The sequence below is a fragment of the Chelonoidis abingdonii genome, chromosome 2 (genome assembly GCF_003597395.2).
Source record: "Chelonoidis abingdonii isolate Lonesome George chromosome 2, CheloAbing_2.0, whole genome shotgun sequence".
NCBI lineage: Eukaryota > Metazoa > Chordata > Testudines > Testudinidae > Chelonoidis > Chelonoidis abingdonii.
Genome location: NC_133770.1, coordinates 45927316 through 45999404, shown reverse-complemented (window position 1 = coordinate 45999404; position 72089 = coordinate 45927316). Strand labels below are relative to the sequence as shown.

The 72089-nt window shown below is 43.1% G+C and overlaps 1 protein-coding gene across 2 annotated transcripts; it reads left to right on the top strand.

Annotated features, from left to right (window-relative positions):
• Positions 1-23985: 23985 nt before the first annotated feature.
• On the top strand, positions 23986-56480 carry STEAP4 (STEAP4 metalloreductase). Of its 2 annotated transcripts, none has more exons than XM_032793380.2 (5): positions 23986-24123; positions 48635-49092; positions 51240-51767; positions 52736-52900; positions 55300-56480. In XM_032793380.2, the coding sequence occupies exons 2-5, from the start codon at positions 48637-48639 to the stop codon at positions 55567-55569; spliced, it is 1419 nt and encodes a 472-aa protein (XP_032649271.1). In that variant the 5' UTR covers positions 23986-24123; positions 48635-48636; the 3' UTR covers positions 55570-56480. The 2 variants fall into 2 exon arrangements, with proteins under 2 accessions (XP_032649271.1, XP_032649273.1); XM_032793382.2 differs by lacking the exon at positions 23986-24123 and adding an exon at positions 24317-24465.
• The last annotated feature ends 15609 nt before the right edge of the window (positions 56481-72089 follow it).

The window sequence follows — 72089 nt, the reverse complement described above, 5'->3', positions numbered from 1 at the left end:
TATTATACAATAGATGAGAAATGTGGTTTCATCCCTAGATAGTAGAATTAGAACATCAGCATAATCCTTCTCTAATGTTTTCTTTGCTAGTTTATCTGAACATTTCTAAATATATCTGTGTGACTAGGGGCCCAACCAAGATCAACAGCAGCTCCAGGCAATTTAAACTATTCACTGTAATGTATGATTTTAGGGCATCTCTCGTCTATTTATTTGGATTGCTAGCAGAGACGTGATAATAGTCTATAGGATTTTATCTGCTTGTGTAACTGCATCATGGGTAAATATTTACTAGCCATTTGAGGCTAGTATAATGACAAACAGTTCAGCTATACACACACGTGATCACCTAGATCATGCAATGTTCACAGTGGTGAACACTTATGTAAGTAATTCCATTGATTTCAGTGGGACCACTTGCATGAGTAAGTGCTCAAGCATGAGCAGAGGATGTACAATTTGACCTTTCTGAACCTGCACAATTCAACTCAATGGGAGTTTTGCCATTGACTTCCTGGTAACAAAAATGGACCGGTACGGGCTGGTACTGAGTACCGGTAAGAACCCACACTGGCCCATACCCAGTAAGTCCCTCAGCACGTGCCGCTTCCAGCAGCTCCTATTGGCCCAGAGCAGCAATCCACGGCCAGTGGGAGCCGCAATCGGCCATACCTGCAGCTGGGGCAGGTAAACACACCGGCCCGGCCTGCCAGGGGCTTTCCCTACACAAGCAGCCACCCCTGTTTGAGAAACCCTGCTTTAAATCAACACAGGAGCCCCAGGCAATGCGGGCCAGGTGGCCTGAAAGGGCTGGCTGGGGGATGCTGACCCCCAGCCGCATCCCTTCCACCAGGCCCTGCCCCTTCTGGGGGCCAGAGTTACACCCCACCCCGTACCGGTGTGTGTCCTCAGTTCTATATATAGTATATAAAAGTCATATTTCCAAAAGTCTGGCCCCATTCACTTTAAACAAACAACTATTTTGTTACATATATTAATGTGTATATCACACACACACCAGCTATAATCTAAACACACAATAGACTACCACTACAACTGTGACATTGCACTCACCTTTTGTGACTAAGTGCCTCCTATTGGCTGGTGTGGTACTGTAATTTTCTTTTTCTCCTAGAATCCTCTGTAGGTTGTTGACTTCATCAGGTAGGTCTTCTTTGGCTCAGCCCTCCAGCTAAGTCATGCAGTCAACAATGGCTGAATGAACCCTTCCAGGATAATAAAGATCCAACATGGCCTATCACTATACCCTGTTAGTGTCTTTAGCCCATCTCTGGGCTCAGGTCTCAGACCCTTCTGGGCTAACTTTAAGTCCATCCCTGCTCTGTTACAGAGCTCTGCCCCCAGGGCTTTCTTACGGAAGACAAAGAGTCCTGACCTGTTGGTGCCTCAGCTCTCCAGCCCAGTCCCCTCTTAAATTCAGTCCCCTTTCAGGGTAACAAAATTCAACAAAAGGTTGGCCTCTTCGGGGTCTTCAGCCCCATGGCCTGTTTAAACTCCATTTTCTTGGGCTTTCAGTAAAGAGTCTTATCCCCTTCTCAGGGCTTAGGCCACTTCCCCTGTGGCCAGTTAGGGGATCCAGGCCCACCCACTACTCCAGGTAACAACCCAGGAACCCTACAAATAGCAACCATGTGCTGCTTCCTTTAACTCCTTCAATTTGCTGTTACTGTTTTCCCTGGGCTTCTTCCTTTTCACCCAGTCCCTGAGGGTTACAATTTCCAGGTCTGCTCTCTCCTCACAGAAAGCAAAATGCAGCCAGAACTCAATTTCTGGTTATCTCTTAGGGCCAAGAGCAAAGCACTCTTCCTTGTCACTCAAATTCCACTCAGGAACTGCCCTGTTAAGCCCCTACAGCTCCTTTTAACTGAGTCTGCAGGACTCTGATTGGCTGTTTCTTATGAGGTCCCTCTAGGAAGGTCTGGAGGACCCACCTTTGCTGCTGTTCTCCTGGGGTGGAGTGTAATAGGGCCACAGGGCCTCCAGCAAGGGGCCTCAAAGGGACAGATACACCCCGTTACAACAATAAGCAAAATTCTAACAGAATCTACTGTTTTTCCTCCCTTCACTCAAGAATTTAAAATTGTCACATGCTTTTTGGAGTTTGTTCTATGTGGACATTGCTACATCAGCGACTCAATAGTATACAATAAAATTATACTTATTTATATCCAACTATTAGGTAACTTTTCATTACTTTAAAGAAAGTGATGCTAAGGGGATGGGTATCTTATCAGTGTCCCATTTCTGAGTACAATTTGAGAATGGGCTCTAGACACTGTAATATTTTTAGTGAAGATTTCTATAGGATTAACAATTAGCTCCATGCTGATGGAACTTTTACAATCATATTTGAATAACTCCCACCTCAGTTACTTAAAATTTCACCTTTACTTTTTTATCAATTACTTCTAATGTATGCAGAAAAAATCCTTTAGGGAAATGATCAATTGCTAATGGATCTTTTGATAAGACTCTCCAGTGTCACTTGTGAGCTAGGTCTGCTTAATACAATTCTACATCAATAAGATATAAATGGACATTAATTAAATTCATTCCTGATACCTGAGCTGAGCATATCACTAAATTGAAGTAATTAATCAGATCCTCCAAACATTTACTATTAAGGTCTAATTTTCAGCGATCATAGATTGGACTAAAACCATTAAACTCTGCACATATGACAAAATAGCTGTGAAATCATTTATGACTTCCCACAGTTTTTCTGACTGTAAGCACAGAGAAAGATAATACTGCACTGCATTCAGATTTACCAGTTATAGTTTAATTTCAAAATCAGTTGCACCAGGCTGTATTCACCTGCAAGTTGGAGCTCCTTATCACACATTTTGGCCTGATTGACTATTGCCCTGCACCTTATGCAGTCAATTACAACAATGCCAAGTAGGTATAAAATGCTATCAGAGCAGAAAGGTAGCATTTTATATACACTTTGTATTGGTGTACATGAAATGGAGAATCAAGCCCCCTGTCTCTAATAAAGAAGCATGCATGGTGTCTTAATCATATCATTTCATTTTCCCTGATAACTTTAGAGCCTGGAATTTTATAATCTAAGCTTGGTTTTAACTATGTTTCTTGAACACTAATTACTTTAGGGTTTCATATTCTCATATACAGTGTATGAAAATGTGTGTGTGTGTTTATTTACCATTTGAGATTAAATTAAGAGCACTGATTAAATACAACCATTCTAAAGTGTACTTGATGTAAGAAGCTTGTGTTAATTGTCACTAGAGAAGCAATTTAACACTAAATGCATAGATGGCAAGTGATATGGGTCTGTGGTGCTCATGCTCCACCAATATTCAGGAAAGTGGGCCCGGCTCTACCGATGTTTGGGCTTATATTTTCAGAGCTGTTCTGTCCATAGGATGAACCGGGGCAACTGCCCTGGGACCCATGCTTTGGGAGGCCCTGTGCGTCAGGGGAACGTGAGATCCAGGATGGCCTGGGGAGTTAGCAGGGGCCCTGGCACCACCAGCAGCAAGCGACCTGGCCCCAGCCTGCCCGCCTCACTCTGTTCCCCCCCTTTCTACCCGTTCACCCCACTTCTTCCTGCCTCTGCTCCGTCCCCACCCTGATTCTTCTCACCCCTGCTCTGCCCCCACCTTGCCCCCATTCCACCCCTTCCTGCAAGCCTCCGCTCCCATCTCACCTCTTTCAGGCTTCTGCCACCTCCCCTAAGTGATGTCGGGAGCTGATGGGGTGAAGCAGAGAGGGTCGGGCTGGGGCCAGGTCACTCGCTGCTGCTGGTACCAAGCCCCCCACTAGCCTCCCAGGCCACCCTGGACCCCGCATCCCCTGAAGCACAGGGCCTCCCAAAGCATGGGGACCGGGGTGGTTGCCCTAATCCATCCTATGGACGGGACAGCTCTGCTTGGACCCATTCTGGGCATCACCAAAAATTATACAAACTTCGCACCCATAACTAAATGGTTTTCTGCAGCTTTAGAGATAATTTTTAAGACTTTCATTTTTTCGAGTGTCAGAGAGAACAGCAATAAACTGGCTACTAGAAACCAGCATGAGTTTCCACTGTTTGCAATATTTATCAGGATACTTCTCCATGACAGCTGCTTCTCTTATGGGCCCATGTTTTATGGTTCATGTCACTCACTGTGCCAGAATTTTATTACACCATCCTACTGTTACTGGTCCAGACCGTCCTTTCCTGCAGCAAATCCTATGGGATGAATCTGAGAGGGAGGCAATCTGCATAAGGATACCCACTACATGATCACAACAGGGAGCAGAATTTGCTCTAGCATGAAGTCAAGCTTCCCCCCTAAACCTGGCTGCTGCCCAGATAATCGCAGGCGGCCAGGAGACAGTACACACAAGCACAGTGCCTCTGCAATACCTCTGGCCCTTTGCCATCCTCTCCCACACACACCCATCCTTATAGCAGTGCATCTGCATTTAAGCCACACTATTCAGGACTACCTCCCAGAAGTCCTGGGAGGAGACATGGGCAGCTACTGGAAAAATGATACAAACCCAGGCTATATTTATCCTCTTCTTTTTTTTTTTGTTGGTTTAAATAACAGTCCCAGAAAATACTCAGATAAAATCTTGACGGTGCCAAAAGGGGAGATGTTTTACATCCCACCAATCCAGTGGCTACTGACATCTCCCTGTGACCAGACAACTCTCCACCCCCGTCTCCCGCCGACCCAGTGCAGACTCAGGCTAGCATTCCAAGTACATACACGGGGGTCCAGGCAGGTACTTGCATAGAGTGAATAGCCTTAGCCACCACCCATGCTACCCCAGCTACATGCTACTGTTAGTGCGCTAGTTTGAGCAGAGTGAGTCTGGGTATATCCATACGAGCTGGGATTTGCATCCCCAGCTCCAGTCTAGACATAGCCATACAGTCACGTCTGTTTCAGTGGAAGGTCTCCACATACATTGTTAATCCATTGTCAAGGTGCCAACATCTATTGAAAAAGGGCTAATGCAATTTAACCCAGTTGCTAAATATGTTCCTGGGGAAAAAATGGTAGTAACAGACACTCTGTCATGGAGCCCAGTATCACACTCAACTACCCATGAACTCAAACGTAATGTAAAAGCATATGTGAATGGATGTGGATGCATGCAGACCACCACTAAAAAGGGGACTACTCCAGCTACGAAAAGCAACTTCCAGGAGACACATCATTTCAAGAAGTTCTAAGTAACATTAGGGCCATAGTTATCTAAAGGACACTAAGAAAGTGACAAGAGACTACTTTGCGGTACATGGAAAATTAAGCAAGTCAAATGGATTTAAGATTAAAGATGATTGCATTGTAATTCCAATGAAATACGAGAAATACTAAGGATTAACTAAATGCCATGACCAGGCCAGACGCAAAGCTAGCCTCTTCCTAGTGTGTGTGTTTTTGGGGGTTGAGGTGGACCAGACAGAAAATTAGGTTGGATGCGCCCTCCCCCACTTACCATGACACTGCACCACATGGCCAGGTTGGAAGCCAGAGCCAGGCAGTGGGGGGTGCTGCCCACTCGCAGACCATAAGAGCTGTCCTGGCAAGGAACCTGGCTCCAGGGCCGGCAGACCCTTTGGGAGCAGCTACTGTAGGGCGCAGGGCCCAGGAGCCCGAGCTGGAGTGGGTCAGTCAGGGCCACTGTGTGGAGCCACAGACTCTCCATCTGCCCTGAGTAGTGCGCCCCGGTGGACGGGACCATGGGCCACAGGCTGCTCTCAGGCACCCCGACCTCCTGCCCAGATTTAATTCTCTACTGCTGCCAGCAGTTACCCAGCCAGCAACTGCCACTCTCTCTACTCTGCCTTCGGAGCTGGGTGGCTAGAGTGTGGCAGCTGCTATAGTGGGGCCAAAGCAAATTTTGGGATGGCTACAGCCCCTGCAAGTCCTCTTCCCCTCCCCCCCCCACCTCCCAGGCCACTTCTGGTGGGGGCTGAGCATCAGCAAGGACATAAAGTATGTCCATCTGAACATTGCAGAACTAACAGACCAACATAACACAAAGAACTTTTAACAACAGCACCTCTACCACACAGAACTTGGACAAGACTAGCTTTATGTGAATTCAGAGGACATCATTGCCTGGTTGTAATGGACTATTTTTCCAAGTATATAGAAATAATATATTTAAAAGACATATTATGTTGCAGTGTTATCGAGGAACAGAAGTGCATTTTTGTTCACTTTGGTATTTCAGAACAACTAGTGATGGACAACAGACCACAACCCACTGTAGCAGAATTCAAGTCATTCCAATGAAATATGATTTTGATCATATTGCTGGCAGCCCACAATACCCGCAAATGAATAGAGAGGCTGAAAGAGCTGCACAGAGGGTCAAGAAAATCCTACAGCAAGCAGATCCATTCCTTGCTCTTCTGAGCTACAGCTCAACACCACCAGCAGCTATTGGATAGAGTCAAGCACCAACTCCTGATGGGAAGACAACTCAGGTTCTTTTCCAAAGTTGCACTGTAGTTCTGTCTCCAAAGTCGTCAGACATGAAGAGAATGGCCAAATTGGATAAAAGTGGGAAAAGAGCTTACAAATATTTTTATAACAGATGTCATTCAGAGAATTGCCAGTCTAGAACCTGGTGGCTGTGTTCACCTCAAACTGGATGGAGAAAAAGGAGACCTCCAGCTGTCATAAAGAAAAAGAATTAATTGCCTAGATCATGTGTGACCACGACTAACAGTGGAGTGTTCAACATCTACCGTTTGTTCCTCAGAAAGAACAGCCGAGAGAGAAAATCCCACAGGAGGCAAATACGAAACAAGAAGAAGATTCAAGGGACTCCAAACTGACCACAGCCAGGCATCGCCACTAACGGATAGCCAGATCACGGAGTTGGTACACATTCAGGAGGTGTAATTAGAAAACCAGTACAATTCAGAGAAGTTTAACAGACTGATACATTCCAAATTTCAAAGATAATGTACATTTTGTACATATTAGGAATATAGAATTTAAAGGAGATGTAATGGAAAGTGAAACTATATTATGAAGTTCAGCCAATAGGTGGTGCTGTGTGCAACATACATTATTTCAGCTAACCCCAGTCATACCAGGCCGAACATTAAAGGTCTTTAGTGAACACATCTGGTGTGGATCACTCTAAGAAGAAAGCTCTGTGTCCAGTCCATATCCAGTACAGAAGCTTGACCTGCTAGTAGCAGCCTTGCAACCCACCACGTACAAGAAATGAATCACACCCACCATCCCGGTAAATTATGGCTGGACAACTACAATGCAGCATGAAGGCGTCTGCCCTTAAGATACTCCAGCTAACTCAGAACAATAATGGATCTCCTCAGCAACATGGGCTACCACAAGCACATCAAACCTGTCCTCCATTCTCTGCACTGATTTCCCAAAGAATAGTTAAGTTCAGTCTCAGGCCTTAATTTGAAAGTTCTCAATGACGTTCGGCCCAGCATATCTAACAGCTGCAGGACGAAGTCTCTGGTCAGCAATTCTGCTTCTCTGGCACAACGGAACTTTCCGCCACAAGAATAAAGCTGGTCTGTCCAGGAGACAGCTTTCTCAGGGGCTGCTTCTAGACTGTGGTACTAACTCCCATAGAAACTAAAATTACCATGATAATCACCATCTTCGGCTCTAAGCACAAGGCACACATCTTTGACACTGCCTTCTACAGTATAGACACATAGCAATGTGTACATTTTTTTTAATCCTATCAAAACATTACACTGTACGGCTCTAAGCACAAGGCACACATCTTTGACACTGCCTTCTACAGTATAGACACATAGCAATGTGTACATTTTTTTTAATCCTATCAAAACATTACACTGTACGGCTCTAAGCACAAGGCACACATCTTTGACACTGCCTTCTACAGTATAGACACATAGCAATGTGTACATTTTTTTTAATCCTATCAAAACATTACACTGTACACAGTACTGTTCTGAATTTGTTTTTCTTTTTGTGGTTTTGAACTCGATCTTTATGATAACTGATGAGAGTATAGTTGGTTTCAATACTCTCCATCACTCAGCGGTAGAATTGCTGGAAGAAGATAATTGATGGATTATTGGACATGTTACCAGAAGGTTTGCAATGCTCCTTCTCGCAGAGACCTGAATTATTTGCTTGCCCTTTCCCTTATTGTATTGTTTATGGTTTTCTTTGGAAGGTGAGCAGGCTGGAAAGAGGGTACCCACACTATCCTGGCTTTTGTTTTCTGCATTGCCCTGTTCTCTTACAATTTGCCTGCTCTGAGTTGCTCATGGTGGCCTTGATCATCCTCTTCCACCACTTCCTGAGTCTGGGTTAACACTGGAGGAGGAAATGAAGTTGAGGCAGGCTAGGAGGAGGCACGGGCGGGAGGAGGCATAGAGGTATGCACATGGTGTTCCCTCCTGTTGCTTTAATCAGAAAAGCTAAACCAATCTATGGCTGTATGTTTTTCCTCACAGAACTCCCTTTGGTTCCACAGGGGCAGCCACAGGCAGGGAAAGTCCCTGGTTGAACAGCTCCAATTGAATCACATTGTCCAAGAGCTAGTGGGGACATAGAAGGCTACTGCTGGTGCAGAGGTCCAGGACTAGTGTGTGGATAGCCCTGTCCTCATGCAGGTAACACAGAATCTGTGGGAGTCCTAGGGTTCCCCATGATGAAGGGGATGGCCCTGGAGCTTTTTCTGCAAGGTAGGGAAGCAGGACGATGAGTGGGCAGTCTCAGTGGGAGTATTATTGTAGAAATGTTCTCCAAAGAAGCCTCCCTTTTGGGTTTCACAATGAGCACGGATGATCTGGATCTCTCCGAAGACTGTTTGGGTCTGCCTGTATTCATGCTATTTATCGTTATGTATTTGTATTGCAGTTGCACCTAAAGGAGCCAGTCGAGGATCATTACTTCAGACAGATCTGTTTTTCCCCAAGTAACTTCCTATGCTGTTAGCAGCAGATTGTTGACATAAGTGTGGCTTTGCTGGCATTCATTTCCACGTGGGATGGTTCTGTTCCCTAGGCCATAATTTTGGTAACCACAAAAAAAAAGAAAAGGTCTCACAGTACTAAAATTAGTCCAGTGGGTAACTGCTTTTTCCTGGATCTAGTCATTCTGGTGCAGATGCCTCACAAATCCTTATGAGGCCAATTTCATTTCGAACCTTGTGACTTACTACCATGCTAAAAAAGAAAAGGGGGGGGCGGGGTCAAATTGATGTAATAAAGGAGACTGCATTACAGGGATGCACATGCTGAAGAATATGTAACCACTCAGGGTTTAACCTTAAGCATTAACAGGAAGTGTTACTGGGACATGATTATGAAATTAAATGCCTGACTGTAACAGAGACACCAGTCAGTAAACAGGACTGCTGAGACTTTACCGTAATGTGGCTCAATGTTTGTTCTTCTGATACGGTCATCTCCACCCATCCACCTCTAGGATCCTCTGTTTGAATTTTCTGGGTTGTTTACCTTTTAACAAGTCCAAACACCATAGGCATTGATTCCATTAGGTAGGGGATAGCGGGTTCAAGAATCTCCTAACAGAACTGGGCACAAGCTACCCTCTTCTCATCATAAGAATAAGGATATATCTAGACTGCTTTCAGCACATTCCCAGGATATGGTGACAAGTCAAATATTGATTTTGCTATCTTAAATTTTGCATTCTTGGCTATTCTTCAAGGGCCTCTAATTCCTGTCACATTGCAGTAGCTGTAAATCCTGCCTCCAGAAAAAGAATTTAATGTGAGTGGAATGTCATCTCAGAGCAAGAAGCAGGAAAGGCTGCACTTAAGATAATGGGGCCAAACAGAGAACTTGGAAAGAATGAAATAAATCAAATAAAACAACAGTGAAAAGAAACAGGGAAGAGAAAGGAAGAGCAGAGCCGAAGGTCGTGGATACTGTGAGGACAGCAAGATAGAGGGAAGAGGAAAAGGTGGGGAGAAGAGTTGTCAAGGAGAGAATGTGCATTACAATGTTAAGGTCAGACACAGGAGCTTCTGGGGAAAGTATGGAGGGCACAACACATCTCCTAGGAGTATACAGCAGAATGTTTGTACAAATGTACAACACTTCAATCCACATTGAATGTGTGTCTGTCCACTGATGATCTTGGAAAACTCTGCAAGTAACTTAGCAAGTGTGGGCTTTTGGAGCTACTGCACAGCAACAGTTGCAAGAAAATTTATTTCAAAATACTAGCTTCAAGAAGACAAGCCTTGCAACACTCCGACTATGTAGTCTCTATAGAGTTAACACAGGCAATAAGCACCTGGATCTAAGTATCCGAATTAGCTTAGTTCAGGTGTGAGCAGCCACAGTGAAGAGCTAGATTCAACTTACGGCATCCTCACTGGTTCTGCACTCCCCGTATGTATTGCTAGGACCTGGGGACAAATGCCATGATTCTTTCCCAGTGAATTGTGGGTGAACGTGTTTGTCTTTATGGACACATGAGGGAAATCCCGGGAAGCCACTGGAAGACAATCTGCATTTGAATGATTTAGCCTGGGTCCTCACTGCAAAACGGGTGGGTCACCAGCCTAAGGTGAAAGCAGAACCCAGGCTGTAGCCTACACCCTAGCAATGCCTGCTGGTCTGGGTTGAACAATGTCTGCCTGTGGAATAAAAATGAAGGTTCCCCTGCCAGTTCAAGGTGGTTCTTTATACCTCCAGCTCTTCTCCCAGCCTCATGAAAACAGATGAAGCTAGTTGTTGCCCCTTTGCCCAGGAGCTCAAGCCTCAAAGGCTGGGAATCTGCATCAGCTTTGGGATTTTGCCTCAATCACTCCCTTGTGATTTTAGATTCTACAAGGAAATCCCTCAGCAAGGAAGGATCACACAAATACATATAACGCCTATTACAGGTCTCTGAATATTCTATGGATATTATCTGGTCCATCTCGATATAACAGTCTTTGAAATTGTTACACTTTCAAGGGCTGGCTCATGCATACAGATACGATTCATAACATCAAATGCAGTAGACTCAAGACAGGCCTGTGATAGCTGTCACAAGAGGATTTTGTGTGTCCATTGTGGGGAGGGGAGTTAGGGGCAACACTTGAGTAAGAGCCTTAGCTAGTTTTGCAGTGAAGACATACCCTCAGAGTGGTGTGAAGTTTCACTATCATCAGTTTAAAGTTTTTCTTTGAGGGAGTAAGGATCCATTGACAATTCAGGACATTAGTGCTACCGCGGTAAAAAAGGAGTTTCATTATAACTGTTCTACAGTGTGCATGAGGATGTGGCTGAACACATGCATGTGTGTGAACAATACAAATACTGACTGGTTAAAAGGGCAAGAACAAGAATATATCGCTTCAATGGGAAACAAAATGTTTATAGGCACCTTTAACTAAATCTTGCTGTCAGTTTCATGTGGAAACCTTCAGTGCTCTTCAGGAAAGGATACAGGTCACGGCAGGAGCAATGTTGTGGGAAAGATGTTCTAATGATGGCCCTGGGTGGTACTATAGAATCACAGAAATGTAGGGCTGGAAGGGGATCTTGAGAGGTCATCTAGTCTAGCCCCCTGCACATAGGCAGGACCAAGTATACCTAGACCATGCCTGGCAGGTGTTTGTCTAACCTGTTCTTAAAATACTCCAATAATGGGGATTTCATAACCCTCCTTGAAAGCCTATTCCAGTGCTTACCTATCCTTACAGTTCGAAAGTTTTTTTCCTAATATCTAACCTAAATCTCCATTGCTGTAGATTAAGTCAATTACTTCTTGTCCTATCTTCAAATGCATATGGAGAACAATTGATCACCGTCATCTTTATAACAACCCTTAATATAGTGGAAAATTGTTACCAGGTCCCCCCTTAGTCTTTTCTCAAAGCTAAACATGGCCAATTATTTTAACCTTTGCTTATACATTAAGTTTTCTAAACCTTGTCTCCTTCTTGTTGCTCTCCTCTGGAATCTTTCCAATTTGTCCACATTTTTTTAAAGTATGGCACCCAGAACTGGATACATTACTACCTCTGAGGCCTCACCAGTGCCAAATACAGTGAGACAGTTACCGCCCATGTCTTATATACAACACAACCCAGAATATTAGCCTTTTTTGCAGTTGTATCACATTGTTGTCTCATATACAATTTGACATCTGCTATAACCCCCAGATCCTTTTCAGCTGTACCACCACCTACCCAGTTATTCCCCATTTGGTAGTTGTGCATTTGATTTTTCATAACTAAATGTAGTACTTTGCACTTATCTTAATTGAATTTAAGCTTATTGATTTCAGACCAGTTCTAAAATGTCGCAGGGTCATTTTGAATTCTAATCTTGTCCCCCAAAGTGCTTGTGACCTCCACCTACTCCCAGTTTGGTGTCATCTGCAAATTTTACGAGCATACTCTACACTCCATTATACAAGTCATTGAGGAAAATATTGAATACCATCAGACCTAGGACTGACTCCTGTGGGACCCCTCCAGATATGTTCTCCCAGTTTGACGGCAAACCATTGATAATTACATTCTGAGTACAGTCTTTTAACCAGTTGTGCAACTACCTTATAATAGTTTCATGCAGACAACATTTCCCTCATTTGCTGATGGGACTGTCATGTGGGACTGTGTCAAAAAGCTTTCTAAAATCAAGATATATCACATCTACTGCTTCCCCATATCCACCAAGCTAGTAACCCCATCAAAGAAGGAAATTAAGTTTATCTGGCATAATTTCTTCTTGACAAGTCCATGTAAGTTATTCCTTAAAACCTCATTATCCAGTAGGTGCTTACAAATTGATTTTTTACTAATTTGTTCATCTCTTTCAAATAGCAAAGTTGGGCTGACTGGTCTACAATTTCCCCAGTCCTCTTTGTTCCCCTTTTTAAAGATAGGTACTGGGTTTGCACTTCTCCCGCCTTCTGGGACCTGACCTGATTCCATGAGCTCCCGAAGATCATCACTAATGGTTCCAAGGTTGCTTCAGCTAGTTCCTTAAGTATTCTAGGAGGAATTTCATCAGGTCCTGCCATCTTAAATACAGCTAATTTAATTAAATATTCTTTAATTTAGTTCTTTCCCTATTCTGGCTTGTGTTCCTTCCCCCCTTAATGGTAATATTAATTGTGTTAAGTACCTGTGCACAATTAAATTTTTAGTGAAGACTGTAGCATATAGGCATTAAACACCCCAGTCCTCAGTTATCCATTACTAGCTCTCCTTCCCCACTAATTATTTCTTCCATTTTCTTTGTCTTTCTCTTGCCCGTAATGTATTTAAAGAACCTATTCTTATTGCCTTCTATGTCCCTTGCTCCGTGTAACTCATGATGTGCCTTAGTCTTTCTGGCTTTGCCCCTACATGCTTGTGCTATTCTTTTGTGCTCACCTTTAGCAATTTGTCCATGTTTCCTCTTTTTGAAGGATTCCTTTTTGATTTTCAGTCATGAAAGAGCTCCTGATGCAGCCATATTGGCCTTTTACCATTCTTCCCATCTTCCCTTCGCATTGGGATAGTTTGCTGTTGTGTTTTTAACATTGTCTCTCTGAGAAACTGCCAGCTCTCCTGAACTCTGTTTTCCTTAGATATTCTTCCCATGGGATCTTGCCTATCAGTTCTGGGTTTGTTGAAGTCTGCTTTTTTCACATCTATTGTCCTTATTTTGCTGCTGTCACTCATCTCTTTCTTTAGAATCATGAAGTCTATCAGTTCTTGATCACTTTCACCCAAGTTGCCTTCCACCTGCAGATTCACAACCAATTCATCCCTGTCAGGCAGAATCAAGTCTAAAATGGCTTCCCCTCCTCTTCCTGGTTACTTACTGCACCTTTTGAAACAAAAAATTGTCCCCAGTACATGCCAAGAACTTACTGGACATTTAATGTTTCAACAGATGTCTGGGTAGTTAAAATCCCTCATTACTACCATGTCTTGTGTTACTGATATTTCTGTCATTTGTTCTAGAAATGCCTCACTGGCCTCCTCTCCCTAATTTGGTAGTGTGTAATAGACCTCTACCATGATGTCACCCCCTGGTTTTTTATTCTCCTTTTATCTTTACACAGAGACTTTCAGCTCATCTGCCACTCACTTCCTTCTGGACCTCAGAACAGGTTAATATATTCTTGATGGATAACACAATACCTCTTCTCTTTTTTACCTGCGTGTCTTTCCTGAGCAAGCTATCCCCCTCTTTACCAGTATTCCAGTCATGAGATTATCCCACCAAGGCTCTGTGATGCCAATTAAGTAATAATTTATCTTATGTACTAGCACTTCCATTTCTTCTTGTTTATTCTCCATACTCCTTTTATTTGTGTATATACATATAAGATGCTGAGCAGATTCCTCCAACATCTAGCTCTCTGTTATGATCACCATCACCCCCAATGCCTTCTTTCTCCCCACCTCCACCCCCAGGTACAATGATGCCAGTTCTGGCTGCTTTCAGGTGCCAGCTCTCTCCTTCCTCTGTTGATGACAGTGATTTTGCTTAAGTAAACAGATTTTCATTAACCAGCCTCAAGCTAACACAGTAAAAATAGCAGTGTGGATGTTGCAGCTGTGGCAGAGACACTGGCTAGCCACCTGAGCTCAAACCCAGGATATCGGGTGCTGTTGAGAGCCCAAGTTGCTGCTGCTACAGCCACAACATCTACACTGTTATTTTGAGCATACTAGCTTGAACCCTCTGCCCCCACCCAGGGCAAGTCTGTCTACCCAGGCAGGGAAGCTCACTCTCAGATGCAGTGTAGACACACCCTATGTTGGTGGGTTTGTAGGGAGTTGAGTACTTTGCGTGTCAGTGATGATGCCATCAAATATGCCTTATTTCTTACTGTGTGGTGTCCTTCCTTATGGCTGAGGGACCTAACAGGTGAGATGAGATTTCTAATTTCCTCATGGATAAGATCACTCAGATCCAGATTAGCCTGAATGTATTTATGGTATCAGGTCAGTGTCTACAGGTGACTGTAAGCTGATGAGCTATTGCATTAGCTGGGGAAGGTGAAATCATGCTCCAAATGACTGCTTCATTCCAGTTCCTTTCTTTATTAATGTAGAAACACAGATTCAAAGCAACTCAAAGCTGTCTTACTGCCCTTAATGACTTGTCTTAGCCCTTATCTCCAAGGTTCCACAGCCCTCCTGAGTTAAGGCTTCTCCACAGCTCGCTCCTGCTCCATGCAGGTGTCCCCTTCTCAAGACGTATGCTGACAGGTGCAGAGTGCCCATCCCAGGTCCTTCCTTCATCCTGGGCCTCTCCTGTCTGCTCCTCTTCTTAACAGAAGGAAATCCTATACAGGAACTCCTCACATAACATTGTAGTTATGTTCCTGAAAAATGCGACTTTAAGCGAAACGATGTTAAGCGAATCCAATTTCCCCATAAGAATTAATATAAATGAGGGGGTTAGGTTCCAGGGAAATTTTTTTCACTAGACAAAAGACTATATAATATATATATATATACACACACACACGCAGTATATGTTTTAAACAAACAATTTAATACTGGTACACAGTGATGATGATTGTGAAGTTTGGTTGAGATGGAGGAGTCAGAGGGTGGGATAGTTCCTAGGGAATGCCTTACTGCTAAATGAACTAGCAATTCACTGAGCCCTGAAGGATTAACTCTTACAACACCCTACAAGGCAGCAGGAAAGGAGAGAGGGCAGACATATACACATACCCTGTGTGTGAGAGAAAAAAGTGCATTTCCTCTTTAAGTAGCTGACCCCAGGCTTAAGTAAACTGCCTTGTTAATTAAATCAGCTTGCTGAGACCTGAGACGACACCTACTGTCTAGAAGCTCCCTCCCTACCATCGTGTGTCCCCTCTGCTCTATGGATATTTAGGCATTTGTCTTGCATCCCGACAGATCTTTTTTGTGCTGCACTCACCCAGGTGTGTTGCTGTGATGTCTGGGAACACATTCAATGGTTCTTTGTGCTGTTCAGTTCAGAGAAGAACCACAAGAATAATTAAAGGATTAGAAATTATTGTACTAATCCCTTTGGAATGCAGCAGCTGTGGTCTACTAGACAGGGGACAATTCATGCATTTCACTGGAATTATCACCTTCATCTTCTTCCTTTCAGCCACAGCAGAGAAGTTGTCACTTCCCCCACTGGAGGAGTGGGCAAGGAGGGATCCCTAGTTTCTGCTTTGCTAAAGCTGTGAGAAAAAATGTGCCCTTCCAAAGAATGTGTTTATAACCCTACTTGCCAATGTCCTGAAACTGCAGGTCCTGGAGAGAGGCCTTGACACCACACTTGGGGTGTAGTAGAGAAGTGGATCTTTTGTCAGACAGGTCCTTTCCTATCATAGAGAAACTCAGCTTATAGCAAGTCATTTTGTGACAAAAACCATATCACTAAAGGAGGGTTCCACTGTATATATTTTGCAAGAGAAATCTGTAATCCCTAAATCAACTAGGAGATAAAAATTTTGAGATTTACTAATGAAAAGCACTGAATAAGAGTTAGATATTTATTTCACTGCTCTGGTAACTTGATCACTATATTTCATGTCTGAAAGGTTCTAAACATTATTTTTAAGAGAAAATCCAGAACAACTTTACAGTACTTAACAAGGGTTGCAGTATTCCAATGAACTTGCCATTTGTATGATAATTAGCTGAATCACCTCCAATAGCACAAGCATAATAGTGAGTGCTGGTCTTGAAATTGAACTGTATAAAAGAGAATAGGTAATATTCCTCTAACATCCTGAATGTAATTTAAAAAAGCAAGTCCAAGGACAGTTTTGCATAACTATTTTAATAAACATGTATCTGTGACATAATTCAACTACACTGCACACTAAACACATAAAGACCTTGAAAAAGGCTTGGCACATCTCAATGGCCTGATGACATTAGAAACCACTCAACCAATCTATCCTGGAGCTTATCATGCTGTCATCAGAAGTTATTTACTCATCTAAGTATAGTTAATTATGGCATGGTCTTAATATGCATTACAATCTGTCTCTGCAATTAATTGTACTATCACAAACATAACATCATATACCAGTCCTACTAAAATTGACACAACTCTAATTACATCAAAGGAATTACACTAGCATTGAATTTGACCTTATATCTTCATCTGTTCCTACTGCTTGTTCCTCAGCTGAAAATAATGATCATGTTTAGAACAATAAACAAAAGAAAGGGAAATGTAAAACATATGTGGTCCTGAAGAACTGGCTTCTCAATAGGATGTTTTTCAACGTACTCCATGAAATTTCAGCCTTTAACTCCTTAGTTTCAGAAGTTCCCAGCAAGAAGGCTAGTACTGAAAATGAATTTTCCAGGAGTCGATAGCACGGTGGATTACAAACAGTGAGCTAAATACTGTCCTGTACATAATCAGTAGGTCTCTAGTTTGATTGCTTGATCTGATTTTCATTATATATCTTGATCAATGTCATTAATATTTTTTTTACTATAGCTTCAGTTCATTCATTACATTTTAGTTTCAAAGCTGCTAAACATACAGCATAAAATACCAACTATGGTTACAGCAGCAGAAATACACATCTGTGAGAACTTATAAAGCACAGATATCGAGGGGGGGAAAGCTGCCAAGTGGCCTCCTGCTCGAATATAATTAAGTCACAATACATTAAAAAATTCTCTCCAATATCTGAGTCCTACCAAGTGAGCTGGTTTCAGAAAATTATTATGAAGGAAACTACAGGACAGGCATCAAATCCAGGGTGAGAGGTTGGCTTTCCACAAGATGTCCCATGGTAACCCCATCCAAACACAACAGTATTGCCTTGTGGAATTGACATAAATCCAAATAAAGGTATAAAGAGGAGGAGAAAACACCAGCCCAGGCTCATGGACATTGCTGAATAAATTTTAGGAAAAGACCTGACTGACAGATGTGTTAGGACAGTTTATGGCAGCGGTTCACAACAGAGGGTCCACAGACCTCTGGACATCCATGAACCCTTTCAGGTGGGCCACGAGGCTTCGCGGCTAAATCTCAGAGACTGAGCCCCAGAACCTCCCATGGGGCTGAAGCCAGGAACTGTGGGATTCAAGCCCTGGTCCCTGGTGCCCCCTGCAGGGCAGAAGCCCTGAGCCCATGGGCAGAGTTGGGGGGACATAGGGGTGTTGCCCTTCTCTGAAACTACAGTGCAAGAGCTGAGGTGAGTCGGAGATGGAGGTGATCCTCCCTTCCTGGCCCCCACCGTGCAGAGCTGACTCAACCCACACAGACTCCTGCCCACCCAGAATAGAAGTCAAACTACACCTATGCCTGAGTGCCGCCCCTTCCGACGCCCCCACCGCCCGGCCCAGATCCTCAAGTTTACCCCCTTCGCGGCTGGGCCCTAGAGTTTTTGTAGCACATTGTGGGGGGCCTCAGAAAGAAAAAGGTTGAGAACCCCTGGTTTTGGGGACACCTCTAAGCAACTATTCAAGTCTGGCCTAGGCTGACAGGAGCTGACAGACTTTATTATCTGTTCAGAGGTCTTTATGAAATAAGTCAGCCAAGCAGCCATTCTCATTTCAGTCTCTCTATTCTGTTGGACATGCAGTCACAAAACAAAAATAATTTGTCCTGTCCTGTGAGGTGCTCTGCACCCATTGGTTGATGATGATGCTCAGCAATTTCCAGAACAAAGTACTTACAGTATCAGACACCATCACAACTACACAATAGCTCACTTCCCATTGCAAAAATGTACCTTTCTGCACCAGCCAGGGTAGGGCAAACCTTCACAGCCTAACTCTGCCCTGCTAATCATTTAAAGAATTTTTATCAACATTTTATGCCAATTATTTTCTTACATTTGACTTGTTGGTGATGATGCTATTCTAGTGAAACTTCAGTTACTGGTATTTTGGTTTCCATCTGAGATTAAAAAAACACACACAAAACTTTAAAACTACCCATCAGACAAGATATAGAACTACCATGAAATATAATTTCAGGGGGTTGTGTAAAACCTAGAGATCACTTTGTCTAGGGTGTCAGTTATTTTGATGAGGATGCTTTAGCATATTGGCAATCAAAGTAGTCTGCAGAGGGCATATTCCAAGAAGCAAGTGAACAACCTGTGTTCTCCAGAATTGTAGCCTTGGAATAAATTTCAAGACAAGACTAATCAGGTGCACAGCAGTCCAGGCTGGATGTGACAAAGATATTCATGATTATGGATCTACATCCCAAGAAAAACCATTGGATTTTCCAGGTGAGACAGACTTATCAAGGATGACTATTGCCTATGATCACAACATAGTCATATATGCTGAAAGAGGAATCAAGGATGATGACAAATTCTGCAGCCATTTCACCACTGAGAGCCTGACTTATGAATAAGGGGCAACCACCACCAATCACCACCTCACAATGCAGCATCTCACAATACAGCAAAGACTATATAATGCCCCAATGGGCATTATTCAGTCTTTGCTGCATTGAGTTTTAACCAATCGTCTTTAATCCCAATGAAAAAAAGTTGGCTGGCAAAGAAACAGTCTAATAGCCAAGAAAAAGGCAATAATGATAGAATTGAAAGTGCTGCATATAGTGGTGCATTTTGCCATCCACATACTGATGTTATCTCAGACCATAGTTTCATATGATCTCCCCCACTAGCCTTTATGTATATTTAAGAGTAGGAGGATACTATGGCACCCTATAGGTACCGATGAATAAGTGCCTATGAACACTCCTCCTTTCCAGAAATTATCAAAGCCATTTGAGAACAACCCTACCCATTCCCACCAAGAACCACAGCCTCAGATAGATAGCATCAATGGTCGTTGAAAGATCTAACCATAGACGCTGACGTCTAATGGCACCGGTGGGTGCTCAACCCCCCTCCGCCTCCGGCCCCGCTCCACCCCCACATACATCCCTGAGCTGGCGCGGGACATCACCACCAACCACATCCCCGGGCTGCTCACCTCCCTGCTGACCCTCAAACCCGAGGTGAGTGCCCCCTCCACAGCGCCGGCCCCGCTCCACCCCCATTCCAACCCCTTCCCCACATCCCTGCATCAGCCCCACCTCTGCCCCGTCTCCTCCCCTGAGTGCACCATGTTCCTGCTCCTCCCCCTCCCTCCAGGAGCTTGCTACTGCTACAGCTGCTTGGCGGTGGCAAGTGCTGGGAGGAGGCGCTCAGGGCCAGCTTTAGGCCAATTCAACCAATTCCCCTGAATCAGGACCCGCCCCTAAGAGGGCCCTGCACCCAAGCCCCAGTACGGAGTACCGGCAAGAGCCAGTGCGCTGTACCTGGGTGGCCTGGCTTCCCCAGGGGGCAATTTAAAGGACCTGGGGCTCCCAGCTCCCAGCAGGGGCTGGAGCCCCAGGCCCTTTAAATTGCCACCAGAGCCCCACTGCTGGAGCCCTGGGATAGGGCTGCGAGGCTCTGGGGGCTATTTAAAAAGTCCGGGGCTCCTGCTGCTTCTACCGCCCTGACCCTTTAAACAGCCGCCAGAGCCTTGTCCCTTCCCCAAGGCTCTGGGGGCTATTTAAAGGGCCAGGGCAGTAGAAGCAGGGGAGCTCCGGGCCCTTTAAATAGCCCCCAGAGCCCTGAGGTAGTGGGGGGCTCCAGCTGCTTCTGCCACCCCGGTCCCTTAAATAGCTGCGGGAGCACTGCTGCTTCCCTAGGGCTCCTATGGCTATTTACATGGCCGGGGCAGTGGAAGCAGGGGAGCCCTGGGCCCTTTTAATAGCCGCCGAGCCCCGGGCTGCTGCTGCTACCCCGGTGAAAGAGGAAGGAGGAGAGAGCACTCACCTACAGGGTGGGCTTTACCCCATGTACCCGCAGCCAGTCCCTGCTGCACCCCCGGTCCGCACCAGCCCCGCACCCCGTGCACTGCCCACACCAGCCCCTGCCTACAGCCAGGCCTGCACCCCCTGCCCTGCCCATACCAGCCCTTGTCTGTAGCCAGCCCTGCACCCCCTGCCCGCAGCCAGCCCCTGTCTGCAGCCAGCCCCGCACCCCCTTCCCTGTCTCCTCCCAGTCCTGCACCTCCTGCCCGCAGCCAGCCTGTCTCCAGCCAGCCCTGCCGCACCCCCTGCCCTGCCCGCACCAGCCCCGCACCCCCTGCCCTGTCTCCAGCCAACCCCTGCCGCACCCCCCTGCCTGAAGCCAGCCAGTCCCGCACTACTCTTCCTCCAGCCCCGCCAACCCCTGCCGCACCCCCCTGTGGCCCTACCTGAAGCCAGCCAGTCCACCCCACACACCCCTGTCTCCAACCAGCTCTGCAACCCTTGCCCTGCCTGCAGCCAGATCCTATCATCAGTAAGCCCATGCCCTGCCTCCAGTCAGCCCCATGTCTACTGGTGCCCTGCAGTTCCCAGGGCAGTAACCCTACACACCTGCTTCAATGAGTGGGGCAGCAAGCAGCTGGGACCCACATGTGCACACCACTAGGGTGACCAGACAGCAAGTGTGAAAAATCAGGACAGGGGGTGGGGGGTAATAGGATCTTATATAAGAAAAAGACCAAAAAATCGGGACTGTCCCTATAAAATTGGGACATCTGGTCACCCTAGCACACCCCCAGGGAATGGGGGGGACCCACACATGTGAAACGGAGCTCATTTCTAGTTCAGGCCCATCTTTTTAAAAAAGAACTTTAGGTAGAGTTAACATACATCCGTATTTTCCCAGACCTGTCAGGCTTTTTGGTTCTTAAATCGCCATCCGGGAGGCATTTTTAAATTTTAAAATATGAACGTATGGTAATCCTATCGGTACAAAAAATACATACTGTGGCACATCCCTTAAATCAGAACTTTTTATAGAGAATCGGTTGCTAAGAAATGAAAGGCTTTTTTTTTACATTTTTTTTTTGTCATCCCCGCTGAGGCCCTGCCGAAAATGTTCAAACTGGGCCCCGCACTTCCTAAAACGAGCCCTGGAGGCGTGCTCAGGGGAGGAGGCGAAGGAGGAGAGAAGGTGGAGCGGGAAGCTTGGCTGCCAGGGCAGGGAGCTTGGCTGCTTGGCTGCCAGTGGGTGTAGAGCACCCAGTAATTTTTCCCCGTGGGTGCTCTAGCCCTGGAGTACCCACAGAGTTGGCACCTATGGGTAGCTTATCAGTGTTGTTGTAGTCCTGTTGGTCCCAGGATATTAGCTAGACAAGGTGGATGAGGTAATATCTTTTACTGGAACAACTTCTGTTATTAAAGTTGGTCCAGTAAAAGGTATTACCTCACCCACCTTGTCTCTCTAGTTCCTTTGCCCACAGTCTGCACTGTTTAGACTGTGCCTTGTTCCCCTACCCAGCTCTCTAATTCATTGTCTTGTGATTGGCATGAATCCCAAGGGAGCTAGTTTAGCATAGCATGCTGCTTCAAAGTACTTATTATAGCAGACACGAAAATACTCAAGCATCATTGGAGTCCATTCCCTTACTGTGTCAGTGTGATGCTGACCAAAAAAAAAAAAAAAAAAAAGATTGTGTCCCTCTCCTCTCCTCCTTACCTCTTAAATGCTGTACTTTCTCCAAAGAGAACAGTGACACTCTTTATATTCTGGGTTAGTGATCAGGTTGGGCAAAACCAGTGACTTATTTAGATGAAGGTAACTAGAAAAGTCACCTCCTCTCTCCAAAAGAATGAGCTGTTCCCTGGCTTTTAACATTTGATAGCTCCCCACTCTCTGTATGTTTGTCTTTGGCCTGCATTATCATTTGTTACATTACAAAATGTTGTTTCCCTGGATCTGCAGCTTCAGGACTTTTGCGTAACACAGCCACTCCGAACAGTTCCCATCTAGGACTTTTACAGATAAATCACTGGGCAGGAAACAGACCAAAGCCAGCCAACTTTCTAGCATTTGCAGCTAGTAATAATTGGGAAATTCCAATAATATCAAAATCACTGGCATGTGTTCCCAGCCCAAAGCCTCTATTCTGATATAATGCCTTGCCAGAAAGCATAGAGGCAGCTACAGAGAAGATTTGGAAGGCTTGTCCCCTGCATGGAGGAATTATGAGCTAACATCCCCCAGAAAACAACCTGTTGCTCAAATCCAGTTGACTGGCTGTTATCTTCCTGCACCCTCCTGGCTCCACGGTGAGGCTTCTGAGCAAGGGGTGTAATAGGTGACTGTTGCTTCCTTCCAGCGAGGGTGGGCCATAGACACCTGCAGATCTTGCCACTTAAACGAGAGTAGCTCCACTGAGTTTGGGGAGGGTGCAAGGCCCCATCTCAGGCAGAGGCAGCTCTATGTTTTTTGCTGCCCCAAGCACGGCAGTCACGCAGATTAGGCGGCATTTCTGTGGGTGATCTGCCAGTCCCACACCTTTGGCGTACTTGCCACCGAATTACCACCAAAGCCGCAGGACTGGCAGACCTCCCACAGGCAAGCTGCGGAAGGCTGCCTGATTGCCACCCTCACAGCAACTGGCAGGCCGCCCTCCACAGCTTGCTGCCCCAGGCACGTGCTTGCTGCGCTGGTGCCTGGAGCCGCCCCGATCTCAAGGGACCCACCTTAGGCCCACCCCTACTTTGAAGGGCTCAGGTTCCCACCAGGGCTGTGCCTGGCAGTGGGTGGTGGTAAGGGCAGGGCACAGGCTGTTCTCAAGCTGCCCCGTCACTTGACCTAGCTGAGCCCAGCCCAGCCCTGCCTTGGCATCAGTTAGGCCAGTTTCAGGGCCACTCTCCTGTCCCAGCGCTGCTGGGCAGCCGCCATCAGCCAGAGCAACATGCTGCCCCTCCCAGCCTGGGCAGTGGGCACAGAGCCAGCCCCATGCCTAGGGCCCCCCGTGTCCCACCGGCTCCCGCAGCGCTGCGTCCCCAGCCATGCCCGGCTCCTGCAGCTGCTGCGCCCCGCAGCGGGTCAGCCAGAGCTGGCCGGGCGCCAGGCACGTGGCGGTGCCAGCGTGACCCCTCTCGCCCTGCACAGCCGCGGGGTTTTCCCGGGGGCTCTGCCAGGAAATTCTCACTGCACAGTGGGCAGCCTTGCAAAATCTCTCTCTCTCCCCGCTCCTCCCCGCCCCGCTGGCTGATAAATGCCTGGGAGGCTCGCGAGCCCCAGAGCTCTTCCACTCCGCTCCAAGCTGTGAGACGCGGCTCTGCAGCCACCCGATCCCGGCTGGGGAGGCGCTGATTTGCTCACTACAGACATCATCCCTCACCGAGAGTCGCGGGAGGGGGAGGTAAGTTTTCAAAGCAAGTTTCTCAGGTGTCCCTCGCCTCCCGCAGCTCCAGCGGAGCGGGACTGCTCGCTCCCTGCCCTTTCTGAGCCGAGGCAGGTTATATTTTTGCCAAGTCTGCACTACTCAGATGGCCATGAACTCAAACTGCTAAAGTGTACCGTAGGAGTTTGCCCTGACTTTCCCCCGTGACATGCCTAGGGATGTCTTGCTTCCTATCTCTTTCTTCTCTGTTAATCACCTTTCACAACATGTTCCTCGCGAAGAGGTGATGGAAAGGGGCACCACCAGAGATTTGTTGGGAATTTTTTGTAAGATGAAAATTACCTGTGGACTGGAAATCAGGTCAGTCTGTTACAGAGTTCGTAGTTTTTAAAAACACAAAATCTGATCCCAAGTTTATTCAGTCTTTTAAAGGTATTTGTCATATTTAAAGGAAGTAAACCAAGCACCCAGACATACTGCTTTTGTTTAAAAAATAAATAAATAAATAAAAATACTAACTAGACTGAAAAGCAGGGTTTCTTGGTAACTACAATATCAGAAATTTTGTTTTGGATTTTGTTTTGGATCAATGCAAAGACATTCCCATGGTATTTGATTTTCCTGATCCTGTAGTTATAACTCATCAGTTGTTGAAAGGATACCTAGATACTGCAAATTTCTTTTTCCTTTTGCAGATTCTGATATAGACTTCATTGTTGCTATGATCAGAAATCAATGTTTCAATAATAATGTATTATTGTTTAAAATGTATATTTTATAGGTTGATAAGCAAATGTCTCCAGTGTTGCAGAAGGGAAAAGATTTTTCCTTAACAATGACTTGTACCAGACTATTAATTTAGAGGCCACTTGAAAGGCTGTCAGAACTATTCCTATCTTTGATATATGAAAATTCCATATTCCCTGTAAACCTGCAATTATATAAAATGTCACTCAAAGGACAACAGATTTTTTTCAGATTCTTGTTCTTTTATAAAACGATGCATTCAGTTGAGGCTGTAATTTATTCATTTATTTTTATTTTTTTGAGATATGGCCTTTCCAAAGTTCCCAGATTTGTTGATAGTAATGATTCAGAATAGCATGAAATTGTAATAACTAAGAAAGTACTCTTACTGCACCAAAATATTTCAGTAGTCTATGCGAAATCAAGTTTACTTGTACTTTCTTCTTCCAGAGTGAAAAGTACTTAGCATGTTTGTATAGCAGCGGGCCGGACAACATGTTCCAATTACTTCCCTTCTTAGAACACAGAAGACACGTAGCTGGCTAAAATAGTACACTTAGTGATACACAGGAGCATTACAAACATTTTAAAGCATGATATTGAGGATCTATTCATTCTCAGTTTACTCTTTTGTATCCAAATCCCTTTTCTTAGTTCATTTTGAGATGGTCTTAGGACAAAATGGAAGGAGAAAGCAGCTCCAAAACATACTCAGAAATGGTAGAAAAAAAACATTATTTCATGGGATTTTTTTCATTTGATTTTCAAGAAATTTTCTGGATGACATGATTTTTATTTCAATTTGGAATCAAATTTTAATTTCATTTTTATTTTTGAAGACGAGCTTCTTTCCAGTTTTAGGGTATCCCTCCTCACACTCACTTTGTCTTCCTTTATTTTTGTTTGTCGCTGAGTGCAATGAAACAAATAATGTCCAGGAACCATCCTACCCAACTCCCACCCACACTCCTTTTTACACTCTAACTTTTCAAAACTTCTCCAACTTTGGAAGGGTTCCCAAGTGTCAAACGGAAAAGTGAAATTCAAACTTTGCAAAACTTATTAAGTTGGAGAAGCTCTGAAAAGTTTTTTTTTGGGGGGAGAGAGAGGAGAGAAGGAAAAGGGGTGAAATGACAAAGTATAGGAAGGTAGCCTTGGACATTATTCGTGTTATTGTATTCAGTCACTAAAAAGGAGGAGCAAGGGTGATGGGGGGAAACTTTCAATTTGAAATATCGTTTCAAAATTTCCCTATCAAAAATAGAAAAAAAAATCACCCAGAGTGATATTTTCCTACAGAAACACATGGTTTTCAGTGAAACCTCATTTTTCAACCAGAAAGGTTTCAGCCAAAAAATGTCAAGCTGCATTCATTAAACACCCAGGAAAATCCTGTTCTCAAGTGAGGTCTGGGGTCTTTATACAACAAAATCCATCTCAAAATTAACTATAAGACTGGATTTAAAATGGGCGTGCGCACACCCATATACATAGGGCTAGTTGGCTTCAAAATCTGTTTTGTGATAGAGAGCATGTACGGAACAGCCCAAGATCAATTCCAGCATGGGAGACTCACTGTCCATTTACCGACACCTGCCACAATAAAGTGTCTGAACAGTCAGTCACAAAACTCCCACTGACTTCAACACAAGTTTCACACATGTACTGACTACAGGCCTGGGATATTACTGTTTTTTACTTCGCATTGCAAATAAGGGCGAATTGGCATTGCACCTGATACCACTCCATGAGGTTGGCTAGTCATTCATCATGTTACTATGGAGACTTAACTTTCAAAGTACTGTACCTCCAGAATTCCTGCAAGCCACCAAATTGCTAAGAGCGGAACAAACCCAAATCAGCATTATGTCTTATGTATCATGTTCTAAAGTACACAGATATAGGAAATATCATGTGGTGTTTCTTTACATCGCTATTGCTTTAGCACCATTACTGGGTGGCAGCAGTCTTCAGAGAGAAGCCACCATTGTTTCTATTATATAATTTAAGTAACTTGTGGTCTCTGAGTCAGGCTCATCCCTGGATTAATTCCATTTATTTCTTTCCCCCTGCAATGTGAGAGATCATGGCGGAGGAGATGTTTTTGGTCTTAAAAGGTTGAAGTTAGTTTAAACTGCATTAACAGGGGGCTTTTGGGGCTATGAGTACAGCTGTAATGAAGAAACAATGAATGATATCAGAGAATGACTGGGTGGCTGAAAAGCCTTGGTTTATGTGCACAGACACCTTTGTGACTGACCTCATTTGGTCAGGAAAGGGGTAAGAACAAAAAGATTTCTTTCTGATCCCTCTAGTCCTTCTGTTTCACAAGAGATTAAGAAGAAAAAAACCCACAAGCTGTGCTGCAGGAACTAATTGGTTGTTATTTTGATAGGCAATTTAGATCAGAATAATTTTGTTTTAAGTTAAACAATGGCATATTTTAAGAGATTATTCTTTTTCTAAAATCAGCAAAGGGTCCTGTGGCACCTTATAGACTAACAGACTTATTGGAGCATGAGCTTTCGTGGGTGAATACCCACTTCATCAGATGCATGTCATGCATGTCATGCTCCAATACGGCTGTTAGTCTATAAGGTGCCACAGACTCTTTGCTGCTTTTACAGATCCAGACTAACACGGCTACTCCTCTGATACTATTCTTTTTCTAAACACTCTCCTTAATCTGCATTTTATCAGTCAAAATGACTGTTGATTGGGGCATTTCTTTTAATAAAACAGCTCAAGTGGTAGTGCTTTACACTGTTGTGTCAGAGACCTGACTTCAGTATCTAACAAGGGTATTTAAGAGCAAAATTCTCTTTTCAGATTGAAGTGATGGAAGTACTGACTGATATTCTGTTCTCTCTGCTGGTACAGACCTTACATTAATGTTAACAGGAAAGGAGAATATCAGAATTTAGATTTGCTGTTTGTATTTTAGGAGAATTGTCCCCTAAATATCTGAGCAATCAGGGTCTGAGAGCAATTCCAAGGCATTGACCCAAATTCTGCCCAAACTGTTTAGCCTTCCTGAAGTCAGTTGAGATCCATTGGGTGTAAATCAGAACAGAACTGAGCTTAGGTCAGCTACCAGGAGGTAGAAAACAGTGTGCCACATTGCTTTGGGAATGTCCACCTGGACACAGAATTGGGTCACGCTCTGCTGTTGTTTTAACATGGAGACGCAGGGGCAAGTAAAGAACTGAGTTGTTGTCATAAACATGTTGTTAACATTACGTTACTGCTTAATTACCAACTAGATTTGAATAGCCCTGTCTTCAGGATTCTTGTTCCTACATTGTGGGGACAATACTCCTAGTTCCAGTGATGCCAGCAACTGTTTTGCTGTCCAGCATGTCCAGCAGATAATCTCTCCAATATGTAGTGTCATATAGGCAGACCTCTAAGAAACTTGTTCATAGTGTTGACATCACTAATGGACAGAAGACGATAGATTGTAATAAAATTACTTAGGGAACTGTTTACGCCATTTATCAATCAGTTTTTAGCAGGTGATCTCATTGGATCCAGTGTATTATAAATGCTGCCATATTTATATGAAACTCTGGCATGGTTTGGGCTGTGAGGGGTCCAAAAGTATTAAGTATTATTCATTTCTTTTCTTGAGGATGTTACACTATTTTTGGAAATTGCACACTTTAAACAGCTTTTCTATACATGCAAAATATTTGCAAGCACTGCTGTTCGGTTTTAAAAAATATATTTGGGAAAATGTCAAGAATTTCAAATAAGAATTGATTTAACTCTGCCACTTCCTAAATTCCAAAGTAATTCTGGAGTTCTGCAATTCCAGACATACAGATTAAGAGGCCCAGATTATCCACTCCACTGTGTGTTGTGCCTCCAGTTCAAAATAATCTGAATACCAGCACAGTCAGTACTAAAGGAGCAGCCAAATGGCATCGAGCCTGCATAGAAATATAAAGGGTTGGAAAATGGGTGTGACTAGGGCCAGCTCCAGGCCACAGCGTGCCAAGCGCGTGCTTGGGGCGGCACGCCGCGAGGGGCGCTCTGCTGGTTGCTGGGAGGGCTGCAGGCAGCTCCGGTGGACCTCCCACAGGTGTTCCTGCGGAGGGTCCGATGGTTCCGCAGCTTTGGTGGAGCCGCCGCAGGCATTTCTGCGGACGGTCCGCTGGTCCCGCAGCTCCGGTGGACCTCCCGCAGACACGCCTGCGGCAGCTCCACCAAAGCTGCGGGACCATCGGACCCTCCGCAGGAACACCTGTGGGAGGTCCACCGGAGCCGCGGGACCGACAAGCAGCAGAGTGCCCCCCGTGGCATGCTGCCATGCTTGGGGTGGCGAAATTGCTAGAGCCGGCCCTGGGTGTGACCAAGATTTCCCTGCAGCAATGACCCCTCAGAGCCATTGGCAACTGCCATAATTTAGAGCAGCCTTCAGCTGACCAGACCAGTACACAGTGTTAGAAACCTGGACATGGGCAGTCCTGCCTAGTTGTCAGAGCCAGACTAAAGCTTAATGATAGGAGCAGACATCCAGAGCATGGAAACAGAAGCAAGGGTCAGCATCAGAGTCAGAAACCAGATGCCAAAGCCAAGGCTCAAGGTAGAGTCAGAGCCAGAAATCCAAGGCAAAGGTCAGAACCGGGTTACCTGCAATCAGGGAAGATAGGAGCAGGGCTGGGAAAAGGCAGGAGCAGAGACTAATGCATCCACAGGCAAATACTTTGAGCAACCAGTGCCCTGCTGCTGGTTTTAAGCACATATCTGTTGATCCCCTCCACCAGTTGTGCTGTTTAACCAGTCAGGTGACTGGGATCTTAAACTGCCTGGGGGTTAAGCTAGCAGGTAAACAGACTAGCTGCGGTCTGACATCCAGGAACTCAGGGAAGGTAAAAATAGCTTACACTAGCTACCTTTGCACTGACACCATGAACTCTTCAGACATACTGAAGAGTACAGACATACTATCACACTGGTAGCAGAAATCTTTGCAGGTTAGTTTGTTAAACATTTCATTTCTGTAACAAAATATTGAGTAGTTACACAAGGAAATAGTCTCCCTCTTCCACGTTCTTTAAAATTAGCATAAAATTTACGTTCATATTACACAATCAAGAGTTTCCTTTATGGGCACTGCCTAAATTAAGTTAAAAGGCTTTGTAAATATACATTACATTAAGCAATACTAAAAAGTTACTGTCTACGCTGTCTGGGAACTTTACAAGAAATGACTCTTACAGTGTGGTCTGATTGCAACATCTGTTGACAGATCTTTAGTCAGGTCTGTTGAACCAGTCAGTGCATTCTCTAATGATTCTCCCCGGTGGGGATAGTAAGCCAGAAGTATTGCAGCTGGTTCAAACTGTCTCCCTCACTTTGTCCCTTTGTGAGGTACCTCACATTTGCAAATGATTCCAAAATCCCTGCTTTCAGCAATAATACCTGGAAAACATGGTTTATAAGGTGTCCCAAAATGCACTGATATAATCACAGTTGTCAGGTAAGCCATGTGTGTACATACCAAAATGGATTGCTAAGAATGGTGTTGCCATGTGGACACATCAAATTGCTACAAGGCCAGGGGATATATAAAACATCTCATCACTCTTTGATTCCATAGGTATAGCAGCAATTGTTCACGCAAGCTTTTCAGAAACTACTGCAAGGCTGACTGCTAGCCATTGCTTTGGGAATTTTCATCGGCAGTTATTTCCCCAACTCTTCTGTTCACAAGTAGCACAAGTATAATTGGTACATCACAAGGCATCTGGGACACTACAAGTTGCAACAATAAGTTAGAAAGGGGGAAGAAAAAGAGAAAACCGAGCCAATCTGACAAACAGGAGAAAAGGAAATCCAGAAAGGAAAAGGTGATAAAGGAAGGCCAAAATGGGCAACGCTGAACAGAGCTGCATAGGGAGGCTTCCTATCAAGCTTTGAAAACTACAGAAGGACTCTGGTGGACATAAACAGGGAATGGGGATCATAGGAGGGAATGCTGAATTGAGAAGGTGCTGCTCTCTTAGCCCATTCAAGACAGAACCTTAAAATGGATGGAAAACAAAGGACAGCCCAGAGGATTTCAGTTGTCTTGGATAGGAGAAGATAGCTAGACAGTGCCTTAGGCCTCAGTTCAAATATTTATATTGGGTGACCAGTTTCAAGTTTACTTTGTTATTAATCTGGCAAGGTCTACATATAAGTGCTGGTACCAGTCCTTCCTTAAGACTCTGGAAAGGGGAATGATCAGTTTCAGAACAGTCTTGGTAATATTTTTAATGTAGTGATCACTTCTTACAGAAATTACAGTAGAACTGAGTCTTTGCCCCTCATTTTACCTTGACTCCAAAGTACCCTGAATCTAAGCACATGTTTTGTGGGTGCAACATGACTGTGATGCAAGATCTAATGAGAGAGAAAGTGCATGAATTCCTCAAGATTCTGTCAAGGACATAGAAAATAAGCAAGAGGGAAAGAAAGGATTCTTTCTTTCTTGAAAATAGTATTTTATCAAAATATGGCAGTCCACAGCATTGTGCAAGCAAGAATGCAGATAAAATGAATGTACTGTAAAATCAGTTCTGGACTATATCCAATATGTCTTTGATCCTGATCGTGTGTTCTGTTTGTTTTGGCAGGCAAAACTCTTGCTTAAGCTATTTCTCTTTTAATAATTCCAACGTGTTCTCCCTCTTTCTCTAACCCTGCAACTTTATATTTTGTGATGGAGAACCAAGAAACCTCACTGAAACCTTTCCACAACAGTTTAATTTAGTCTATTCATCTGCATTCCAGAAGCGGTAGGTAACAAAGAAGAATGGGCCTGATTTTCCTCTCAATTGCACCAACATAGAAGCAAGAGTAACTCCACTGAAGTCAACAGTTACCCTTGTGTAGGTGCGAAGAGAATCAAGCCCATAGTATGTTTCCATAGCTGAACAGATTGTTTTCTGTATATTGTTTAAAGTGACTGGTTTTGAACCAGCTGTGTGAGTAGTTATCTGGATGCAAGAGCACAGCCAACTAGTTAGTTCATGGATGTGTCCAGCAGTGTCCTACTGATGGACATTCCAAATATTCTACCACCTCATAGTTCTAAGTCTCTGTGGAGACCAAAATAATATAAGAGGATTGTAATTCAAACATGTTTGCTCACTTGCTCTCACTAACCTCCTGATCTTTTGACAAGTAGAGAATATTATATACATATATAGAGCTATATGTACACCTTAGACACTTTTAGGATACCCCTCATTATAATATTAATGAATATTAAGCACAGATTGCCTTATTGGTATAGCCCCACATTGAGGGAGCCTTCTCACAGTCCAAGTAGGAACTCCAGAGGAATTGTTATCTGGTGCACAGGGGATTTGAAAATGTGGTTTCGGTGACTTAGCCAAGATCCCAGAGCAAGTCATTGGTCGAGTTGTAATAGATCTCCCACCTCTCAGTCCTGTGCTTTAACTAGGCCTCAGACTTCTGGTGGAATCATTTTCTATTCAGTGCACGGTTCACTGGATTAAGTTAGTGCTTGATACTTTTAAAACTCTGAACAGCTTGACAACTCTGAAAGTGCAGAGAAAATAACTTGACTTTTACCTGGGTCTTGTGCATTTATGGGAACAGTCTGAGGAAATGAGATTTTCAGCTTTTTCAGTAGGGTGTTATGATTTAGACAACCTTAAGCACACCTATTAAGACCTATACTTCATATATTTGAAGAACCTCGAGACACCTTTAGTGTTCTCCTAGTAAAAAGCAGATGTGGGAAACAGCATACCTGTGTGTTGTCTGTAGTAGGATTGATTATCTCTAACAATTCGTTTTATCAGCTTTGTCAAACTCGGGGCTCTGGACCTTTTGCTGAGAGTAACTGCCCAAGAAAGAACCTCATTTATTTAAAAGTAAATTGGCCAATAATTCATTGTAATATATTTTTAAGCCTTTGATCCCTCACATTGTTTGTTCTCTTCTGTGTGGGTTTTATATGAGAAACAGTGTAATTCATAGCATAATAATCCAGTTTAGTCACATATAAATCTCCCAGTTGTACATAAATTAGAAGACAGATTATATAACATATAAATGAGGAGGGAAGGAACTGTTTTTACAATTGTGCACCAATAAAAAACTGAGCATATTGTATTTTTTATTTGTGACAAAGCCATATATATTTCAAAATAGTAAAATTATTTTTTTTACATAAATTAAACTAACTGTGGGTATTGCATATATATTTTAGGTTGCTTTTTAAACTGCATTATTCCATTGTTCTCCAAAATGCTTGAAGGTAGTTGATTAAAACACATGGCAAAATACTTAAAGAAAAATGCATTCAATATGACAGTACCATTCAATATACACATCATATAAAATTACTCAATCTCTTTATCAAGTTGCTGGTAGTGAATTTAGTTTAAGTGCATTTGGTCAGACAGTTTGTCTAACTTGTATATCCATGGACATCTTTTTCCCTTTGATAAAATTATTCTGGCCTCAGACATTCCATCACAAACCAAGCATCTCATTACAAGGAGCAGTCAGGGATTACTTGTGCTTGTGAGCATATGCAGGAATCTGTCCAGGAACTGATGAGACAGGATTTTCTAGGGAAAGGGCATTTTGTCTGACTCTGTAGGGCAGGGATTGGCAACCTTTGGCATGTGGGGGCAGGGCTGGTCTGTTTACCTGCCGTGTCCGCAGGTTCAGCTGATCGCGGCTCCCAGTGGCCATGGTTCACTGCTCCACGCTAGTGGGAGCTGCAAGAAGCAGCAGCCAGCATATCCCTCAGCCCACACCTGTTTCCCTAGAGGGCCATATGCCAAAGGTTGCCAATCCCTGCCGTGGGGCATGGAGAGAGGAAAGACTGCCAACCAAGACAGGTGAATTCCTCAACAAAAATGTGTATGTGTTTACTCAGAAAATTCTCAGCCCAATTGTACCCAGTCACTACACAGATGTGCAAGGAAGTATCCTCCACACAGAGGCCAGGCATAATCAAAGCCTCTGCTCTCCCTGGACCTGCAGACTGTTCTCTTCCAGAGCTACACTGGATAAAATAACAGCTATAACCGTTCAGGAGATGCAGGCAGAGTGAAGGTGTTGATTTGCAAGGAAGGGCACAGTGCTCACATATGGGGTGTGTGTGAAATTTATGTAAGTCGATGTGAATGAGAGGACAATGGATGTAATGGTAACAGCTGAACCAATCTGACTGAGAGCACGAGTTAAACACTGGACTCCTTGTGAAGTTAATAGAAATCAGCAGCTGAGGGTCAACACAGGAACAACACAATGAACTAAATTACTGGCTGGTCAGTGAGAGTGTTTAGTTCCAAGGTGTCATGAGTTTCTCCCCGTGCTGTTAGGTAACTATAAACAACCCTTTTTAAATTTGAAGGGGTAGATTTGGTTCACAAATGTGAATCTAGAAAGCAGGTTTGCTATGACATTTTTATCATATCTCTTCTATAACTTTCTGTAAATTTACCCTGACAAACCACATCTATACTACAAAATTATGGCTATCTAAGTTATATCGGCATACAGCCACCACCATTTTTACATCACTTGTGCGGAGTGTATGCTATGCTCCTTGTGTCAGCAATGTGCATCCTCACCAGGACTGCTTGTATTCATGAAGAGTGCAGTACACCGTGGTTAGGTATTCCACTGTGCAACTTACCACTGTCCTGCACAGGGTGTTTTGGGAAGTTTTTGCAATGCCTCATCGGGCTGAAATGAGTCACATGGGAGTGACTGGGGCCATGGGGTCAACTTCCCATAATGAAATGTTCCGCATCCCATAATTTCCTCTGCAGCCCATAATATTTCACACCTCTTTTCAAAATTCCCACAAATCTGCAGGTCCCTTCTCACCATCTGACATCTCTGACAGAGCATGAAGCCTGCACAGCTCTGCACTATTGTCATGAGCATTGCAAGCACAGGGCGCCTGATCCAGCAGTATTTGCAGAGAATTGGACAATATGACAATTCCTTGGAAGCTAGATTGCTGTGGGACAGACAGAAAGAATTCAAGGTTGTTGTTGGCATTTGTGGAGCAGGTGGAGATGGTGCAGCACCGCTTCTGGGCCCAAGAAACCAGCACTGACTGGTGGGATTGCATTGTCATGTGGGTTTGAGATGATGAGCCGTTGCTGCAGAAATTTCAGATGTCAAGCTACATTCCTGGATCTGTGTGCTGAATTTGCCCCAGCCCTCCAGTGCAGGGACATCAGAATTAAAGCCACACTGACAGTTGAGACGTGAGTGGTGATTGCACTGTGGAAACTGCCAATGCTAGATTGCTATCAGTCAGTCAGGAATCAATTTGGAGTTGGGAAATCCACCGCAGGGGCTGTTGTCATGCAAGTGTGTAGGACTATTAATTGCCTCCTGCTACGCAGGGCTGTGACTCTGGGCAATGTGCAGGACACAGTGAATGGCTTTGCAACAATGAGCTTCCCGAACTGTAGAGAGGCAAAAGATGGCACGCATATCCTTATTTTAGCACCAGACCACCTTGCCACAGAGTACATCAACAGAAAGGTCTACTTTTATGTAGCAATGCAAGTGCTGGTGAATCACTGGGGTCACTTTACCAACATCAGTGTGGGCTGGTCAGGGAAGATACATGATGCTCCCATCTTTAAGAACAACAGGACTGTTCAGAAAGCTGCAAGCAGGGACTTTCTTTCCTGATGGCTGATTACCACTGGCAATGTTGAAATGCCAGTGTGATCCTGGGAGCGAACCCCTTGCTCCCATGGCTCATGATGCCATACACCGGCCACCTCAACAGCAGCAAAGGGTGCTTCAACTACAGCTCAGCAGGTGCAGAATGACAGTTGAATGTGCCTTTGGTTGTAGGAAGGGTTGCTGGCATTGTTTACATATGAGATTGGACCTCAGTGAGAAAAGCATCCCAATGGTAATAGCGCCTGCTGGGTCCTGCAAAATATCTGTGAAGCAAAGGAGGAAAGTTTCCACCGGGATGGACAAAGGAGGTGGAGCTCAATTAGAAGCTATTAGAAGAGCTCAATGCAGAGCTATACAGCTCAGGGAGGCTTTGAAAGAACATTTTAATAGTGAGCCAGAGTAATGTGTGATGCTGTAGTGTGCTCTATCCTCGCCTTGCTCTCTTGCAGACTAGTATATTTCTTGTAGCGATTGCTGTGCATGTAGGAATAGAACAGTGTTTGTGAATGATGTTATGGGTTCATAACAATATGAAGTACCAGGATATTGGTGTGTGTCAGACTTGCTCAGCGTCAGACAGTGTGTGTTGTGAACTAATGATTAAAAAAATAGAATTTTGTTCAGTAACATGAACCAGGCCATTTAAAAATGCCATTTTAAACTTTGACCCCCAAAAGAGGAAGCATTACATTCTCACTTCTCCGCGGGACTGATCCAGCACGGTGCCAGTCACAGCACCAGCCATGTTGAGTATGGCTCTTTGGCGGTGGGGGCAGGGTTTAAGGTTGGGAAAATAGCTCACAGGCATGAGTATATTGGTATAGGACAATGGAACTGAATACTGGCACTGTTTTCCACAGGCAGTGGTGATTTTAGCTGCTATCTCACTCCTGATGGTAACAGAGGTAGAGAGAGTGCAGCTGCTGCTGGTGTCCTGATGCCATCTGGACCCATATGCTGCTAGCCTGCATACTGCAATGGTGCTTGCTGAAGTACTTGCTGAATGGCATGGGAAAGTGTCTTATCAGTGTGGAAGAAATACGGCAGCCTTCCCCAGGAACTTTTTGGCAGAGGCTTGCAGAGTACCTCCAGGAAAATTTCATCAAGAACTCTACGGAGGATTCACAAGACATCCTGGTGCACATAAACTGCTCCGCGTGACCCGTTTTGCTGCACTCCAGAGAGGAATTAAAAGTAGGTAGCAACTCTATGTCTCTTGGTTGTTTCACTACCTCTTCTAGCACAAGTAAACAAGAGTAAATCAACAGATATGTCCTGCTACTTTGGAGGTTTCATACCCTGTAATTTCAAAGCAAACTACCTACTCAGCAAAGGTTCCTTCCCCAACATCAGGTTCAGCTGTGGTCAACAATCAGGACTGACTGGACTGCAGTGGAATAAAAAACATAGAATCACAAGGTTAGACAGACTGCAAGGGTCACCTAGAGTAACCCCCTACCAAGATTTAGGATTTGTTGTGTCTAAACCATCCAGGACAGATGGCTATCCAGCCTCCTGTTGAAAACCTCCAGTAAAGAAGCTTCCACAACCTCCCAAGGCATCTGTTCCATCGTCCTACTGTTCTTACGCATTCTGGCTCACTGTGCAACTGGATCCCCTGGTTGCCCATCCCCCACACTCCTCCTTCCTTGTCCTCCTCCCCCTCCCTGTTCACAGTAGGGGTCTGTCACTTGGGCTCCTCCGAAGTATCCATGGTGCTCTGTGGGAGGGAGTCTCCACCAAGGATGGCTGGCATGTAGCTTTTTGTAAAAGCAGCAGATCTCCAACTCCACACCAGATTGATTGTTGACCTCCCTTCCCTTCTGGTATGCCTGTCACAGCTCCTTGGCTTTCACGAAGCACTGTTGTGTGTTCCTGTTGTGGCCCTTCTCCTGCATCCCCCAAGAAATCTGCTCATAGATGTCCATGTTTCTACAGCTGGATCAGAGCTGTTCCTGCACAGCCTCCTCTCCCCACAGGCCCAGGAGATCCATATACCTCTTGTGTACTTTAGGCAGAAGCGTATCTGCAGCGTGTCACCGGCATGGTCGGCTAGGCAGTTACACTCAACAATGGAGAGCTGCTAGGTGTGCTCACCTCACCAGGCAACCAGGAAAAGAAATTTCAAAAATTCTTGTGGCTTTAAAGGGGAAGGGCAGCTGACCCCTGGGCAGAGGAGTTCACAATGGTGACCAGAGCAATCAGTATGGGGCATTATGGGACAGCTACTGGAGACCAGTAATAGTCAACATAAGTAATGCAGAGCTCACAGTGACACTGTGTTGACCTAACTACATCGACCCTGAGTCTACGCCACCCACAGAGGGGGTGTTAAGTCAGCATAGCGGGGCAGTTACATCAGCAGGAGCATCTGTCCTCTGGTGTCCGTGCCTTGTCGTGACGGGACAATTTGCATGCTCTAACAATCCCCAGAGTCTGTATGGGTGGAGGCTTTTTGTTTCTGGTAGGTTCAACCATGCTGGATTGGTCTGTGGGGGAGAGGCCAGGCAAAACAGATACCCTTGTCCTCCAGGTTGGGGGTTAGGCACAGGGCTAAAAACTCTGTCCCGTAAAAAACAAAATGAGTTATGGAAACAGTGATGGAGAAATTAACCATTACTGTGTGTGATGGCCTTCAGGAGTCAATGACCCATATGACTGCCAGTAGTGGAAGCCACTGGCATGAAGACTGAAGTGCTCAACACCAAGTCAGAAACCAAACTTGTTTTTTGGAACATACAATGTACGAAGCAAGGAACTGGCTCAGGTCACAGCAGAGATGAGACGCCACAGCTTCTACATCCTGGTTGTCAGCGAGAGCGGATGGGTGGGATCAGGAAGATTAACAACAGCCTTGGGAGAAACTTTACTGTTTTCTAGATGAGATAATGGACAGCACCATGAGGGTGTTGCCATACTTTTGAAGAAGGGAGTGGAGCATTCCCTGCTTGAATGGAAATCCATCAGCAGCAGACTTATGAGAGCCAGACTGAAAGGGAAACATAATAATATCACCCTGATTCAGTGTTATGCTCTGACAACTTACAGTGATGAAGAAGTAAAGGACAAATTCGACCTTACACTACAGACGGAGTTAGAGAAAGTACCATGCTGCAACCTAACTATCGTCATGGGAAACCTGAATGCCAAGGTTGGTAAGGACAACACAAACAATGACAGAGCAATGGGAAGACATGGGTGTGGCACCATGAATGAAAACAGAGAGAGGCTTGTTGATTTCTGTAATATGAATGACCTAGTCATCAACCTAACCCTATTTGAACATTGTGAAATTCACAAACTGACATGGTGTTCTCCAAATGGCAGAGATAAGAACCAGATTGACCATATCATGATCAATGGCAAATGGCTACGCTCACTGACAGATGTGAACGTGAGAAAGGATGCAGATGTGGGTAGCGACCACCACTTGGTGACAGCTTCCATCAAGCTAAAACTGAGAAATGTGGGTTCACCAAACAAGAGACATAGGTATTACGATATTGACAAGCTAAAGTCCCTTGAAATACTGAAAGCCTTCGTTCTGCAGTTAAAGAACAGGTTTCAAGCATTGCAGACCTTGATGAAGGGGTGGGGACTGCAGATGAGGAGATCAACAAGAAGTGGGACAAAGTAACAGCAATTTATAAACAAAGCAGTGAAGCCTGTCTAGGTTACAGGCAGAAGAGAAGGAAGGAGTGGATTACACCCAGCACTTGGAACACCATAGAAACCAGACAATCTCTGAAGAAAAAAAAGTTTTAGACGCCAAATCTCGGAAGCTAAAGGACAAATACCAAGAGCAGTATAACAAGGCACAATGGGAGGTCAAACGCCTTGTGAGAGTGCACAAACAGCATTATATTGATAATCTAGCAACACAAGAAGAGGATGCAGCTGCTCATGGTGAACAAGGAACCATATAAAATGATGCGGCTTATCAGTGGTAAACACCAGACACGAACAAACACTCTCATCAGGAACAAACAAGGACACCTATTAACAACCAAAAAAGAACAAGAAATGCACTGGACAGAGCGTTTCAAAGAATTGCTGAACAGGGAGCCACCTAAAGAGGAAGCAAACATCCAGGACGCAGAAGATCTTGATATCAGCACAGACACCTCAACTAAGGAAGAGATCATTCAAGACATCAAATCCTTAAATAATGGGAAAGCTCCTGGCAAGGATAACTTGAATGCAGAACTGTTCAAGGTAAATCTTAAATTAGCAGCATCTATCCTGGCCCCTTTATTCACATCAGTCTGTGAAAGGGAAAAAGTGCCAAATGACTGGACCAATGGGGTTACAGTGAAGATACCAAAGAAAGGAACTCAGTGATGGTAATAACTGGCATGGTATCACACTTTTATCTGTGCTAAGCAAAGTATTGTGTAGTCCAGTGTATATCAGAGGCAGTTGATAGCGTTTTCAGAAAAGAGCAAGCTGGTTTTCAGAAAGGGCGTGGATGCACAGACCAGATCTTCAGTTGCCTAGGACTTTCTATTAGGAAGCAACCAACAACACCACTGCAGAGCAAAAAGTAGATAAGCAAATTGTTATAGAACTTATATCAGGATTCTTTTCCAAAGAAGTCAATCTTTACCAAAAAAAAACAAAAAAAAAACAGAAAAATATCATGGTAGAAAAGCCAGATGCCATGTATTGATAAGCATTTCTTTGTCATTCTTCCCTATAGTCTCTGAACACCTAAATAAGAACTAAAAATAATTCTGATATGTTTTCTCCCAAGCATTATGTACGTACTGTATGACTATCACAGAACAAAGCTACGTTGTGTTGCCATCTACTGGCTGAACAGAAATATAGTGACTCTCTAAGTAAAATTTACAAACCCAAATCCAAAACTCACGCAAAATGACCATGGTTTGGAGTTTCATTACAAAAGGGAAATTCTTCAAGAAAGGCTCACAAACAAAGGCTACAGATCCATCAGAACCTGAAGAGGAATCAACTGTATTTTTCCCCCTCTCTCTCCTGTAGCAGGGCTCGGGTCCACTTGCTTTTAGCTATCGGAGGGAGAGTCAATGGCTTACAATCACTTCCTCTCACATCAGTTATTGGTCTCCCAAAGAAAGTGATGGAAGCCTTTGCCTTTGGAACACTGAGCATTGGATGTGTATAACGATTCCATTTGCTGCTGCGGATGTCAGGGAACTGGGTGTGGCTCCCTGATTCTCTGCACTAGGGACTTGAAGGTTTCCACTCCCTTTGCACCAGAAGCAGACTGGGGTAGAAAATCTGTCTCAAATGCTGGAAAGAATCCTATATTGGTAGAGAATTGGACTGTATAACATCATAGGTTTTGTTCACTGTCTTATGAGAATCTGATTAATATTGTTTAAGTCAAACTGATTCCATTTTAGAGCAGGTTGAAAATGGAAAACCATTTTTAGTGTGGAAAAAAATTAAAAATTGAAGTCACTTGCATTCTGCAGGTTTAGAAAGAATTTTTTAAAATTTCTAAAAGATTTTGTTCAGAAAAATTCTGTTTTCAATTTTCGGGGGCGATTCTTCACGCTTTTCTTTTACCCCTCTCTCTCTTCATTCCCTTTGGCCACTGAAAAAGGGATGTGTAGGAGACAAAAGGTGGAAAGGAAAAAACAAACTGAACACCTCCTCCCCCCCACACACACTTACTTTTCATTTTCTAGTGTGTTTGGTTTGGGGGAGGGATCGAGAGACTGAAATTTTCTGAACAATTATTTTGAAGCTTTAAACTACGTTCTCTTTTTTTCCCTTTCCCAAACATTTTAAGGAAAGACACCAAGGGATATTTCACATTAAACTACTTTCCCTGGTGTTTTACAAATGATTTTCCTCTGAAGTTTCTTAGAGGGGGGGTAAGCAGACAAGTTATTGAATGACTGAATTGAAATAGGGGGATATATATGTGTCTAGATTCCAGGAAACAAAAGATTAGATTCCTCAAACACCTGTAAAAGCACCAGCCCATGTAAACATAAAAGGAGTGTTTTTAGAATAACCGATTACATTTTCACATTCATTGGACAAATAGGACAAATAGTTATAAAAGAGTGAAGCAGCCCAACATAGGGCACAATCCTGCGAAGAACTGAACACCCTCAACTCCCAGAACACTGATTGGGAGACGTGTTCATTATATTCATGTTCTTCTTGCTAAATGAATATTAACAGACATGAAATGCTGACTATTTTAAAATAGTAGGTAGTACACAGGCTTCTGACTTTCAGAAGATACTGAGCATCTCAGAGGATCAGGTCCTGGCTAACGGCATGAGAATCACTTTAAAATGTCTTCAGTGATTTTGCATCAAACGCAGACTGTAGAACAGTGATACTCAGACTGAGATTCGTGAGCCGCAAGTGGCGCTTTAATGTGTCTCCTGCAGCTCTTGGCAGCATGTGATATTAAAATATTGTGTGATTTTATTATTAACCAATCTCAGTTATTAACCAATCAGGATGCTTTTACTATGTTGTTAACCACTGTAGTTGATGAAATAATAATACTTGGTCAGTCATTTTGCTGTGAGAATAAATGAAACAATGACTTTGCACTCCTGTGGCTCTTTTCGGTAATGTTGATTGCTAATTTGGCTCCTGAACCACTGAGGTAGAACCAGAACAGCACGATAACCCTTTTGTAGCACGAGCTATTTAGCATTAGGTCACAGTGTAACAGAAATCTCTCATAAAATATCTGTAATTTAGTGCCCATTTTTATTTATTTATTTGTATTTTTATATATTTGCAATATAACTTAATGAATAACATTTAGAGGGAAGTAACTAAATCTGTTTCCATGTGATTTATTTTTATAGCTTCCCACTTTGCTGAAGCTATTTCATAAGGCTGCAACTCATTTTAATTGAAAGAGTAATTAAATATGCATATATCCAAACCACACAACTCCAGAATTGTTCAAAAGAGGCTAAATTTAAAGTGTGTATTAATTTTTTCTATCCATCTTTGGAATAAGTGGTAGGATGAAACCTGTGTCATTAACTGGATATTAATTATGGATATTTTGAAAGATTAAATAATGTGCTATTTCAGAACACTCAGCACTAATATTCCCTTAAACCAGGTGTCGGAAACCTCTGGCACGTGGCTCACCAGGGTAAGAACCCTGAAGGGTTGGGCCGGGCCAGTTTGTTTACCTGCCGCATCGGCAGGTTCAGCTGACTGCAGCTCCCACTGTCCGTGGTTCGCCATCCCAGGCAAATGGGGGTTGCGGGAAGCAGCACAGGGCAAGGGATGTGCTGGTCATGGCTTCCCATCTTCCACATTGGCCTGGAATGGCAAACCTCAGCCAGTGAGAGCCATGATCGGCCGAACCTGCGGACACAGCAGGTAAACAAAATGGCCCAGCCCACCAGGGTGCTTACCCTAGTGAGCTGCGTGCCAGAGGTTGACAATCCTGCCTTAAACACTAGTGTAAAACTTTATGTTCATCAGCACTTAGGTTTTTTTGTTTTGTTTTTTTAGCTAATTACAACAGCATCTACAAGCTCCAACAAAGATCAGAATCACATTGTGCCAGCTGCTGTGCACACATGCAGCATCAGACAGACTCTGCCTTTAAAAACGTAGTCTAATAGACAAGACAGACAAAGGAAGTATTATTGCCATATGACAGCCTGGGAATTGAGGCACAGAGAGTTCAAGTGACTTGGCCATGGTCACATAGGAAGTCTGTGACAGAGGTGAGAATTGAACCCAGTCCAAAGTCCTGGGACTTGGTCCTGAAAGCTACTGAGCGTTCCGGCCCTCATCCAGCAAGGCACTTAAGTGAGGAACAATCAGTTACACACATACAAAATGGGAAATGACTGCCTAGGAAGGAGTACTACAGAAAGGGATCTGAGGGGGGGTCATACTGGACCACAAGCTAAATATGAGTCAACAGTGTAACACGAGAAGTAATTCTTCCACTTTACTCCATGCTGATTACGCCTTAACTGGAGTATTGTGTCCAGTTCTGGGCACATTTCAGGAAAGATGTGGCCAAATTGGAGAAAGTCCAGAGATGAGCAACAAACATGATTAAAGGTCTAGAAAACATGACCTATGAGGGAAGATTGAAAAGAATTGGGTTTGCTTAGTCTGGAAAAGAGAAGACTGAAAGGGGACATGATAACAGTTTTCAAGGTACATAAAAGGTTGTTACAAGGAGGAAGGAGAAGAATTGGTCTTCTTAACTTCTGAGAATAAGACAAGAAGCAATGGGGTTAATTTGCAGCAATGGAGGTTTAGGTTGGATATTAGGAAAAACTTCCTAACATTCAGGGCCGTTAAGCACTGGATTAAATTGCCTATGAGGGTTTTGGAGATTTTTAAGAGTAGGTTACACAAACACCTGTCAGGAATGGTCTAGATCATTGTTTCCCAAACTGGGGGGTGTGCTGCCCTGGGGGTAGTGTGAAGAAATGTCAAGGGAGGCGTGAGGCTGCCTGGTCCTTGAGCTCCCAGCCGGGGAGGCTAGCCCCTGGCCCCTCCCCTCCTATCCCCCCTCCCCTGCAGGCATGCCGCCGCATGGGCATCATGGCTTGCGCCCACCCACCTCCCAGGCTTTCCAATAAGCCGGTCCTGCTGCTCTGAGCAGCCTGGTAACGGGGTGGGAAGCGGGGGAGGCGGGGTTGGATAAGGGGCAGGAGGTCCCGAGGGGCACTCGGAAGAGAGGGAGCAGTTGGATGGGGCAGAGGTTCTGGAGGTGGTGGTCACGAGACAGGGACCAGGGGGGTTGGATAGGGAGTGGGGTCCTGGGGGGGTGGTTAGGGATGGGGGTGGTCTCGGGAGGGGGCAGTCAGGGGAGAAGGATGGGGGGGGTTGGATGATGGTAAAGGACAGGTGGGGGGGCATGAGGGTTTCTCAAAAATTAAAAAGGGGTGTGATGCTGAAAAGTTTGGGAACCACTGGTCTAGGTAATACTTAGTCCTGCCGTGAGTGCAGGGGACTGGACTAGATGACCTCTCCAGTCATGTAATTCTATGATACTATGTGCTCAACTTTAATCATGTGAATTTTCCCATTAAGTCATGCTTAAAGCAAAGCATATGCCTAAAGCCGTGCTTTATCAGACCAGTGTTTTCAAACACCTCATGGGATTGAACCCTGAGCCACAAGATGATATAGATGTTATGCTTCATGTACAGTCCTTGATATTGATGTTATATTAAAATATATCAGCTGATGTAGTAAAGTATATTAGTAGGGATTACAGCTAGAGCTGTCAGAAACTCACTAGGTCTTTTTGTCATGGATTCTGTCAGACACTTGTTAGTTTTGATTTTCACACATTCATACCCATTGAGTTGCAGCCTGAGTTTTAATTTTGAACCAAATGCACATAGGAAAGCCAAAACTCAGAAGAAAATCATCATTGCCTGTAGGTTTCTGAGAGTTTGAGATACCCAGATGACTTATCATAGAAGATTCATTACAAATCATAAACCTAGAGGTGAAAGTAGGCCAGTATGGGCCTGTCTGGCGTATCGGTAAGATGAAACCGCCGGTACCGGCCTGCGGGAGCGCTTTAACATCACTGCTCCTTCCTCCCTGCCCCCCATCCAGGGCCACCAACAGGTAGGCACCCTACCGGCAGGGCCACTGACAGGGAGTGAGTGGGGGCAAAAGGGGCAGCTTTCCCCAGGGCCCGATGATTTAAAAGGGCCTGGGGCTCCCAGTTGCCTCTACCGTGGCAACAGCCGGAGCGCTAGGCCATTTAAATCATCACCAGAGCCCCGGGCAGCACGGGCTGGGCAGCATGGAAGGGCTGGCTGGGGGATTCTGACCCTCAGCCCTACACCTTTCACCCAAGACCCCACCCCTTCCAGGGGCCCAGAGGCAGGCCCCTGCACTGGTAAGTAATTTATCTTACTTTCACCCCTGCAGAAACCTCAGTCTAGAAAAAAAAAAAAATCAAGCCAATTCAGCAACAGCCGGAAATTTTACTGAATTTTGCCAAAATGCTTGGGGGAATAATAGAACTGAAAAGGGGTTAGATGGAAGTCAACTCATTTCATTTCCATATTTGTTCCTTTAACTAAGTAAGTTACAGATGGCTTGTAGCTTCATAGCCAACTTTTTCCATATCACTTAGTACAGTGCTGTGGTCTTGGATTATGTGTTGCGGGAACAAATGTTAAATTACACAAAGTTACCAAACAAGATTTTACAATGTACGATATCTATGAAGACATTAACTACTGACTAATTTATCTCTGATATTTGTGTGTCATCAAATCACTATGGTGATAGTAATAAGCACCATCATTTTTCATTATGTCTGACACCCAGTACTTCCTAACAAACAATGCTGAATTCTCCTTACTTTATTCATGCAAGTGGCCTCACTGCATGGCATGGGGCTAGTTGTGAGAATTTGGCCTATTAGCTCTAAGGGCCCAATCCTACAAGGTACTAAGCAACCTCAACTTCAGCTTAACTAGGAACTGAAGATGCTCAGAACCCTATAGAAAGCTATCAACGCCTTGTTGAATAGGGCCCTAAATAGTAGAGCAAAGAAAAAAAAAATTCTTCTGCAGACCTCTCTCTAGGGAAGAGGAATGGAGAATTCTAGAAAGGGATGAAAGAGAAAAGAGCCCAGTGTGCTATAGAGGAAAAAGCATACAGCCAGCCCTCCTTTTAAAGGCATTTTTGGGACCTGAGCCTGCCGCCGCTGAAGTGAAAGACAGAATTCCCATTGACTTCATTAGGAGCAGGATGGGCCCTGAAATACAGTCATTTAATCATCATTGCTCTCTGACACAAGCCAGTGCAATGTTTATAAGCCTATAAATACCTCTTACCTCTCGGCTCCTACAAAACAGTTTATTACCACTATACTATGCCATAGCCAGCCCAAGTGTGATTACTGTCACCCTGAAGAGTTGTAAAAGACTATGTTATCTGTCCTTTGTTTCAGATGTGGGTGAATTCAGTTATTTAATCTCTCCTTCTCCAGTTCTCAAGAATCATATGGCAAGGCCTACATGAGGAACATTTAGTTTTGTGAGTGCTTGGCCTGTAATTGGAGGTATATAAACAGAAAACAATATTTAAGGTCTCTAGAGGTCAGAACATTGCTTACTGGATCATCTGGGCAAGTGCTTAGCCCCAAATAATCATCAGCAAATTAAATGTTTGGTATTCTATTTTAAAGAACATTGGAGACACTTTGTAGATTTGTTTCTTATTGCTGTAGCTTTCATTAAATAATATGTTTATAATATTAATTAATTCGACATGTCACATAGAAACAGCCATTTGATTTCCATTCAAATCTCAGTTAGGAGAGGACACGATTGCCACACAGTTCACTCAGTGCCAGCTTTCTGACTTCTTAAGGTTGGAGGAACTGGAAGATTTGGGTAGGATACTGCCATATTTCAAACAAAGTCAATCCTCCAGTTTATAGTATAGAATATGTTAAAAAAAGGAATGTTACATCTTTCTATGTAGTGGCTCAGAGAAATTAATCAGTATTACACATGCTGCTATTCTGCTTTGAAATATATGAATATCCACAAGAGGGAATTCTACAGCCTTCCTCCCATTTGCGTCTCTGTAAAGGGGTTCACTCGTCACAGTTGCACCTCCTTAGTGGTATCTGGGAATTAGCTTTCACCGTGTCTTGTACTCCCTTCTGTCAGTTGCTCATATTGTGGCCCCTCTTTCTCTCTGTGACTCAGGGGACTCCCTCTTTGTGACTTGTCCCTCCAGCCAGGTCAATATATAGTCCTTTCCTTTCAAGGTAACAAAGTTCCATCAGACAAGCTGTCCAGATGCCACCTCAGACAGTCTTCCATTTCACATCGCCGGGTCCTGTGCCATGTTCCCAGCGGCTGGTAGAGGAACCCAGGCTCTCCTTCTACACTGGGTTCCAGCTCAGGAACAGTATAACCAGCAGCCATGGTCTGTGCAATCCCAATAATTGCTGCTGTTTCCCTGGGCTTCTTCCAACCCAGGCTCTCTTCCTCGTAACTTCTCTGGGTAGATCTTTCTTCCAGGGTTAGGATCAAGGGCCTATTCTCCCCTCTGGGTGTCCTCTTTACCACCTCTCTGTACTCAGGGAGTGACTGAAGATTCCCTCCCTTTAGCCCTCTTCTGCTCTCATCTTCCTGGCTTTATGCTAACCAGCCTGCTCCTGCCCAGCTGGGCTTCATGATAAATTAAGCCTGGCTCTCCTTCCAGGTGCAGCCAGGTACCATAACTGACCTCCCAGGCTCACATTAACTCTTCCAGGGCCTGTGGGGTACACACCCCTTCACAGTCTCCCAGGACATCAGCAAACCCAACAGAGTGATTTTTAAACATGTCCAAAGGAAGCACAACGTAGTATCACATGACAGAGCACACAGATAGTAGCTTCTTAGAACTTTCTACTTATCGGTCCCTTTGAATAGGTTTACTTTGTATAGTATGTATAGATACATAGAGAAAGGATGGTGGGGTGTTAGGACACTACCAGGGACTCAGGAGGCCTGGCATCAATTCCCTGCACTACCATAGACTTCTTGCATGACCTTGGGCAATTCGCTTCACCTCTCTGTGCCTCAGTCCACCATCAGTAAAATGAGAATAATAATCCTGTCTTCTCTCACAGGTGTGTTGAGAGGATATATGACTGTAGGCTCTTTGGGGCAAGGACTGTCTTTTTGTCCTGTATTTGTACAACATCTAACACAGTGGGGTCCTTGTCACTGGGGACCCTAGGTGATACCACAATGCAAATAAAGATAAAAAAAGATTGTGAGGCACTTAGATAGTACAGTGAAGTGGGTCATATAAGTACCTACTAAATCAATATTTATTTATACATTGCTTCTGCATCTAGGGTCTGCATCTCTCAGCTGGGGGAAAGGTAAGGCGCTATGAGCCCATAGAGAGAAATTAACTTTACTTTTCTTTATAAAACGGCACAGTAGGTCCTCTGACAATGTGTGTTAATTGTTAAGACTTTCCTGCTAAATGGTCCAAGAAACAAAGAGAACGTTAATATATATTTTGGTATAATCAAAGCACCATGTTAGTTTGTCCTTTTCAAAGTATTCCTGTTTTGTTTTTCACTATTACTGTTTTTTAGATATGGAGAAAAATTCTTCCAACATGATCCCTCTTACTGAAAACTCTCCTGATAAAAAAGAGATGGTGTGTATTTTTGGAACAGGAGATTTTGGAAGATCTCTGGGGTATAAAATGCTCCAGTGTGGCTACTCAATAGTGTTTGGAAGCCGAAATGCACAGACTTCCAGTCTGATTCCCAAAGGCACAGAGGTGCTGAGCCACAGAGAAGCTGCGCAGAAGGCTGACATTATTATTGTAGCAATTCAGAGACAACATTACAACTTCCTCACAGAGTTAACCGAAGTTCTCCATGGAAAAGTATTGGTGGATGTAAGCAACAACCTCAAAATAAACCAATATCCTGAATCCAATGCTGAATACCTTGCTCAGCTGGTGCCAGGCGCTAAGGTAGTGAAAGCATTTAACACCGTGTCAGCATGGGCCTTGCAGTCAGGTACATTGGATGCAAGCAGACAGGTAAGATGAAAGAACAAGAGTTTCTTGTAAATTATATCATATGGCAATTTCTGAACAGTACAGTAAAATACATGTAAATAAAGAGAAAAGTATCAGACAAGGTTCAGATGCAACTTTCATTATGATTCCCTGTGTTCAGTCAAATAACTAAGCTAAAAAAATCCTTTCGTGCTCATATATGATTGTTTGATCTTAGTCTAGAAATAAATCTCTATTCCCAACATTTAAAAAACATTGATTTTCCCTGCCTTTTGATCGTTAAGCACATGTCCCTCACCCCCAAACTGCAGGAAGATGTTAACAGAGATCAGAGAAGGGAACTGCTGTTATGTATCTACTGTGTTGGGAGGATTTTAAAATCATCTAAAAATGTTTGTAAGTTACAAAAGTAAGCAAGAGGAACTTTAAAAAGAGGTATGAAATGAGGATTGTAGGAAGCTGAAGATGGGAAAGACTAAGGAAAGGAATTGAGAAGAAAGAACCAAAGAATCAAGAGAAGAGGGAAGGAAGAAGCATAATGAGGGAACTTGGACAAAGCAAGAGGAGAACTGAGAGAGAAAGGAATGTAGGGTGGAGAAAAAATATCAAGTTGTGTAAATCACTCTTCCATTCTGGCTACTTTCAGGTAGTGGATACTTGTGGAAGCAGATATGGCCCTTCCCACAGAGTTCGAAAGCAAGGTTGGACTTATCCAGAGTTCAGAAGTGTTGCAGGGATGAGCAGGGGGCAAGAAGGGCATGGAGATTCTGATACTTAGGCAGCTTGGGATGGCTGGAGGAACTATGAAGTTTTTTAGCCATCTCCATGGTTCTCTGACCCTTGGTCCGCTGTGTGCTGGGCTAGGCCTGAGAAGCAGCTTATTGCAACTTCAGAGGTTTCTTTAAGCTGCTTCAGGTGCAACTGTCCCCAAGGGACTGCTCTGGCAGCCAGGAATCATCAGAGTTGCCTTACGCTGTGTGCTGCCTCAACTGGTCACTTAAGTCATCATTAAACCTGCTTTGTGCTGCCAGGGCAGAGCCAAGGAGCTGGTGCCTTGTACTCCTGTCCAGGCTGATCTCTACACAGATGTAGTTCCCTTCAGGCTGCACTATGGTCAGAAGCTCCAAAAATCCCCATTATTGTGGGTCTGAATGACAGCAGGTTGCCTTTTTTCTCCAGACTCCAAGATGAGTACTGTCTTTCCCAAAACACCCTTCTCCCTCTTCCCCTCCTTGCCCCCACCATCCTTCTGGCTGCCCTGTGCACATGATAATTGGCTGGTGAGGGTGCGCTTTTCTATTACCCTGCATACCCATATGAGAGAGGCTCCCTCCACATTGTTCTCAGAATCCTCGAAGAAAAATATTTTATTTTAAATGACAGGTGATCTATATTCCTATTATCTGTGTCCCGATTGCTCTGGGTCCCTTGGGAATCACTGTTTTATATGTGTGGTGCAAAAATGGAAGATTGTGACCATTTATATAAAATCCTCAAGAACTTTTTACCAGTAAGATGCAATTGTGTTTACAAATTGCTTGACAGAGTTGTCTTCCAAAGCATGTGCTAAAATCCAGTAGTTCTAGCTGAATATCATTAAGTGTATTATAATTTGCTATTTTCATATATATGATTGTTTCACTTTAAACCTTCCACCTCCTCAGTGAAAAGATTTTACTTTTGATTCTGATTCTCAGTAGTGGAGCATGTTATTGTTTGACTCCTGCATCAAAGGGTATGTTTTCACTACCGGCTATATCGGCGGGTAGCAATCGATTTCTCGGGGATCGACATATCGCGTCTCATCTAGATACGATATATCGATTCCCGAATGCGCTCCTGTCGACTCCGGAACTCCACCAACATCAACAGCAGTAGCGGAGTTGAGGGGGGAGCTGCGGACGTTGATCCCGCGCCATGAGGACGGTAGGTAACTTGATCTAAGATACGCAACTTCAGCTACGTGAATAGCGTAGCTGAAGTCGAAGTATCTTAGATCGACCCCCCCCCCCAGTGTAGACCAGCCCAAAGACTGGCAAGAAAGCCAATGATTTCTAGAAAGTTTGGAAATACAATCAGCTTTAAGGTCTTATTTTATACCCTTACAGGTCAACAGTAAAGTCTGTCCCAAAGATTTGTCACAATAAAGCCCATTCTTTTTGTTGCAGGTGTTTGTTTGTGGAGACGACAACAAAGCCAAACAAATGGTGATGGATATTGTTCGGACTCTTGGTCTTACACCATTGGATCAAGGCTCTCTCTTGGCAGCCAGAGAGATAGAAAATTACCCACTGCAGCTCTTTCCAATGTGGAAGTTTCCCATCTACTTGGCTATTGGTCTAAGTGCATTTTTTTTCTTCTACAGTTTGATTCGTGATGTAATCTACCCCTACATACATGAAAACAAAGATTTATCATTTTTTATTGTAATTTCCATTCCAAATCGGGTCTGCCCCATAGTGGCACTCATCCTTCTTGCTTTGGTTTACCTTCCTGGCATAATTGCTGCAATTCTCCAGTTACACAGAGGAACAAAATACAGTCGTTTCCCAGACTGGCTGGACAAATGGATGCTTTGTAGGAAACAGCTTGGATTAGTAGCCTTGGTTTTTGCTTTTTTACATGTTTTGTACACACTTGTTATCCCTATTCGCTATTATGTAAGATGGAGATTAAATGTTTATGTCATATCTCAGGTAAGTTTCTGTTCATTGCTCCCCTCAACCCCATTATGTATGTTACTGTTTTGTAGGTTGAGTTTCAGAATTTGTTGTCAAAAGTTATATTTGTGTTGATTTTATGCTATGGAATTTCTTTGAATGATTGGTGTTTCCTCTAGGCATCCGTATTTTCAAAGATCACTGGTGCTGTGGTTAAATGGCGGACTTCTGATCTCAATCTTCCTTCTGGCTAGTGTAGTGATTAACAACAGGTGTAGAAAAATATTAATTATAAATAATTTTGAGGTACCTGTTCCACATTTCTGTATACCCCTTTGAGAGTGGCACATTTACTGACATGCAGAAAGCCAGGCTTTATTTTTAAAAATAACCACATCCCTGGAGTCATCAAAATGTATGTTCACATTACAAAGCTTTATTAATGCTACACTAAGGCTGTATGCAACACTGTATCTGCTGCCTCTGAGCAGCAGCGGCTCCAGGCACCAGTGCTCCAAGTGCATGCCTGGGGCGGCAAGCCACGGGGGGCAGCCTGCCGGTCTCTGCTAGGGCAGCAGTCAGGCAGCCTTTGGCGGCTTGCCTGTGGGAGGTCCGGCAGTCCCACGGATTTGGCGGCAGGTACGCTGAAGCCATGGGACCGGCGGACCTCCCGCAGGCATGCTGCCGAATCCGTGGAACCAGGGACCTCCCCGCAGCGTGCCGCCGAAGGCAGCCTGCCTGCCTGCTATGCTTGGGGCGGCAAAAATGCTAGAGCCACCTCTGCCTCTGAGTGGTACATGCTATGGAAGACCCTGCATACTGGCAGTTCAGAACACCCCACTCTGTTCAGGAGACAAGATGGTCTGCTGTTTCAGATTGTTTTAATCTATTTACAAAAACCTTTTCAGTCCACCTTAAAGGAAACCTTATGTTAAAGGGCATTTTTCCGTCCATTGGAGCTGCAGCTACTGCACTGTTAAAGTATATGTGATATTTTTCTTCAGATAAAGGACAACAGAACAGATCCATTTAACAACACTAACGGCTGGATTAGTGACTCTTACCTGGCGTTAGGCATCCTGGGATTTTTTCTGTTTGTCTTGCTTGGAATAACTTCCTTGCCCTCTGTCAGCAACAGCGTCAACTGGAGAGAATTTCGATTTGTACAGGTGAGAAATATACCTTCTTTCAACTGAAAAACTAAGTTCATGTCCTTTCTCTCTGCTACATTCCCTGCACTCTTCTGTCAACTTTCATGTTTCCCTGGTAGCTCATGATGGTGGCACTGTGATCACCACCTACATAAAGTAAAATTAGGAAAAGTGAACTTCCAAACAACAAATGAAAAGTTGCAATGATAAATTTGTGGCTTTCAGAAGATGATTGTAGAAAACAGAGTGATCAGTTACATTGAGTAAACCCCTGAAATATTCAGCCACTGGTTAAAAACCCATGTTCTTTCACTAATTATTTTGACTCTAAGTATTTATCCCAGGTTGAAATTTCAGTTAACATTAGTCTAGAAATTCAGTGTGTTGAATAAATTGACAGTTATTGTCACTGTGAAGTGCCAACAATATTCAAACAACATACAAGCAACTATACCGCCACTTTTTAACGTTTCATAAGTGAAAAGTCAATAATAACAATCCATTTTCCCCTCTCAGCTCTGGAAAAATGTGGTGATTTTCTAAGTGATTGTCATAAAATGATGCACTCTATCTGGCAGGAGGTAGCTTTTCTTTAGACTCTCCATATAAGCAACAGAGCCTTCCCCCCATCTTTGTGAGACCATAAGCATCTCTTAAAAGGAATTGTGCAAAACATGCCCCATCCCCCAGAACAAGAGATTGGCTGAAAATCAGAGGTATTAGCTGAAAATATGTTCATATGTGTGAGGGTGAGAGAGTTAGCTCATATTTCATTGCCACATTTGCCTCATTTTCAAACACAGCAATTGGACATCATAGGTCCCAGGATTTGAAAATCAAGACTTACATATTAGTACTGGTGCTATTGTACATCTGTAAAGGAATGCAGTGTATGATTAAAGGGTACTGTTTCTTTAAGGGGACAGGCTGGAGCGCAAAGCTTGGGAATAATCAAAGAAGCCCTGGCAGGGCTGAGATCTCTAAAAGGAACAGGAAGCACAGGGTGTCAGGTAGGCTGAAGTGAATGACAGTTGTTCTAATAGGCACTAGGAGAGAGACTTGGAATGGATTCAGAGATTTGGGAGTGGACTTTAAGTTTGGGCAGCTTGAACCAGAGCCTGATGAGCTATTTGTTGTAAAGGTTCCTGGGCTGAAGCCTTTTTAAAGGGGCACATGCTATTTTGTTTAAAAAAATATTTGCTTCTTCTTGCCTGGGCTGTTAAACTGAAATCTACTGCTGTCCTGCTTGGGGCAATCAAGGTAGGGCACTCCAGCAGTGTTGCGCTGGGCTGCAAGGGGTTGTTCATTGACTGCCTGCACCTTTACAGCATCCTAGTCAGATGAGAAATTTATGCTCCATTTATGGAAGAGAATTTAAGGCTACAAAATGGTTTTAATCTGTAAACTATAAAATGGTTAGTCAACTGAGGTGGTCAGCAATGGGGAACTTTTTTGAGCACAAAGTATCAACATTTAATTTTGTATAATGCCATCACGTGCCAACCTTAGCCAGGCTGAAATTGCCCCTGCTCATGTGCACTTGTTCTTTCTGCCTCCTCTTCAGCCCCTTTATGCCTCTACTCCATCTTTGACCCTTTCCCTATCTCTGTGTTTGAATTCTCTTGTCAGTCTGTCAATGGCACTCATCTGGCACTTGATCGCATTATCTGCCCCTACTGCTTACTTGTCCTGACACTGGTCGTCCCACCTACAAAGGTGTGGGCCATCCACACTGCTAGTCCTACCTCACCAGATATCAGGGAACCAGTGGGGCATATCACAGCTTGTTTGGCTGCATAAGCAGTCATCCCTGCTGCTACAAATCCTGCCTCCCCACTCCGTGTTGGACACCTATAGGGAGCCTGCCTTTCCTCTAGTGCGTCACCTGTTCTAAGGTCCAGCTCATGTGCAAGCACAACTGGTAAACCATGGCACATGATATCATGTGGGTATAAATAGTACAACCCTGGTGACAGTGCAACACTGATAACTGTGAGCACTTGGTTCATAGGAAGCATTGTGGCCACTGGTTGGCTTCAATGCATGCATTCTGGGCCACGGGGGGAAAGTCTACTGTTGAGGAAGTTTTGGTGTATTGAAGAAACTCAGATGATATGAAAACTCTTGTTGGACTATCATTATGGCCTCTAAAAAGCTAGGGCCTCTGAATTAATTTTCACCAATTTTCATGAAAATTACAACCAGATGGATGTAGGTGTGACCTAGCAAAAATTATCAGAATTGCCAAGCAAACGTTTTGAGAAGTAAAAAGCTTTGGTTAAGAATATAAAGCAATTTCACCTAGACAGTCTCAGTTCATTCCCAATTTTGGTTATATCCCAGTAGTTTATAAATAGCATTTACTGTAAAGTTTATTTTACAATCTTAACTGATGCTCTTTTTTTCCCTCCCAATAGTCCAAACTGGGATACCTGACACTGATTTTGTGCACAGCACATACACTGGTCTACGGTGGAAAGAGATTCTTGAACCCTTCACTGTATAGATGGTATCTTCCTGCAGCATATATGCTTTCTCTCATTGTTCCTTGCATTGTCCTGGCCATTAAATTTGTTCTAATATTCCCGTGTATAGACCAACCACTCACACAAATTCGACAGGGCTGGGAGAGGAACTCCAAAGGTTCAAAACAATCATACTGCAATGATAGCAAGTCAGCAGTATAATCAGTTAGTAAACACCCAATCTGTATATCATTGCAATGTCTCAAAAACTTAAACTTTTATATTAATGTCCTTTCCCAGTTTTATGTGCAGGAAAAGGCAAAAAGGAGGAAACTTTGCCAGGACTGAGCAATTTATCGATATAAAAAATGACCCAGGGCCAATCTTAAACACAAATGAAGCCAGTAGCCACTGAGAATGCTCTGTGACCCATGAGCTGGCGTCATCTCCCTCTCATTCATACTATAAACTCACTGCTAGTCTGCTCTTCCCACTCTCCTGGCATCAAGACCGGAGGAAGAAACTCTGTCTGATTTCCCTCCTTTTATTAGTATGGAATCCCACTCTGGATAGGGCACCACCAGTTGTTAGGCTGGCCCTGCCTGGACCATGGGCAAAGAGGAGCTCAGCTCTTTGACAGCTTTGCTTGCTCTCCATTAACCTCTGTTTCAGTAGAGGTCTATAGCTACACTGTATGTATACCTTAGATAACTGGCCACGTTTTGTTCGGGTTGTGCACAGAAATTTTATTCTCGGAAGTGGTTGGGCCAGTGGTCCTTGCTACACTGGACTACTGCAAACTCAGGCATCAGGCTGCTGGGAAGTGGGGAGGAAAGAGACTTTCCAAAATCATTTGATAAGGAAAGTGGTGCAAGGAAAAGAAAGACCTTGGTTATGATGGTTACAAATGTGCGTTTCTCCATCTAGTGCAAATGAAGAGTGACCAGTGATTGAGATTGTGATTATGCTGCATTCTCAAGTTAAATCAATTAGTCATTTTGCTTAATATGAATTTGTGACTAAATTTGTTTAGTCTGTGCTTGTAATGAGTTATAATCACTGATGTAATATGCTGTTTTATTGGAATTTTGTGGTATAAGTTCAATAAAGATGAGGTCTTTTGCTTTCCAAAATCCTGGGGTTCAATATGACCAAGTGTTGCTCAGCAGCAGTTATACTGTGCATATTTCAGTGACAATGAAGCAAATCCTTAAAATAATTGACGTCTGAGAGTCATGTTGGGGATCCTGTAATGCAGAAGGACTGTAAGTGCTCTATAGATTTATGCTTAGCCACCAAGTCACCTGTGAGTGACCATGCTGCTGATAAACAGGGAGCAGATGGTGAATGATGACTTTGTGCTAGAATTGGGGTGACTAGAGAAACCATCAGACCTCTTTGCAGTGGGAGGGAGAAGAAAAGAATGAATAATGGGTTTTAACAGGAACAGACTTGCTCACCAACTCTTCTGTCTTCTCCCCACTGTTTCAGTGACAAGATAAACACATACAAATGGGTAATTGTAATCATGAAATCACTAATTGAAATTTCAAATGGGTACTATCAACTAGGCCAGAATAAACAAACAATCATTATCTGACACTTTCCAAAACCTTCACAATATTGGAGTAATTTTGCTCCACTACATCCACCATAAAGAAAAAAGTACTTATGTACTTGACTCCTAAAAAAGTGTAGGACTGATGGTGGAATGATAAACGAGAAAAATGTATTAGTGACTGGCCCAGCCAGATTCCTTATGTCTAGTTTAACACCAGTGTTATCCACCTACTAACTACAGTCACTAGTAACGGGTGCAAACCTCAAGGTGTATTAAGCTATATGTACCATTGGTGCAATTAAGAAGTTTTCTTTCCCCTTTTAACTGATAGGTGAGGGTCCATTTAAAGTTGTTTCAAATTAATGTTATGAAAATAATGACTGAAAAAAGTGCAAAGGTCACAGTCCTACCTCAATGTCCTTTTGGCTAAGTAAAAATACAGACAAGATTATCCTTAAAATTCAACCCTCTCACACTCCAAGTGTAAAGTGGCTGGCTGTGGGGAGAAGAAAAGCTGAAAAGAAACAAGTAATGGATACGTAGAAATCTTACAAACTTACAGTTCAGGGACAAATTCTGCCTTCAGTAACACCTGTGTCAACAGAGTTATTTCAGACTAACAAAGGACAGAAATATTTCCAAGATAGACCAATTGCTTGTGTTGCTTGTAACTTCAGGAAATTACTGTTAAGAGCTCTGCAAATATAGGTGCAATTTCAGGAATTCCCCTTTCTACCTGTCACTGCAAAACTCCTAGGAAATTATCTCTGGGCTAGAGTATAAACTTCATCAATAAGAGCCAAGTAACAAAACTCCAGTAGCTCTGATTTATCAAATACAAATATAGTGTGTACTTCATTGCCCCTTGTTTTAGGAAACAGGGTTCCACAGGTGCCAACTTTTCATTGTGCCAGAGGGTGCTCAACACCCGGCTTTGCCCCAGACCCCGCCCCGACTCCATCCTTTTCCTGAAGGCCCTATCCCACCTCTTTCCAACCCCTCTCCACCCCTGCCCTGCCTCTTCCCACTCCGTTCTGCCCCCTTCCTCCAAGCGCACCACATCCTCACTCCTCCCCATTTCCTCCCAGCCTCCTGCATGCCGCAAAACAGCCAATTGTGGTGGGTGGGAGGTGCAGGGAGGAAGGGAGAAGCACTGATTGGAGGGGCCACCGGTGGGCAGGAGGCGCTGGGGGGAGGGAGAGGCCCTGGTAGGGGGACTGCCAGTAGGTGCTTAGCACCCACCATTTTTTTCCCCCTGGGTGCTCCAGCCCCAAAGCACCCATGTAATCAGCCCCTATGCAGGGTTCTACGTACAGGGTTCTTTGTGTCAGGGTACTGAATACAAGGGCCAAATCCTGTAGTCTTTACTCAGGCAAAACTGCCACTGCAAAGCAATCCCTCTTAGTACAAAACTACAGCTGCTGGATTTCATACAATCTTTATACTCAGTAAAGCTGTCACAGATTCACAGGATCAGTGCTATAGCCCCAACTTTGGAATAGCCTCTGGGAGGACCCCACTCCTTCTTCAGGGTAAGCTGCACAACTTCATTGCCTCCTTAGACTGGATCTCTGAGCCTTCAGCACTCCTGTTTCACATCATGAGCGCTGTTCAGCAAGTTCCACTGAGGCAGGCCCCGAGTGAGATTTGTACAGTCTTAAGGAACAATGCACTTCCGCAAGCACCTGCAGTCACACTCCACCAGCATTGTGAAACAATAGGGTTTATTAGAACACAGCATAGGAAGACTTTGGTTAGCATAGAGAAATGAAGGTTATAGAACAGTCCATTCTGGGTAGCCAGAGCCCAGGGAAGCTGCAGCGAGCCCCCATTATTCAAGCTCTGTCTGTCCCTCTGTCTGATTTCCTATGTCAGACTCCTGTGCCCCTGACTGCTTCCCAAAGCTGACCCTTAAGTTCCACCTCACCCAAGTTCTTTGTCCCCAAGCTGGAGAGATGCAGCTTGAAGTCCATATCTCTCTGGATCTTTGGTTCCTAGGTGTCCAGGTCCAGGCAACTGGATTTGACATTGTCTTCTCAAGAGCTCCATTGATATGGGGTCTAAGGCTCCAGAAAGTGAGTCACCCTTTGCACTTGTGTCTTAGCTTTCCCCAGGAACAAACAGTTCCTTTTCACCCACTAGGTCACAATGCAGCATATAGGGGACACTGAGGCACATCATTAAAATATTACAAAAAATTCCCACTTCATCACACAAGCTAAATAGTACCACCAAATGAAGTAAGACCATGGAATATACACTTTGCCTCATGGGGAGACTGAGGGTAGGGGGCCCTTTCTGTAAAGATTGATATCAAATTTGTTTTGTTACTAGTATACGAACAAAAATCATTCCATTTATTTAAAGTGAGACATATTTTTACTAAGGGTTTGTCTATACGAGGAAGTTAGTCCAGAGTTGCTAGTATGCTTTAATTTCATACCCTAACTTTCTGCCTCTGTGACTGTTCTTACGGCACATTACAAGTGCTCTTGAGTAGTTTAACTTAATGTGCTTCCAAAGTGCACTAAACCCCTGCACACAAAGGCACTCTCAGTGGTCAGTAAGCATGTCCACACGGGGAGTTAGTGCACAGTACCTCCCTTACATTACCTAGTGGGGCCTTTTTCCGCATGTAGACAAGTCCTGTGATGTTTCATAGCTGTAGTCTGCAATTTTCTCTTTAGTCTGAGTTCTTTTGCATTACTCCAGCTGGAATCAGACTAAAGGAGTAAAGCCCCAGAATCTGATGTGGTCAACCCAATAAATAATTACATCTCTTTTAGTGCTGGGGATGGTGAAAAGTAATGTGCGTGCAGGCAGCACTAAGGGATTGATCCAAAGCCCTTTGACTGATAGGGAATGGTCCAGGGATGTTTCCTGTAAAAGTTTTTTCAAATCTTCGCAAGGGACCGGGTGGTGGAACTGCCCTCCAGCGGGACATATTTTTCCTGTCTGAGCTGAAATGATTTCATATCCTGTTGCCCTTGGGCAGAATTTATTACCAGAACATTTTAACAGAAATCGTAATGTGTAAGTATATTTATTTTTCTATAGTAATCTTTACATATTTGAACTATTTCATAACAACTTTAAAACAATAATGGTCAGCTGTGTAAAACAGCACCTGTACATTGTACATATAATTATTGGCTGAGTTTTAAATATGTCAAGTATGTTAGAAGTGTTATTAAATTAAGAGCATATAGATTTTGGAATGGATGTGTGCTGTTCATCTCTCAGAAGCCTAGAAAAGCCCGTGTGTGCACAAGTGTCTCATGCCCTCTTATGACTCCATACTGTAACAGCACATTAGCTTTCTGACTACAATGTTAAATCCAAATCAATGAATGGGTGCTTTAGAAAATGTGAAATGCAGCCCTTTAAGCAATCGTTAAAATAGAAGACTAGAATACTGGTGAAATTTAAAGACTACATGGAGATCAGCACCACAAGCCAGGTTTGGGTTTCACAGCATGAGAATGCTTTACTCTGATGAACAGGGAGCAGCATAAGATCTTTTTAAAAATCTACATACAGAACAGTAGATGTGACTTCGGTTTGCTTTTGCCTTTTTACCAGTAAATGTTAGGAATATGTTTAGGGAATATCTGTTGGAACCAATACAATAATACTTTCCTATTAGTAACAAGACCTGAAAACATTTTAATTGCATCAACTGTGTGTGGGGCTTGAGACATTTCGCAGTGTCATGTATGCACCAGAGCCTGGTACTGCAGTTGACACATGGATAATAGTGCTGTTGGGACTACTGATAATTTGGCTGGGTCAATCACTAGTTACATTTGGTTCCATTACGATTACACTACCAGTCCCACAGTTTGCACCCTATTTTACCCTCACACAAGATCTTATGCAGGCTACAAATGTACATCTCTGAAATTCTTCCTAGCATCTGAATTCCTTGGCCATAACTTTCTAACCCTTGTTTCTAGGTTCAATCTCTCATTCCAAATCCAAATTTTGACTTCTCTGGAGTCTTTCTGTAATGAACCCGCTTCTCCTGCTTGTCATGGTTTTCTCAGGGCCTCATTATTGTCACCATCTATTAGACAAGGTGAATTAGAGAAGTGTACCTCGTCCCAAATACAATGACCTCTTCAGACTCACCAACCCAGATACTGGAGTGATGAGTGGTATAAATAGGTAGATGGAACAATTTTTCTTAATATGCTGCCCCTGATCAGAAACATCTTATTTTTTACCCCTCTCTGCTGTTATTTGCTAAAATTAGCATGTTATTAAGTCTTTAACACACAAACAATAGCCTCTGTTCGTTTCCTTTTTCACACACTCCTAAAGCTTTTCTTTAGTTCAACTTTTTTTTCCATTTTATTTGCTTTTTCCTCTGATCCACCACTTGTTTCTAATCCTGTCTGATAAACTGAACAGTTCTTTCATTAAAAGGAAATCTACAACTCCCAAGAGGCACTTGTGTATGACATCAGTTAGACAAATAGCACATATCTCACAGTAATGGTTGGTCTAACAATGTTCTCGATTTTGGTGGCCCAGAATTGCCCTAAAGATGTGGTATAGACATTTTCACATAAATGATGCCCCAGACAAGACTACGGCCATTGAACTATTGATTTCTGAGGAGGGATATTACTGCTATAAAACACAGCACTACAGAGCCCTGAAAAAATACAATTAATCACGTGCTGACCACAGGGTTGTGTGAACCTAGTAACTTATCAGAAGCATGCAAACCCAAACTGGCATTTTCAGTTCATGTGTGTTCATAGTCCGCCAGGTTTGCTTAGCTTGGGGCTCATTCAGACACAAACCCTCTAAACACATCTTGTTGAAACTTAATATCTGAGTCTCCTCTCACATACATGGATTTAAATCAGGAATAATTCTACTGAAATCAATAGAGACACATCTACGTGAAACTGGTGAAGACAAACCATTGCCCTTTAGCATTTTACAGTGCCCTTATTTTCCTACATTTTTCATGAGTGACCAACTGCCCCTCTCTCTGTATCCAGCTCGTCAGAGAGTTCACTAAGTAGTTCCTCTGCCATCCTGCCTTTTCTCAAAGAAAATCCGAAGGTCTATTTATTAAGTCCCCAAAGAACCAAATGGGAAAATGACCAGATGACTACTCCCAAAGACATCAAGAAGGGATAGCCACCACCTTCACAAAATACAGAAAAGTGAGGGTAATTTTTAGGAGAATGACTGGAAGAGAAGAGGTCCATGATAACAGGGGATGGACCAACCCTGAAATAAAAAATGCCCTAAACTAGATCCATATTTGAGAACCTGTGATAATATTAGAGTCTCTAATAAAATATGAAACAAAGCAAATGTCTCCCATTTTCATGTTTTATTATCAGAGAATCATAGAAAAGTAGGTCTGGAAGGGACCTTGAGAGATCACCTAATCCTTCCCATTGCACTGAAATACACCCAAAATATACTTAGACCATCCCTGACAGCTGTTTGTCTAACCTGTTTTTAAAATTCTCCGAGACTGGGATTCCACAACCTCCCTGAGTAATCTATTCCAGTACTGAAATATTCTTACAGTTTGAAAGTTTTTCCCAATATCTACCCTAACTCTCCCTTCTTGTCCTACCTTCAGTGTACATGGAGAACAACTGATCACAGCCTGCTTTATAACATCCCTTCCCAGATCTGATATCAGGTCCTCCTTCCCCCCAGTCTTCTTTTCTCAAGACTAAACATGACTAGATGTTTTAACCTTTCTTCATACATCATTTTTTATCTTTTTTGTTTCTTTCCTCTGGACTCTCTTCAATTTGTCCACATCTTTCTAAAAAGTGTGGTGCCCAAAACTGGAACACAATACTTCAGCTGAGGCCTCACTACTACTGAGAAGAGCAGAACAGTTACCTCCTGGCTTACATATAACTCTTCAGTTAATACACCACATAATGATATCAACCTTTTTCATAACTGGATCACATTGTTGCCTCATTCAATTTGTAATCTAGTATAATAGTATAATCAATTATACTAGATTACTTTCTGCAGTACTGCTGCCTAGCCAGTTATTATTTGTATTTGTGCATTTGATTTTTCCTTCCTAAGTATAGTCCTTTGCACTTGTCTTTATTGAATTTCATCTTGTTGATTTCAGACCACTTTTCCAATTTATCAAACGCCTTTTAAATTATAATCTTGCCCTCCAGAGTGCATGGGACCCCTTTCACCTTGGTGTCAGCCACAAATTTTATACGTGTACTCTCTACTCCATTATCCAAGTAATTAAGGAAAATATTGATTATCATCAAACCATGGACAGACTTCTGCATGACCCCAATAGATATACTTCACCAGTTTGACAATGAACCATTGATACCTACTCTGAATATTGTCTTTCAACTAGTTATGCACCCACCTACTAGTAATTTAATCTAGATCACATTTCCCTAGTTTGCTTATGAGAATGTCCTGAGGGACTGTCAAAAGTCTTACTAAAATTAAGATACAACGTGTCTACTGCTTCTCCCCATCTGTTAGGACAACAACCATGTCAAAGAAGACAATTAGTTTGATTTGGCATGATTAGTTCTTGGTATAACCATGCTGCCTTTTATTTATCACCCAATTATCCATAGGTGTTTACAAATGGATTGTTTAATCGTTTGTTTCAGTAGCTTTCCAGTATCAAAGTTGGGTGAGTGAACTATAATTTCCTGCATCTTCATTGTTCCCTTTTTAAAGATAGATGCTATGTTTGCTTTTCTGCAGTTCTCACCTGTCCAATATGAGTTCTTGAAGATAATCACTAGTGGTTCCAACATTGCTTTAGCTAGTTCCTTAAGTAACCCAGGAGAAATTTCATCAAGTCTTGCCAACTTGAATACATCTAGCTTATTTAAATATTCTTTAATCTGTTCTTTCCCTATTCAGGCTTGTGTTTCTTTCCTCTCCTTATTAATGTTAATTATGTTAAGCATCTGGTCACAATTAATCTTTTTAGTAAAGACCAAAATAAAATAAACATTAAACTCCTCAGACTTTTTGGTGTTGTTCAATATTAGGTGTCTTTTCCCACTAAGTAGTGGACCCTCTCTTTCCTTCATCTATCTCTTGATCCTAATGTATATATGGAACTGCTTCTTATTGTCTTTTATGTCTCTTGCTAAGTGTAACTCATTTTGTGCCTCAGTCTTTTTTATTTTGTTCCTACATGTTTGCACTATTGTTTTGCACTATTCTCATCCTTAGCAATTTGTCCATGTTTCCATTTTTTGTAGAATTCCTTTTTGATTTTCAGGTCATTAAAGAGATCTTTATGCAGCCATAAGAGCCTCTTACTATTCTTCCTATTTTTCCTTTGAATCAGGATAATTTGCTGTTGTGCCTTTAATATTGTCTCTTTGAGAAACTGCCAGTTGTCCTGAAATCCTTTTTCCCTTAGATATTTTTCCCAAAGGACCATGCCTAGCAGTTCTTTGAGTTTGTTAAAGTCTGCTTTTTTGAAGTCCATTGCCCTTATTCTGCTACTCTCATTCCTTCCTTTCCTTAGAATAATATAGTCTATTATTTCAAATCACAAAGTAGCCTTCTACCTTCAGAACTGGCAATCAATTCCTCCCTGTTAGTCAGAATCAGATCTAAAACAACTGTCCCCTGGTTATCCCCTGGTTATTTCCACCACCTTTCCAAAAAAGAAGTTGTCCCCAACATATTCCAAGAACTTTTTTGGACATTTTGTGTTCTGCTGTATTATGATATTTAGTACATGCCTATCTGACAATATTAACATTCTAAAATCTTTCACCCAGTTCTTAGAGCACATGACATACCATAATTACAGGCCAGACTATCTCTGTTTGTTATGGATACAAACAATGAAAAACAGATCTGTGTGGTGCTCTAAGCTGTGTTTCTGGTCCTGAAGAACATTCATGCCATTTGTCTTGAGAAGGACAAGAAGAAATGGAAAAAACGTTGAGGAACTCTGCCAAACATCTAAGGAGAATCTATCTGACATATAAGAAGGCAAAACTCTTACATATACACAGGAGTCTCTCTCATGTACTTAAATGACCCTAGTATCTGAGTACCTCACTATATTTTAATTTATTTGTCCTCACAACTCCTCAAAGAGGTAGGGAGGCACTATTAGCCCCATTTTATAGATCAAGAAGTGAGGCACAGAGAAGCTAAGTGATGTGCCCAAGGTCACACAGGAAGCCTGTGGCAGAGCTAGGAACTGAACATGTGTCTCTGTAGTGCGAGGCTAGCAACTCTGGACTCTCCTCTCTCAGTCAAAGGCCTTTGGATCGAGCCCTTATGTCACATTCCTGGTGCAATCCAGACCAGTGGAGGTTGTGTCACCATCTGCCCTGCAACTTTGGGTATCTCACAATGCTTTGCTGTTGTAGCTCCCAAGTAGGCCCCTCACAAATAGCCAAACAGCAGGCAGATCACACCCTGAGTGCCTGTGTATAGCTAGAGCCCTGGTCCAGCAGCTCTGACTCCAGCAGACTGTCAGCAACACACCAGCCACACCATGGCATCCAGCAGCCTTGGTTACCACCTGCAAAATGACCCCAACACATTCCCAGTCCTGAAATTTCCCCAAAACATGTGTTCTGCACTGTCCAGTCCTCTCCATTACAGTTCAGACATTAGCGGTCCATTGCCCCGGTAAGGGCTCAATTGACAACAGTTTGCCACTTTCACTGGAGTTAACAAACAATTCAGTTTAAACAGAGCACTGGATTAGTTTTGATTAAAAATGAAACAAATGTATTTAACTACAAAAAGAGGGTTTTTTAAGTGAGTACAAGTATAATGTCTTAAAGTCAAATAGTTTCAAGAGACATAAAGATAAAATGCTTTCTAGTAGCTAAAACTTAACGAACTAGACTTGGTTCAAGATAAAATCTTTATCACATGTTCCCAGCAACAGGGCTGGCCAAATTCTCAGGTCAGAACCCCTCCTAAAGTTCGAAGGCTTAGGGGTATGAAAGCGTGAGAGAGAGAAAGAATATGAATGAATACCTGGATGTTTTCACCCCTCAGTTTTACAGTCCAGTCACTCTTTGAAATGCATTTTCCTGGAGGTTACCCCTAGATAAATAGATACAGTTCCTTTCCACTGTGAGGATGGAGACATGGTGTCTCATGATAAGAGGTTCCATGTTGTTGTTTGTTAAAAGGCAGATATATCTGTTCCTGCCCCACTTCATTGCCAAAGAATGGCCACTTGACCGGTGATTGTCAATCAACTTTGACACTTGGCTACCGGTGTCACCTTGTCCTCTGCCTTTTTGAAATAGGTTTACTCCCTCCTCACACTTGTCTAGTAAACACAAGTTTTATCGAAACTATGAATTTCAGTCATAATTCCAACTTATGTTCATAACTTTACATAAAATGTAAATGTAATGCTATACACATTTCACCCTGATATTATTGACCAGCAAGTTATTGTTTTTTAAATGATACCTCACAAGGCATATTTTATACAAAGATTAATACAGTGCAGGGTATGAATACGGGGTGAATTCAGTCACACCTTAGTGCTGCCCTCACCCACCTTAATTTCCAGCAACCCTAACACCAAACAAGATGTTGTTCTTTATTGGTTTGAACACAGCAGACGTTGGGGTTGTCATAAACAGATAGCTAAGGGTTAATGGTTCTTTTACCTGTAAAGGGTTAACAAAGGGAACCAAACACCTGACCAGAGAACCAGTCAGGAAACAAGATTTTTCAAATCTCAAGGGAGGGAAGTTTTGGGTGTGTGTTCTTTGTCTCGTTCTGTTGCTCTCTAGTCTCTGAGGGGATCACTCTATCTCCAGGCTTTCTAATCTTCTGTTTCCAAGTTTTAACTACAAAGGTAGAAAGACAGTAGGCTTATATTGTTTTTGTATTTACATGTGTGTAGTTTGCTGGAATGTTTTAAATTGTATTTCTTTTTGGATAAGGCTGTTTATTCATTTTTTTTTCTTTTAAGCCATTAACCCTGTATATTGTCACCTTGATACAGAGACCATATTTATGTCTTTTCTTTCTTTTTTATAAAAGCTTTCTTTTTAAAACTTGTTGGATTTTTTTCCTTTTTTCCTAGTTGGGACTCAAGGAGATTGAGTCTGCAGCTCACCAGGGAATTGGTGGGAGGAATTGAAACAGGGGGATCTTCCAGGGTCATCCAGGGAGGAAGTAACGAGGAGACAAGGGGAGGAGGTTATTTCCCTTTGTTGTGAGACTCAGGGCATCTGAGTCTTGGGGTCCCCCAGGGAAGGGTTTGGGGAGACCAGAGTAAGCCAGGCACTGGAATTCCTGGCTGGTGGCAGCGCTATCAGATCTAAGCTGGTAATTAAGCTTGGAGGCTTTATGCAGGCACCCACACTGTGGACGCTAAAGTTCAGAATTGGGACTTATGCTTATGACAGCGGTTCTATTCCTTTAGACTTATTCCAGCTGGAGTAATGCAAAAACAACTCAGATGATTCAGAAAATTGCAAACTACAGCTACCAAACATCATAAGGCTTGTCTACATGAGGGGATAGCTAGTGCAGGCTACCTACTCTGCACAATTCCCCATGTGGACACTTATGCCACACTCATTGACTTTAAGGCCAGAACAGATCATCATGATCATCTAATCTGACCTCCTGCACATTGTAGACCCTCCCCCCTCACTCCTGTAATAGACCCCCTAACCTCTGGCTGAGTTACTGAAGTCCTCAAATCATGATTTAAAGACTTCAAGTTACAGAGACTCCACCATCTGCAAGTGACCCATGCCTCATGCTGCAGATGAAGGCAAAAAAACCCCAGGATTCCACTTGGGGGAAAATTCCTTCCCGATCCCAATATGGCAATCAGTTAGATCCTGAGCAAAACCCACCAGCCAAATATTTGGGAAAGGATTTTGAGAACTTGTCTACACAATTAGACTGCAGCGAACTGGGGTGAGACTCTACCTCTTACTAGCCAGCTGGGGTCTAACTGGTCATTGCACCCTGCTGAAGGATGTTAACAGCTCTTTACTGTGCTTTGAGCTAGTCCCTTTTCAAAGAGAACTAGATCTAAGCAACTTCCAACCACATTCGTTTTATTTTCAAGTAAAGTAAAACTAAATAAAAACATATTGATGAAGAACAAGGCATCCTTGCACATTGTAATTTCTTCAGTGCATTTGGAAATTGCTGTGGTTTGAAGGACAAGAAGAAAGCAATGAAGTACAGCATAATGCAACTTATGCACTGCATTTACTGTACTTTTGAGATATACAATTTTAGGAACTCCTCAATTCCCCATTAGTTTGTAAAACAGGGAGTCTATTGTAGTTCATACAATAATCTCAAAAATAATTGTCAAAGGGAGATCATCGTCAAATTGGGGTGTTTCTAATGAGCTTCTGTAGCAACTGGTTATAGGTCCAATGCTATTCAATACTTCTATTAAAAGATCTGGAGGTAAATATAAAACCACTGCTGATAAAATTTGCAGATGACACACAGATTAATGAGTGATGAGGAGGAGAAGAGAGTCATACAGAATGGTCTGGATCACTTGGTAAGCAGGGCTCATTCAAACAAAATGGGTTTTAATACAGTCGAATGTATCTAGGAATGAGGAACGCAGGCCATTCCTACAGAGTGGGAGGCTGTGTCCTGGAAAGCAGTGACTGAAAAGGTTTTCAGGGTCACAGTAGACAACAGTTAAACATAAGCTTTCCAAGAGATGCTATAGAAAAACGGGCTAATGCAATTCTTGGTTATATAAAGAGAGAAGATGATTTTACCTCCGTATACAGCAATGGTGAGACTAATACTGCTGCATAAAGTTCTAGTCCTCAAGTTTTTAAAAGGATATTAAAAATTGGAGCAGGTGCAAAACCGATTCTGGGAGAAAATGCCTTACAATGAGGCCACAATCTGTTTAGCTTCTCAAAAAGAAGATTGAGAGGTGACTTGATTACAGTGTATATGTACTGTTATCCTTGGACTGGGTGAAACCTCACTGACTCTGGTGGGCATAAGAGCCACCCTTCATTCAGGATAAATGTAAAAAGCAATTAAGCTCCTTTATGGAATATAGATAGCTGAAACAGTAGGAACCACCACCCAAAATACACAACACATGAAAAGCAAGGTAGAATCAGAGCTATATGGACAGAGTGGTTCGACTGGGGCTGAATGCAAATGCGAGGGGCTGGATATTGTTTGAGGGAGCTCTGTGTGAGAGAGAGAGAAGGGGCAGAAACACCACAGAAGCACGCACAAAAGGCAACAAGGAAGCCCCAGAGATAGCCAGAGAAATACTGGTAGCGTGACCCTGAGAAAAAGCTAAGACAAAGAGCTTTTGGGTAGAGTGCTAGCTGGCAAGAGCCTTGGAACTGTAAGCAAAGAAATTGTCTCCTGCTGTTTGATTACCATTACATGGATACATAATTGTAGAGACATTTGAAAATAACTGCAAACAAAGAATAACTATTAATGGAATGATTAATTGATTGCCTAGTGAGGTTGTGGATGCTCCTTCACTGGAGGTTTTCAAAAGGAGGCTGGATAGCCATCTGTCTTGGATGATAGAGACACAAAAAATCCTGTGTCTTTGCGGAGGGCTAGACTAGATGATCCTTGTGGTCCCTTCTAACTTTTGGTTCTATGATTCCCACTGCATTCAGGGATTGCACCTGTTGGGTCCAACAAAACATGTTTCATTTGACCTGAAATAGATTTCTATGATCAATTTAATTTTTTTTGTTTACAATTTTTGGATTTGGTTCAAGTCAAACTGATTTTTTTAAAAAAAATTGGAACTGCCGGAGAACTGAAAAAATTGATTATTCAACCAGCTCTAGTTATTAGAGCTCAACAGATACTGAGCATTCTTGTCCATATTTTACCAAATCTTTAAGCACGTGCTAAAAGTTAAGCACATTTTGCTGGATTGGAACAAGAGTGCTTGAATTAAATTCCAAAAATTCATTCTATATATTAGGGAAGGACAATATAACTGGAGAAGGTGGACAAAAATACAGGAAGAAGACAAGGATACAAAGTGAAGGAAAAGAAGATCAAAGCAACGGAGTGGAGAGGAGGAGAAAAATGTTTGAATAATTTTCATAATTAAAAGTATTAGCTGATGTTTGTTATAGAAATAGCTTGTGGTTTTTAAATTATTAGATTATTCAAATATGTTTGGTGTAGTCATCAATATTTTTTTTTCTCAGCGATCAAGGATGGATGAGAATGTGCTATAACCAAGTAAAAAAGTTTATGACTGGGGTGCTTGCAGCAAATAAAGTGCACAGAGTTGGACTATACATGTATATTTTTTAACTTTCTTGTAAATCTGTGTGCAAGACGAAGTAAACATGATGGACAAGATGCCCCCTTGTGATGGATGATCATCATTACATTTAATGAGGGACATTTTTAATAGAACAGTTACAAATACAGTCTGGAGTTCTTCTGCAGATGGGGAACTCAGTTGGTGTAATCATGGAAATCTTAGACAGCGAGGTTTGTTATCATCATAAAACATTTATATCATCAATGTAATATAATTTTCAAGTGTCTCTACAAAAAGCACTTGGGTGAATAAGAGAGAACTTGTACATTCTCTCTGACCCAGGATTGCCCCCGCCCCCAAACCGTGTGGCTTGTCTTCTCACTACATCATTGTCACAAACTTGTTCAAGTACTGGCTTTGTCATATTTACAGCCAGTATCCATTTTGTTTTCACTGTTAAGACACATGCTTCCCCCTGTGGCCCAAATAACTAGCCTGTTTTCTTTTACATTGCGGTAAGCTCTCAACTCCATTTAAAAGCTAAAATGTAAAAAACCCTCAGGCTATGGAAGCCCTTGAGGAAACTTGCTCCCATCGCAATGTGACAGATGAGAAAGTTTCTTTCTGTGCTTTAATAATCTTTTCTGTCTTCAGTGAAAGCAAAAAAAAAAAAAATCCTTACACACTTCCGCACAAAATCCTGAAATTGTTAGTGTGCCCACACAGCGCCTCGTTGACTTCATTACCACTCTGTGCAGGCACAGGAGTGCAGCACATATTATCAGTTGCAGGATCAGGATCTTAAGTTTGAAAGCAGCTCTTAAGATGACTTTTCCAAAGTCCTGCTACCATCATCTGAGTGCCTTGTAGTTCACTTTGTATTGAGAATTCAGATCGAGTCTAATTTATTGCTGTAAATTTGTGAAGGGTACTGTAAAACAGAATGAGGCCAACGAGACTTTGCTCCTAGCTCTCTATAATCTAAAGACATGAACAGGTGCAATATAGAATACAAAGCAGCTCGTGGTTATTATACACTAGCTGTAAAGATTCCTGGAGCAGGTAAGTTGCATAAAAATGTATATTATTTTATAACACTATACACAAATAATTATCAGAACTACTACAAGAGGAGTAATAACCTTGAACTGCTCTTAAAAATGCCAGAGCTGAACTTTATTGTCTGTTAATAACACTCTTTAATTAGCCCATCTCTATAAGTAGTGCTGCCTCTCTGCCTGGCCTGGACAGAAATTATCTATCCCTTGCCACATACCCTTCCTCCCAGTGGAGAGAAGATTCTTGTGATCCACATGCCAGTAGATGGGAAAGAAAATCTGGGCTCTGGGAGGGGGAGAGGATGTAACTGTCTGGGTTGGGGTGGGCCCACAGCTGGGTTCTGGAGGGAGGAAGTGGGTGTGTCTGGGCTGGCGGGGGCATGGCTGGGCTACGGGAGAGAGGGGGGAGAGAAGCAGGAACTGCATTGTTGTAAGGGTTTCTTTAACTCTCTATTACTGGGGGAAAAAATTCTGTATCTGTATTGTTACAAACATACTTGCTGACAGGTATTTTGAAATAAATTACCAAAACAATTGAAACCGGTGTTTGCAGAATTTTAAAATATTGTGCGCAGAATTTTTAAATTTTTGGTGCAGAATTCCCCCAGGAGTATACAGAAGTGGTGATTTCATTTTATATCTGTGAGATCATAGGCTGACTGGAATCAGTATCTGAAGATGAATCATTAAATAATCTTAATGATTTTTTGTGTATGAATTCAGGAACGGATGCTGTTTTTTTGTTTTGTTTTGTTTTAAATCAAAGAGCTAGAATTATATGACCAAAAATGGCTGTATTAAATATACTAGTGTGACACCTAGTGGACACTTTATTGGAAAGTGAGTCACATTTTGTAAA

Excerpts from the sequence above, each read along its gene's own strand:
- STEAP4 (XM_032793380.2), top strand. The coding sequence starts at position 48,637 with ATGGAGAAAAATTCTTCCAACATGATCCCTCTTACTGAAAACTCTCCT. Across the intron at positions 49,093-51,239 it reads CATTGGATGCAAGCAGACAG|GTGTTTGTTTGTGGAGACGA; the intron begins GTAAGATGAAAG and ends TTTTTGTTGCAG. Across the intron at positions 51,768-52,735 it reads ATGTTTATGTCATATCTCAG|ATAAAGGACAACAGAACAGA; the intron begins GTAAGTTTCTGT and ends ATTTTTCTTCAG.